Raw genomic sequence first — 72,089 nt, forward strand, 5'->3', positions numbered from 1 at the left:
CCCAGCTACAACAGGACAACGGTAACGAGAGATTTAGAGGGATTTAAATTTGAGGCCTAGTATTTAGGCGCTGGGTGACAGGTATGGGTTTAGTGACAGAATTAGACTTGGAAATACACAGTAGCGGGTGTGTGTGAAGTTATTCTGAATGACCCTATGTGCACCTTCAATATTATATACCCTTTTAGGGATAGATTTCAAATAGCTCTGATATAGCAGAAACCACTAAATTATGAAATTGCTAAATTGGGAATTGTACTTCAACCCAGAACAAAAAATGTGCTTTGACGGACACTAAATATCTTGCCCAGCAACAACAGTACAGCGGTGGGTAACGAGAGATTTAGAGGGAATTAAATTTGAGGCCTAGTATTTAGGCGCTGGGTCACCGGTATGGATTTAGTGACAGAATTAGACTTGGAAATACACAGTAGCGGGTGTGTGTGAAGTTATTCTGAATGACCCTATGTGCACCTTCAATATTATATACCCTTTTTGGGATAGATTTCAAATAGCTCTGATATAGCAGGAACCACTAAATTATGAAATTGCTAAATTGGGAATTGTACTTCAACCCAGAACAAAAAATGTGCTTTGACGGGCACTAAATAACTTTCCCAGCTACAACAGGACAACGGTAACGAGAGATTTAGAGGGATTTAAATTTGAGGCCTAGTATTTAGGCGCTGGGTGACAGGTATGGGTTTAGTGACAGAATTAGACTTGGAAATACACAGTAGCGGGTGTGTGTGAAGTTATTCTGAATGACCCTATGTGCACCTTCAATATTATATACCCTTTTAGGGATAGATTTCAAATAGCTCTGATATAGCAGAAACCACTAAATTATGAAATTGCTAAATTTGGAATTGTACTTCAACCCAGAACAAAAAATGTGCTTTGACGGACACTAAATATCTTGCCCAGCAACAACAGTACACCGGTGGGTAACGAGAGATTTAGAGGGAATTAAATTTGAGGCCTAGTATTTAGGCGCTGGGTCACCGGTATGGATTTAGTGACAGAATTAGACTTGGAAATACACAGTAGCGGGTGTGTGTGAAGTTATTCTGAATGACCCTATGTGCACCTTCAATATTATATACCCTTTTAGGGATAGATTTCAAATAGCTCTGATATAGCAGAAACCACTAAATTATGAAATTGCTAAATTGGGAATTGTACTTCAACCCAGAACAAAAAATGTGCTTTGACGGACACTAAATATCTTGCCCAGCAACAACAGTACAGCGGTGGGTAACGAGAGATTTAGAGGGAATTAAATTTGAGGCCTAGTATTTAGGCGCTGGGTCACCGGTATGGATTTAGTGACAGAATTAGACTTGGAAATGCACAGAAGCGTGTGTGTGAAGTTATTCTGAATGACCCTATGTGCACCTTCAATATTATATACCCTTTTTGGGATAGATTTCAAATAGCTCTGATATAGCAGGAACCACTAAATTATGAAATTGCTAAATTGGGAATTGTACTTCAACCCAGAACAAAAAATGTGCTTTGACGGGCACTAAATAACTTTCCCAGCTACAACAGGACAACGGTAACGAGAGATTTAGAGGGATTTAAATTTGAGGCCTAGTATTTAGGCGCTGGGTGACAGGTATGGGTTTAGTGACAGAATTAGACTTGGAAATACACAGTAGCGGGTGTGTGTGAAGTTATTCTGAATGACCCTATGTGCACCTTCAATATTATATACCCTTTTAGGGATAGATTTCAAATAGCTCTGATATAGCAGAAACCACTAAATTATGAAATTGCTAAATTGGGAATTGTACTTCAACCCAGAACAAAAAATGTGCTTTGACGGACACTAAATATCTTGCCCAGCAACAACAGTACAGCGGTGGGTAACGAGAGATTTAGAGGGAATTAAATTTGAGGCCTAGTATTTAGGCGCTGGGTCACCGGTATGGATTTAGTGACAGAATTAGACTTGGAAATACACAGTAGCGGGTGTGTGTGAAGTTATTCTGAATGACCCTATGTGCACCTTCAATATTATATACCCTTTTTGGGATAGATTTCAAATAGCTCTGATATAGCAGGAACCACTAAATTATGAAATTGCTAAATTGGGAATTGTACTTCAACCCAGAACAAAAAATGTGCTTTGACGGGCACTAAATAACTTTCCCAGCTACAACAGGACAACGGTAACGAGAGATTTAGAGGGATTTAAATTTGAGGCCTAGTATTTAGGCGCTGGGTGACAGGTATGGGTTTAGTGACAGAATTAGACTTGGAAATACACAGTAGCGGGTGTGTGTGAAGTTATTCTGAATGACCCTATGTGCACCTTCAATATTATATACCCTTTTTGGGATAGATTTCAAATAGCTCTGATATAGCAGAAACCACTAAATTATGAAATTGCTAAATTGGGAATTGTACTTCAACCCAGAACAAAAAATGTGCTTTGACGGACACTAAATATCTTGCCCAGCAACAACAGTACAGCGGTGGGTAACGAGAGATTTAGAGGGAATTAAATTTGAGGCCTAGTATTTAGGCGCTGGGTCACCGGTATGGATTTAGTGACAGAATTAGACTTGGAAATACACAGTAGCGGGTGTGTGTGAAGTTACTCTGAATGACCCTATGTGCACCTTCAATATTATATACCCTTTTTGGGATAGATTTCAAAGAGCTCTGATATAGCAGGAACCACTAAATTATGAAATTGCTAAATTGGGAATTGTATTTCAACCCAGAACAAGAAATGTGCTTGAACGGACACTAAATAACTCGCCCAGCTACAGCACTAGGGACAGATTTAGCTGGATATAAATTTGAGGCCTAGTATTTAGGCGCTGGGTGACCGGTATGGATTTAGTGACAGAATTAGACTGGGATATGGCCAAAAAATGAACAGACTATTGCTGGTTAAATGCACTTGGTGTGACAGCTTCACCCTGATGTAGGCTTTAGCCAAAAAACAACCACACCATTGAGGGTTAAATGCACTTGGTGACAGGCGCAGCTTGCCCCTGATTTTGTATATGGCCAAAAAATGAACAGACTATTGCTGGTTAAATGCACTTGGTGTGACAGCTTCACCCTGATGTAGGCTTTAGCCAAAAAACAACCACACCATTGAGGGTTAAATGCACTTGGTGACAGGCGCAGCTTGCCCCTGATTTTGTATATGGCCAAAAAATGAACAGACTATTGCTGGTTAAATGCACTTGGTGTGACAGCTTCACCCTGATGTAGGCTTTAGCCAAAAAACAACCACACCATTGAGGGTTAAATGCACTTGGTGACAGGCGCAGCTTGCCCCTGATTTTGTATATGGCCAAAAAATGAACAGACTATTGCTGGTTAAATGCACTTGGTGTGACAGCTTCACCCTGATGTAGGCTTTAGCCAAAAAACAACCACACCATTGAGGGTTAAATGCACTTGGTCGCAGCTTGTGCTGGCGCACCACAAGACACAAAATGGCCGCCGATCACCCCAGAAAAATGAGACTGACAAACGGTCTGTGCAGCCTAAAAACAGTGAGCAATTGAGGATCAGCAGCTCAATGATCCACAGCTGCAGATCGATCAGTTAATCAAGTCCTTTGGAGGAGTTAATCTGCCTAATCTCGCCCTACTGTCGCAGCCGCAACCTCTCCCTACGCTAATCAGAGCAGAGTGACGGGCGGCGCTATGTGACTCCAGCTTAAATAGAGGCTGGGTCACATGGTGCTCTGGCCAATCACAGCCATGCCAATAGTAGGCATGGCTGTGATGGCCTCTTGGGGCAAGTAGTATGACGCTTGTTGATTGGCTGCTTTGCAGCCTTTCAAAAAGCGCCAAGAAAGCGTCACAAAAGCGCGAAGAAAGCGACGAACACCGAACCCGAACCCGGACTTTTACGAAAATGTCCGGGTTCGGGTCCGTGTCACGGACACCCCAAAATTCGGTACGAACCCGAACTATACAGTTCGAGTTCGCTCATCCCTACTCATAACAATAGAGTCAACCAAGCCACAGGTAAATCTCTATTTTTTGTGGTCTATGAACGACATCCAAGTGTTCCTCTTCCCGTGCGGCCTTCTTCTGGAGTTCCTGCGGCAGATTCCTGTGTGGAGCAGCTGTCTCGGGTCTGGTCTGACACTAAAGTATCGCTTCAGAGAACAGCGGACCAGATGAAAAGGTCTGCGGATAAGAGGCGCAGACCTCCTCCTCAGTTTGCCATTGGAGACAAGGTATGGCTTTCTTCTAAGAATATCCGTCTCAGACTTCCCTCTTACAAACTGGCTCCACGATTCTTGGGACCTTTTTCTGTGATCAAGAAAATTAATCCTGTTGCCTACAAGCTCAAACTACCTGCTACCTTGCGGATTCCCAACTCATTTCATGTTTCATTACTTAAGCCAGCTGTCTTTAACAGGTTTTGCAAAGGCACTTCACAGAACCCTCTTCCTGTCACTATGGATGATGAGTTTGAAGTTAAGGACATTCTAGACAGGAGGATTATCAGAGGTAAGACCTTCTATTTGGTGGACTGGAAGGGCTACGGGCCTGAAGAAAGGTCATGGGAATCTGCTGAGAATATTCATGCCCCTCTGTTGCTGAAGAAATTTCTCTCCAGGTCAGCCGTGTGGAGGAGGGGGCGTAAGAGGGGGGGTACTGTCAGTATGGGATCTGCATCTCCACGGCAGGGTGGCAGATCGCTGTCTACACATTGCAGCACTATGGGTCCCAGTACTGGCTTACCTTGTAGGAGACGCAGGTGCCCGCCAGCATACCGCCGCATCCGTCCTCTTTGCCAGGTGTCATCTGATGAGCTATAGCACGCGCGCGTGCACCTCTCCCTTTCTTATAGGAGTAGGCAGCTGGTTTCTGATTACCATCCCCACCCGGAGGCGGGACTATTTTGTATTTAAGGCAGCTTCACTCATCATGAAGTGCCCAAGCGTGGTTGTTGTACCTCTTGACTCCCGCTGAAGCATTCCACTGTGTCCGTTTATTGGATTTCCTGGATTCTGACCTCCGCTTCATTTGACTACGCATCTGCCTGCTGTCTGTTTATTGGACCACCTGGATTATAGACCTCTGCACTGCCTGACAACGAGACCGCTTATATCTGCACTGCCTGATTACGCATCTGTCCATCTCCTCCTGTAAGTCTGCCTGGATCCAGACCCTGCACTGCCTATGAGACTGCTTATATCTGCATGCTATATTGCTCTGAACTTTGTGTTGCCTGTACCTGTCAAGTGACTTTTGAATACTGTCTGCCAGTAAAGACCATCTGTTCCTTTATTCTGCCTTTGTTGGACTCTGTTCACACTACTGCAGGTAGCTGCATTCAAGGTAACAGGTGCAGACACCAGGGTCCTGTCTCTGAGAGTCAGCAGTCAGCAATATTGGACTAATTCCAGTCCTCTATCAGCTGACACAGAGGATCCACATCCTCTGGTCGTAACACCCAACTTAAAGTATAGATCCAGAATAGCTCCTTGCGCCTCAGTGCCTCAAACCTGTTGTACTGTAGGTGTGTACTGGAATATGGTCACTTGGAATGAACTTAATAAAATCCGGTTCATGCTTATGGGATAAGGTACAGTGTCTGGAAAGTCCCTGTTTTAGATTACCTTGTCTAAGGTTGTAGCAGTGTTGATTGATCCTGTTATGCAGTTCTTCTGTGGTGTGGCCAACATTTTGAAGGTCCCACAGACACTGAATGAGGTATATAACAAAGTCGGATTTTCAATTGAGGTGGTACTAGATTGAGTCCACTTTTTTAATGCAATCCAAAAAACTGGAGGAGAGATGTTTTTTAAAAAGGTTACCGCAAAAGACTGTTTAGTGGAGCATTGGAGTGCAGTAAGGCGGTCAGTCAGGAGGATTGCCTCACAGCATGCACCACGGAGGCCCCTAGCGACAAAAACACCATCTACAACAATTTAATTACTATATTTTCCAGTTTTCATCACCTGGTATGCAACATTCTCAAAAACATTGGAATATCCTTCTGACTGACTCACACCTAGGAAAAATCCTACCCAGGCAACCCAATATCACCTTCAAGAGAGCACCCACCATCAAGAGCATTTTAGCCCCAAGCCGCCTTAGACAGCACAAATCTAATAACAGCGAGAGACCACAGAGTATGGGCAGCTTTTGATATGGGACTGCCAGATGCCTCTGCTGTAGAACTATTCTTCACAATACTCAAGTATTTACCTCCACAACTCATGATTAGTGATTGACGAACATCGGCCGGGACAATTCGCGAACAGCAAGTTTGCGGCGGGCCCCATTCACTTTAATGGCAGGTGGACCAGAAAAACCTTCAGGTCATTATTGCAGCCACCAAATACTTACAAGATGTGCACAAATCATCCCACAACATGGAAAGTAACATACCAGAGAGGGATTAATGGCACAAATTAACACAAAAAATATGTATTTTAATCAGGGGCCATTTTTATGTGTCTTAAAGGGAAACTGTCAAAAATGTATCCTGCTGGAGCCTAGAATAATTTTATTTTAGGCCACTGGAGTACAGGCCCCAAAAATTAGGCATTCACCTGACAGAAAACATCAAGTGATTATGTGGCAGGAGATATATTAGACAGTCATTGGATATCAATTTTACTGCAGGCCAGCACAAATAGATGTCAAATACATATGTTCAAAATTGTTTTAAAAAAAAAAATGGCTAACGAAATCCCCCCTCTTGAAAAAAAAACTAATGATAATAGTTGAAACATGTGGTTGTCACAGGTGTTGAATTCCTATGAGGCCCAAAACATTAGGCATTCACCAGACAGAAAAGGTATTTTACGCCGTTGTATTTGTCTAAGACAGGGACCATTATTGTTCTGGGTGGTGGCAGATATTTGTGGGCTGTCATGAGTAAATTCGAGTAAACGTGGTCGACTCGTCACATGTGTTAAATTCCTCCGAGATCCATGCCTCGTTTATTTAAAAAAATGTGAGGTAGTCCATACTGTCGTGAGTTTGGTGAGTGCACTTATCGGTCACTATTCCCCCTGCGGTGCAAACGTCCTTTCGGATAGGACACTCTACGAGGGGCAAGCAAGAGTTCCATGGCAAATTGTGCCAGCTCTGGCCACAGGTCAAGCCTGCTCACCCAGTAGTCCAGGGGTTCCTCGCTTCTCAGAGCGTCCACATCAGCCGTTAACCCGATGTAGTCGGGCACCTGTCGGTCTAGGCATTCCCTGAGGCTGGATCCCGAGGCGTTCCCTGATCTCATATCCAAAGTGATCAACACATCTTCAAACCGCCCTCTTCTTGCATGCGCTGTAGGATTGGTACTTGCAACTGTTTCTCTGTGGGTGGAAATTCCTCTGACAGCGCCAGCAACAGCAGAATGCAGCATCTCTCGCAGCAAGGCCTAGAAATGCTACATTCTGACAGCGATCTGTAATGCTGGTAACATGTCTGCCATTTTATGTTTGTAATTGGGGTCTAAGTACGTTGCCACTCAGTACTGGCACTTTCCCTTTATGCTTTTTATACGTGGGTCCCTCTTCAAACACTGGAGCATGAAGGCCCCAATTTGCACTAAATTGGAAGCAGTGGAGCGACCTGGCTCCTGCTCATCGCCGAGGAGAATGTTGTCCTCGGTTTCCTCCCCCCATCTACAGACAACACCAGAGATCCCAGAAAAGTTTAAAGCCTGCTCTTCTTGATCCTCCTCCTCCTCCTCCCCAGGCACCATCCTCCTCTGACTCCTCTTCAGACTCCTGTTGACTTGTCTCAGATGGAGTAGCCCCCCTGGGAATTCATTCAGCATTGCGACTTCCTCATCTTCCTACTCCTGCTCCTTGAGGGCTTGATTAATGACATGATGCAATGCACGCTCCAGAAAGAAGGCAAAAGGTACAATGTCACTTATGGCACCCTGACTGCGACTGACCAGTTTGGTGATCTCATCAAATGGCCGCAGAAGTCTGCAGGCGTCGCGCATGAGCAGCCACTGGCGTGGTGAAAAAACCAAGCTACCCAGAACATGTCCTGCCACAGAGTTCATACAGGTAGTTGTTAACGGTACGTTTCTGCTGGAGTAGCCTATCAAGCATATACAAGGTGGAGTTCCAGCACATTAGGCAGTCACAAATCAGACATCTGACAGGCAAGTGGTGTCGCCGCTGAACGTCAGCAAGGCAAGCCATGGCCATGTAAGATCTTCTTAAATAGCCACAGATTTTCCTGGCCTGCCGCAAGACGTCCTGGACCCTGGGATATTTGGCAACTAATCGCTGCACGACTAAGTTCATGACGGGTGCCATGCACAACACGTGTATCATTTTGCCCTGTTTCAGTGCACTCAGCAGATTGGCACCGTTGTCGCACAGCACTTTACCAACTGTCAAATTGAGCAGGGTTAGCCACTGATTGGCCTGTGACCGCAGAGCTGAAAGAAATGCAGGACCGGTGTGGCTCTTGGCTTCCAGGCATAACAGCGGCAGCCCAGCATGGCAACGTCTCACCTGGCACGTTGAATAGGTTCTGGGGAGCTTGGCGGGTACAGCGGAAGAGGTGATAGCAGTATAAAAGGAGGAGTCAGCCGAGGAGGAGACGGAGGATGGAGTAGGAGGAGGAGAAGAAGAGGCAGGCCAGCATTCAATCTGTGGCGGTAACACCAAATCCACAGGGGTGCCTCGGATTATATGCTTGACGGCTGTCAGAAGGTTCACCCAGTGGGCAGTAAAAGTTATGTACCATGCCTGTGTGTCTTTGCTAGACCACGTGTCTGTGGTCAGATGTATCTTGGCACCGACACTGTGTGCCAGAGATGCATTCACTTGCCGCTGAACGTGGCCATATAGCGCTGGGATGCCCTTCTGGGAGAAATATTTCCTTATGGGGACATTCCATTGCGGTGTGCCAATTGCCCACAATTTTCTAAAGGCCTCTGAGTCCACCAATTTATAGTTATAGTAGTTGGCGGGTTAGCAGTTCCTACAAGCCAGTCGTCAGCCGTTGGCCAAGAGGATTATCCGGCATCATAATTTTTTTAAGCTCAAACATTTGGGCCATGGAAGCCTGCCTTGTGCCAGATGAACGCGAAGATGGCACAGTGGAAGGTGAAGTGGAGGACAAATGGGAGGAGAGAGGAGAAGGAGAAGAGGCATGACGTGGAGCACCAGGACTGTAGCTTGGTGGGTTCTGATGGCGTTGCTTCCACTGGGATCGTTGATAGGAGGCCAGGTGCATTCTTAAGGCGGTCGTTCCTAGGTGAGTGTTGGGCTTACCACGACTTATGCGTTGACAGCACAGGCTGCAGATGGCAACACTATTGTCAGCAGCTGACACTCTAAAAAAAAGCCTACACTGTGGAGCCATGTGCCGGCGTCCTGGGAGTGCAAGATGTGACCATGCAAGGTGGATGGCTCGATCCAGATACATTTGCAGTCTGCTTTTTGCGAGTTCTGCCTGCTTCTCCTCCTTCTACTCCCTATCTTCTGCTCCATCCCTCCCTCTGAACTCCTCTCCCCTGCCTCTCTTGTGGGCACCCACGTGACGTCCATCGACACGTCATCATCGTCACCTTCACCACCACTGACATTAGAGATCTCGGGGTATGTAGCAACAGCGGGGATCTCCCTCCTTGGGTTGATCTGGGTACTGTCGTCAGACCGCTGGGTGCTACATCCTCTTCCTCATCCAATGCCAAAAATGGCTGCACATTGGTAAGGTCTGGTAATTGATGGAAAAATAATTCCTCTGACTCGAGTGGAGGGGCTATGGTGGTGGTTGTGGTGTCTTTGGGGGTGCACACAGCAGAGAGTGGGGAGGGTGCAGATACAGCGGAAGACTAAGTGATCCACTCAACCAACTCCTTTTGACGTACTCGCACGCACCTTCTCCAACTTCCCACTTGGCTCCGGCCTGGTGCACCTGCCCGACCCCTATCACACCTGCGGAATGGCCTGCCTCTTCTTTTGCCTGTCATTTTCAAAATAACTGTGTGAGAAGGTCCCTATAGAAGAGCAGTATTTGTGGAAGCAGGTATATAGAACCTCTTAATCCGTTTTTTTGGGGAGACAACTGGTATATCACACCAGTTGCAATTAGTTGTTTCAATGTTGTTTGTCCCTCTGTATAGCTGCGGTATCTCGGCAGAACCACACACAAATGCTGCACAATACAAATGCACTATATAGAAATTATATTCTAGGTAGAGTTGACCGGACACCTGGATGTTCGGTTTCAACAGGTTCGGTTGAACTTCACAAAAAAGTTTGAGTTCGGGACCCGAATTTGACCCGAACTTTACCCCGAACCCCATTGAAGTCAATGGGGACCCGAACTTTGGAGCACTAAAATGGCTCTAAAAAAGTTATGGAAAGGGCTAGAGGGCTGCAAAAGACAGCAACATGTGGTTAAGAGCATGGCAAGTGCTCTGCATACGAATATTGATCTAGGAGGAGGAGGTCCATATGGAGTAGGAGGTTGAAGAGGCGGTGGATTTGGCGGTGTAGGTGGAAGCAACAGTGGAGGAGGAGGATGTAGCCAACACTGGTTTTTATTTATTTATTTATTTATTTTTTGAATTTGGGTAGACCCCAAAACATTGGGAAATATAAAAAAGTGCACTGGAGTACAACAATGGCTGGGTGAGGCTGGTATACATGTTTATTCTGCACAAGGTACGGACAAGTCCTGTGCGATCCCTGCCTGGTTCATTTAAATGAATGTGAGCTTGTCCACATTGGCTGTGGACAGGCGGCTGTGCTTGTCTGTGATAACCCCCTCCTGCCGTGCTAAACACACGTTCAGACAATACACTGGTTGCAAGGCAGGCCAGCGACTCCAAGGCGTAAAGGGCAAGCTCAGGCCATGTGCCCAATTTGGAGACCCAGAAGTTGAAGGGGGCAGACCCATCAGTCAGTAGGTATAGGCATGTGAACACATACTGCTCCACTATGTAGCATGTCCCCGTGACGTCCACGATCCAATTAGATATCGTCTCTATCAACTTTTGATGTTCTTTTATGCGCCTACCATGGTGATCACGGTTAACGGGGAATCACGGTTCCATGCCGGAGAGGGAGCGTAAGAAATGGCTACCATATCCAAGGGAGGTCAACGGCTGAAATGTGATCGGGCGGAAATGTGGGACAAGTTATTGAAGCAGAAGCATCAAAGTAAAGAAGGGGGCGCGCGGCAATTACCCACTCCCGACTCTGGGAGGTAGTGACGACAAATAACAATACAGGACTTTTAAGATGCCCTTTAATTGGAATGAGTAATAAAAAATTAAAGGGAATGTCACTGCAGTATTTTGGATTAGGAAACGTTATACAGGAGAGACCCTGCTGCCGCTTTGGTGACTCTAGATAACTTCTGCTTGATCGCACGTCCACGATCCAATTGGATATCTTCTCTATCAACTTTTTATGTTCTTTTATGCGCCTACCATTGTGATCACGGGAAAAGGGGAATCAGGGTTCGATGCCGGAGAGGGAGCGTAAGAAAGGGATACCACATCCAAGGGAGGTCAATGGTGGAAATGTGGGACAAGTTATTAAAGCGTAAGAATCGAATTAAAGGAAGAGACGCGCGTCAATTAAAGACGAATATTAGAAATTTTAATCGCTGTCACCTATGCAGAGCAGGGGTTTTTCAATGGCAAAAATGGGTTAATGTCACCCACCAATGGAACAGATGATTTGAAAATTTTTTGATCCCTGACAACTATGCAGAGCAGGGGTTTATTCATGGCAAAACTAGGTTCATGTCACCCACCAATTGAACAGACGATTTTACAAAAATGAGGTCGCTGTCATCTATGCAGAGCAGGGTTTTGTATATGGCAAAAAATGTTAAAATATCACCTAAGAATGTAACAGACGATTTTTAGAAATTTGGGTCCATGTCACCTATTCAGAGCAGGGGTATATTCACGGCAAAACTGGGTTCATGTCACCCACTAATTGAACAGACGATTTTACAAAAATTAGGTCCCTTTCACCTATGCAGAGCAGGGTTTTGTATACGGCAAAAATGGTAAAATGTCACCTAAGAATGTAACAGACGATTTTGAGAAATTTAGGTCCCTATCACCTAAGCAGAGCAAGGGTTTATTCACGGCAAAACTGGTAAAATGTCACACAAAAAATGTAACAGACGCTTTTGCACCCTGCTCCCTCTTTTGCTGTGCTGGTGCCTCTGTGCGACCACCACTTATTTCTCCAAACTGCACACGTCACTCGCATAGTCATCAAAAAGCAGAAGAGACTGCTGCATGACTTGGGGCTGGGACTGCTTGGCTGATTTGCAAGGGGGTGAGGTGACTGATGGACATCGCTGCAGCTGCTGACTCTGATCTTTCCACAGGAGACTGGGTGGGAGACGATGTGAAGGAACTTGAGGCGCTGTCAGCAACCCAATCTACTATCGCCTGTACTTGTTCAGACCTCACCATTCGTAGAGCCGCATTAGGCCCGACAAATAACGCTACAGGTTCTGTCGCCTACTCGCACCTGAGGAAGGGGTTTCACTTGTGCGTGTAGCTGGCACAGATCGACCACGTCCTGTCCCTGCAACAGGAGCTCCACCAGCAGCACAACGACCTGGGCCACGTCCCTTATTTGACGCTCTCCTCATATTTCTCAAATTTAGGATCTTGTCCTAAATGAGTGCTTAATTAATAGCAGAATAGAAAGGTTGGATCTCACATGTACAGATGCAGACTAGTCCGCAATTAAAGTTTTTTGCCCAAAATGGGTGTTTAATAACTGAATAGAACCACAGTATGTAAAGGGTGTATCTCGCACGTCCTGATACAGACTACCCGCAATTAAAGTTTGTTGACCAAAATGGCTGTATTTCAAATAACTGAATAGAAGCACAGTATCTAAAGTGTGAATCTCACAATGACATATGCAGCAAAGGCTGCAAAATAAACTTTTTTGCCCAAAACGTGTTTTTGTTTAATAACTGAATATGACAGCAGTATATAAACCTTGAATTTCACACGTGCTGATGCTGCAAGGGCTGTAAAATTGTGTTTTTTGCTCAAAAATTGTGTTTTATTAATAGAAGAATATAACCACAGTATCTAAAGGGTGTATCTCACACGTACAGATGCAGACTAGGCTGCAAATAAATGTTTTTGCCAAAAATGGCAGGTTTTTAAATTATTGAATAGAATCAGAGTATCTAAAGGGTGTATCTCACACGCCCTGATCCAGACTAGGGCGCAATTAAAGTTTTTTGCCAAAAATGGCTGTTTTTCAAATTATTGAATAGAACCACAGTATTTAAAGGGTCTATCTCATATGCCCTGACAAAGACTAGGCCGCATTAATAAAATTGATCCAAAAATGGCTGTTTTTAAAATTATTGAATAGAAACAGAGTATCTAAAGGGTGTATCTCACACGCCTTGATCCACACTAGGCCGCAATTAAAGTTTTTTGCCAAAAATTGCTGGCTTTTAAATTATTGAATAGAACCAGAGTATCTAAAGGGTGTATCTCACACGCCCTGATCCAGACTAGGCTGCAATTAAAGTTTTTGGCCAAAAATGGCTGTTTTTCAAATTATTGAATAGAACCACAGTGTCTAAAGGATGTATCTCATACACCCTGATAAAAACTAGGCCGCAATAAAAATATTTGGCCAAAAATGTCTGTTTTTCAAATTATAGAATAGAACCACAGTATCTAATGGGTGTATCTCACACGTACTGATTCAGACTAGGCCGCAATTAAAGATTTGTGCCCAAAATGGGTGTTTTTCAAATAACTGAATATAACCACAGTATCACAAGGGTGTATCTCACACGCCCTGATCCAGACTAGGCCGCAATTACATTTTTTTGCAAAAAAAAGGCTGTTTTTCAAATTATTGTATAGAACCACAGCATCTAAAGGGTGTATCTCACACGCCCTGATCCAGACTAGGCCGCAATTAAAGTTGTTTTTGTTTAATAACTGAATATGACAGCAGTATATAACCATTGAATTTCACACGTGCTGATGCTGCAAGGGCAGAAAAATTTTGTATTTTGACCAAAAGTGGTGTTTTATTAATAGAAGAATATAACCACATTATCTAAATGGTGTATCTCACACCGACTGATCCAGACTAGGCCTCAATTTAATTTTTTTGCCAAAATGGCTGTTTTACAAATCATTGAATAGAACCACAGTATCCTAAGTGTATATCTCACAATAACATATGCAGCAAAGGCTGCAAAATAGACTTTTTTTTAACCAAAACTGAATATGACAGCAGTATATAACCCTTGAATTTCACATATGCTGATTCAGCAAGGATAAAAACATTGTGTATTTTGTTTATAACCACAGTATCTAAAGGGTGTATCTCACACCGACTAATCCAGACTAGGCCGCAATTAAAGTTGTTTGGCCAAAATGGCTGTTTTTCAAATAACTGAATAGAACCACAGTATCTAAAGGGTGTATCTCACACCGACTGATCCAGACTAGGCCGCAATTAAAGTTTTGTGCACAAAATGCCTGTTTTTCAAATAACTTAATATATAGCCACAGTATTGAAAGTGTGTATCTCACAATGACATATGCAGCAAAGGCTGCAAAATAAACTGTTTTGAACAAAATTGGTGTTTGTTTAATAACTGCAGATCTGTAAAATAGTGGATTTTTTGTAATTAAGTTTTTTGCCCAAAATAGGTGTTTGTTTAATAACTGAATATGATAGCAGTATATAACCCTTTAATTTACACGTGCTTATGCTGCAAGGGCAGAAACATTGTGTATTTTGCCCAAAAAAGGGTGTTTTATTAATAGAAGAATATAACCACAGTATCTAAAGGGTGTATCTCACACTAACTGATCCAGACTAGGTCGCAATTAAATTTTTTTGCCCAAAATGGCTGTTTTTCAAATAACTGAATAGAACCACAGTATCTAAAGGGGAGGATTCTTTACAGTAAGAGCAGTGAGACTATGGAACTCTCTGTCTGAGGAGGTGGTGTTGGTGAGTTCACTAAAAGAGTTCAAGAGGGGCCTGGATGTATTTATGGAGTGTAATAATATTACAGGCTATAGCTGCTAAAGATGGGTTGTTTATCCAGGCAGTTATTCTGATTGTCTGATTGAACTCGGGAAGGAATATTTTTCCCCTTAAGTGTGGAAAATTGGCATCTAACTCACTTTTTTTTTTTTTCCTCTGGATCAACTTGCAGGATAACAGGCCGAACTGGATGGACAAATGTCTTTCTTCGGCCTTATATACTATGTTACTATGTTACTAAAAAGCATTAAAAGTATAAAAAATTCTAATCACCCCTTCTTAATAAAAGAATTAACATAATGGGTATTGCAGCATCCAAAATTATTTGAACTTTTAAAATATAAAATAATTTATCCTGCAAGATGAACTCCATAATGGAAAAAAATCTAAATGGCCAAATTGTTGCATTTTGGCCACCTCACTCTCTGAAAAGAATTGAATAAAAACTAATTAAAAAGTCACATATAACCCAAAATAGTGCCAATAAAAACTAAATCTCACCTCTGAAAAAACAATCTCTCAAACAGCTATGTAAACGGAATTGACAAAACATTATGGGTGTCATTATATTGTGATGCAAAGAAAATAGTTTTTTCAAATGTTTTTATTTTTTTAAAGTAGTAAAACATAATAAAAACTTCTGAATTTTCCACTTTATAAGATGCACTTTTTGTCCCAAAATGTTGATAAGTGTGCAATGAGCAGGAAACCGGTACAGTGGGTCAGCTATGCAGTGGGTCAGTATATACAGTACAGACCAAAAGTTTGGACACACCTTCTCATTCAAAGAGTTTTCTTTATTTTCATGACTATGAAGGCATCAAAACTATGAATGAACACATGTGGAATTATATACATAACAAACAAGTGTGAAAACAACTGAAAATATGTAATATTCTAGGTTCTTCAAAGTAGCCACCTTTTGCTTTGATTACTGCTTTGCACACTCTTGGCATTCTTTTGATGAGCTTCAAGAGGTAGTCACCTGAAATGGTCTTCCAACAGTCTTGAAGGAGTTCCCAGAGATGCTTAGCACTTGTTGGCCCTTTTGCCTTCACTCTGCGGTCCAGCTCACCCCAAACCATCTCGATTGGATTCAGGTCCGGTGACTGTGGAGGCCAGGTCATCTGGCGCAGCACCCCATCACTCTCCTTCATGGTCAAATAGCCCTTACTTTCAAAGTTTTCCCAATTTTTCGGCTGACTGACTGACCTTCATTTCTTAAAGTAATGATGGCCACTCGTTTTTCTTTACTTAGCTGCTTTTTTTCTTGCCATAATACAAATTCTAACAGTCTATTCAGTAGGACTATCAGCTGTGTATCCACCTGACTTCTCCACAACGCAACTTATGGTCCCAACCCCATTTATAAGGCAAGAAATCCCACTTATTAAACCTGACAGGGCACACCTGTGAAGTGAAAACCATTTCAGGGGACTACCTCTTGAAGCACATCAAGAGAATGCCAAGAGTGTGCAAAGCAGTAATCAAAGCAAAAGGTGGCTACTTTGAAGAACCTAGAATATGACATATTTTCAGTTGTTTCACACTTGTTTGTTATGTAGATAATTCCACATGTGTTAATTCATAGTTTTGATGCCTTCAGTGTGAATCTACAATTTTCATAGTCATGAAAATAAAGAAAACTCTTTGAATGAGAAGGTGTGTCCAAACTTTTGGTCTGTACTGTATGTGTAGTAGTTCGTGACGCCAATTGCAGCTTGCGCAGGTACTGTAGCAGGGCCCTTTAAGATGTTATAACTCACGTACAAGGTGAGGAATGCCAGAGGGGGATAATGTCTCTGTATAGCAGATATGGTAGTGTCAACGGTGTCTCCTACCTTGGTACGGCTGGACTCCTGGATCCTGGCTCACTTGCAATAAAATTGAGTGTAGTCAGTATGAGTAATGGTGGAATGATTGAGATCCAGACAGGAGAAATGATCCAACTTGTCTTTACTAAATGGCAACAGATATCCAAACGAGTTATAGCAATAGCCTTTGGGGTCCCAGCAGGTATTGGCAATATGTGGCAGGAATTTATATCTATTCTGCTTTATGTCATATGCCTAAAGAATCTGGCAGGTATTTATCTTCTGCTCTGTCTTCTGCTTGTAGTGGGCCTGACTAGCTGAGGAGGAATTTGGCTTCTCCTGGACTCTGGATATGTACTCACAGCACTGCTCGCAGGGAATGATGTCGTCCTGGAGATCTGAAGTTCTGGAGGTTGTTGCTTGCTTGTCAACCAGCTGAGGCTGATGGCTCAGGCTGGGAAGATGGATCCTCGTCTCAGCCGAGGTGGGATCCAGGGTTGGGATCCCTGGTTCTGGGAGCGCCTACCAACACAGCCTGCCCCTGGCAGGGGTGGCTGGCACACTGACTAAACTTCCTTCTCCTCCTCATGAGACAGCTTCCTTCTCCTGCTCACACAGGGGAGCCTAGACTGGAATGCACTATTCCAGACTAGATATACTAACCTAGCTATGGTCTGCTACATACTGCAGCCACCTTCTGGCAGACAGGGAAATTACAGCAAATACATAATACAAGCCTGGAAAGTACATATGCAGGAAAATGCAACGTTTGACTACACAAGATGACAATAAATATACACTTTACATATTGTAGCAGGGGATAGAGTTTTTAGTGACATACTCTGGGATGTTACAAGTGCATCTTATGAAGCAAACACCAGTGATTGCTTCCCTTATGGAAGCACTCACTAGTATGCAAGATTTGTGGGCATTCACCTCTCCGTGCTTCATCTTCTCTTGGCACCATGCTTCACTGTCCTGACTGCGTACAGCGTCAGAACATAGTATGCACACTATAACCTGACGCTGCATGCAGTCAGGTGACAGTCCAGTGCCCAAAGATCAGAGAGCGTCAGGCCTTGGGGCTCTAAAAGTTGGGAAATTGGCACAGAAGAGGATCTAACTGATGAAGAGGAAGTGTTACGAGGTCCAGTGGAGGCAAAGCCAAGGATGTAAGCCTGTGTGTGTCAGACCCACACATACTGTATACTGGCTAGTTGCTAGGCCTCCACTCATACCGTTACAGGGTGTCATTCACTCAAATACCTTGCAGATAAAAAAATATATATTTTAAATTTTTCTGTGATATAATCGCATTTGCAAGACCGTGTGTGTCAGGCCCACACATACTGTATACTGGCTAGTGGCTAGTGGTTAGGCCTCCACTCATACCATTACAGGGTGTCATTCACTCAAATACCTTGCAGATTAAAAAAAATGCTATTTAAAATTTTTCTGTGATATAATCACATTTGCAAGCCCGTGTGTGTCAGGCCCACACATACTGTATACTGGCTAGTGGCTAGTTGCTAGGCCTCCACTCATACTGTTACAGGGTGTCATTCACTCAAATACCTTGCAGATAAAAAAAAATATATTTCATTTTTTTCTGTGATATAATCACATTTGCAAGCCCGTGTGTGTCAGGCCCACACATACTGTATACTGGCTAGTGGCTAGGCCTCCACTCATACCGTTACAGGGTGTCATTCACTCAAATACCTTGCAGATAAAAAAAATTATATTTACATTTTTTCTGTGATATAATCACATTTGCAAGCCCGTGTGTGTCAGGCCCACACATACTGTATAGTTGCTAGGCCTCCACTCATACCGTTACAGGGTGTCATTCACTCAAATACCTTGCAGATAAAAAAAAAAATCTATTTAACATTTTTCTGTGATATAATCACATTTGCAAGCCTGTGTGTGTCAGACCAACACATACTGTATACTGGCTAGTTGCTAGGCCTCTACCGTTACAGGGTATCATTCACTCAAATACCTTGCAGATAAAAAAAAATGATATTTTAAATTTTTCTGTGATATAATCGCATTTGAAAGCCCGTGTGTGTCAGGCCCACACATACTGTATACTGGCTAGTGGCTAGTGGTTAGGCCTCCACTCATACCATTACAGGTGTCATTCACTCAAATACCTTGCAGATAAAACATTTTTTATTTGATATCTTTCTGTGATATAATCACATTTGCAAGCCCGTGTGTGTCAGGCCCACACATACTGTATAGTTGCTAGGCCTCCACTCATACCGTTACAGGGTGTCATTAACTCAAAAACCTTGCAGATAAAAAAATATATATTTACATTTTGTCTGTGATATAATCACATTTGCAAGCCCGTGTGTGTCAGGCCCACACATACTGTATACTGGCTAGTGGCTAGTTGCTAGGCCTCCACTCATACCGTTACAGGGTGTCATTCACTCAAATACCTTGCAGATAAAAAAATATATATTTCAATTTTTTCTGTGATATAATCACATTTGCAAGCCCGTGTGTGTCAGGCCCACACATACTGTATACTGGCTAGTTGCTAGGCCTCCACTCATACCGTTACAGGGTGTCATTCACTCAAATACCTTGCAGATAAAAAAAATGATATTTTAAATTTTTCTGTGATATAATCGCATTTGCAAGCCCGTGTGTGTCAGGCCCACACATACTGTATACTGGCTAGTGGCTAGTGGTTAGGCCTCCACTCATACCATTACAGGGTGTCATTCACTCAAATACCTTGCAGATAAAAAAAATGATATTTAAAATTTTTCTGTGATATAATAACATTTGCAAGCCCGTGTGTGTCAGGCCCACACAGACTGTATACTGGCTAGTGGCTAGGCCTCCACTCATACCGTTACAGGGTGTCATTCACTCAAATACCTTGCAGATAAAAAAAATGATATTTAAAATTTTTCTGTGATATAATAACATTTGCAAGCCCGTGTGTGTCAGGCCCACACAGACTGTACTGTGCCCACTGCCCACCACTTATATAGGTTGGCACAGTACCTTGCATGCGTACTATAACAGCAGAAAGTGTGAAGAACTAGGGATTGAGATATCGGATCTGCCTTATGCCCAACTCCTGGCTGACCTGTTTTCTGAGGGTCAACGTGCTCCAGGGGATGGTCCCTTCACTAATCTTAGACTGCCATCTACTAAAATGCCTCCCATCAGTGATTGTACCCCTATTGACACATTTGTTTCTGTGGTCTCCAGCAAGTTATGTCAGCTTGATTTCCATACACAGAGTATGGATAATCTAAACAAGCAGGAGAGAGATGCAAGCTGGTGCATACTTCACATAAAAAAAAAAAAAATGACAGGCAGAGGCAGGCCACCCTGCAGGGGCCGTCGTGGTCGTGGTGCTGTGATTTCCACTGGCCCTGTAATAATGCCCAGTGTTCAGAGGCCACATACCCTGAACCCCAAAAATTCGTAGAAAATAGTTGACTGGCTTACACAGGACACCCAATCTTCAACAGCTTCTGCTAAGAACCTTGACGCACCATCCTCCTCCAGCTCAGCTTTGGTCACCTGCTCTCAAGTTACCACTCTCCCGCCCGCCGCCACCACCACCACTACCACCACAGCCGCTTCACTTGATCCCTCAGAGTAGTTATTTACACATCAGTTGTATGAAATTAGTGATGCGCAACCATTATTGCCAGGGGATGTAGATAACAGGTATATGTCTCAGTCAGGCAGCATTACACACATGGACGTACAGTGTGATGATGATGATGATGTTGTATCCGCTGCTGCTTCTTTTGCTGAGGTGTAAGATACAAGTGAAGTGGTTGATGATGACGATGTGTCCGTGGATGCCACGTGGGTGCCTGCTCGAAGAGAAGAAGAAGAAGAGGGGGAAAGTTCAGAAGGGGAGACAGAGAGAAGGAGGAGACGAGTTGGTAGCAGGGGGAGGTCGTCGCAAGGAGCTAGTGGCACAGTCAGACAGCATGTATCAGCACCCGGGGTCAGCCAGACTTAACGCCAATCAATGCATGCTGTTGCCACCACCAGAATGCCGTCATTGCAAAGCTCAGCAGTGTGGCATTTTTTTTGGGTGTCTGCCTCTGACAACGGCGATGCCATTTGCAACCTGTGCCAAAAGAAACTGAGTCGTGGGAAATCCAACACCCACCTAGGTACAACTGCTTTGCGAAGGCACATGATCGCACATTACAAACACCTATGGGATCAACACATGATGACGAGTAGAAGCAGCACACAAGCTTAAAGCCACCATCCTCCTCCTGGTCCAGCATCTTCAGCCACTTCAACCACTGCTGTCCTCCTTGCCCCCTCTCAACCACCCGCCACTCCGCCTCTCACCTTCAGCAGTTCCATCTCATCTGCCCACAGTCAGGTGTCTGTAAAGCAAATGTTTGAGCGTAAGAAGCCAATGTCACAGAGTCACCCCCTTGCCCGGCGTCTGACAGCTGGCTTGACGGAACTCTTAGCCCGCCAGCTTTTACCATACCAGCTGGTGGAGTCTGAGGCCTTCAAAAAATTTGTCGCTTTTGGGACACCACAGTGGAAAATACCCGGATGAAATTTTTTTTATAATAAGGCAATCCCAAACCTCTACTCAGTGATTGAAAAGGAAGTCATGGCATCTCTGGCATACAGTGTTGGGGCAAGGGTCCATCTGACCACTGATACCTGGTCTGCAAAGCACGGTGAGGCCAGGTATATCACCTACACTGCGCATTGGGTTAACCTGCTGATGGCTGCCAAGCATGGAATGCGTGGCTCTGCAGCAGAGTTGGTGACACCGCCACGACTTTCAGGCAAGCCTACTGCCCCCTCCTGTACTCCTCCTACTTCATCCTCTTCCATAACCTCCTCGGCTGAGTCCTCTTCTGCTGCGGCATCTGGCTGCACATAAACTGAATCTCCTCAGCTCCCCAGGGGCTATTCCACATCCAGGATACGACAGTGTCACGCTGTCTTAGGGTTGACGTGCCTGAAAGCAGAGAGCCACACCAGACCAGCACTCCTGTCCACCGTGAACGCACAGGTGGATCAGTGGCTGACAATGGAAGCAATTTGTTGGCGGCATTGAATTTTGGGCACGTTGTCACATGTGCTGTGCATGGCACATGTGTTGAATCTCATCGTACAACGCTTTGTGTCTAAGTACCCAGGCTTACAGGACATCCTCAAGCAGGCCAGGAAGGTGTGTGGACATTTCAGGTGTTCCTACACGGCCATGGTGCACTTTTCAGACATTCAGCGCCGAAACAACATGCCAGTGAGGTGCTTGATTTGCGACAGCCCGACACGTTGGAATTCAACACTCCTAATGTTCGACCGCCTGCTCCAACAAGAAAAATCCGTCAACGAGTATTTGTATGACCGGGGTGCTAGAACAGCCTCTGCGGAGCTGGGAATTTTTTTGCCTCGTTACTGGACGCTCATGCGCAATGCCTGTAGGCTCATGCGTCCTTTTGAGGAGGTGATTTGTTTTCTTCCTGGAGCGTGCCCTGCGAAGAGTGCTGGATCAGGCTGTAGATGAGCGTGAAGAGGAAGAGTTGTGGTCACCATCACCACCAGAAACAGCCTTGTCATCATCGCTTGCCGGACCTGCGGCAACGCTGCAAGAGGAGTATGTGGAAGAGGAGTCAGAGGAGGAATGTGGCTTTGAGGAGGAGGAAGACCAACCACAGCAGGCATCCCAGGGTGCTCGTTGTTGTCACCTATCTTGGACCCGTGGTGTTGTACGTGGCTGGAACAGACCGTCAATGACATCAGTGAGGAGGAGGAACAGGAAATGAGTAGCTCGGCATCCAACCTTGTGCAAATGGGGTCTTTCATGCTGTCATATCTGTTGAGGGACCCTTGTATAAAAAGGATGAAGGAGAACGACCTGTACTGGGTGGCCACGCTACTAGACCCCTGGTATAAGCAGAAAGTTGCAGAAATGTTACCAAATTACCTGAAGTCAGAAAGGATGCAGCAGTTCAAAACCAAACTAAAAAATATGCTTTACACAGCTTATAAGGGGGATGTCACAGCACAACGGGAATCTAACAGGGGAAGAGGGGAAAGTAATCCTCCTCCTACCAGGACCACGGCGGCAAGGACAGGACGCTTTACAGATGTGTTGTTAATGGAGGACATGCAGAGCTTTTTCAGTCCTACACATCGCCACAGCCCTTCGGGATCCAGCCTTAGAGAACGACTCGACCGACAGGTAGCAGACTACCTCGCCTTAACTGCAGATATCGACACTCTGAGGAGCGATGAACCCCTTGACTACTGGGTGTGCAGGCTTGACCTGTGGCCTGAACTATCCCAGTTTGAGATAGAACTTCTGGCCTGCCCCGCTTCAAGTGTCCTGTCAGAAAGGACCTTCAGTGCAGCAGGAGGCATTGTCACTGACAAAAGAAGTCGCCTCGGTCAAAAAAGTGTTCATTACCTCACCTTCATTAAGATGAATGAGGCATGGAAACCGAAGGGATTGACAATGGGGGATACGCTTGACTAACAAAAGGCCTGATGACATGCCTTGGCCTCAAAATGGTCCCCACGCTGCTGTATTTAATGTCTGCATACCGGATGACTTTCGTGAATTCTCCGCCACCAACTAGGGTTCAAGCCGCAATGTTTTAGTCACCTTTCTGCCTGGAAAACATCAATTTTTCCGGCCGCTGCAACAATACCTAATTTTTCAGGCATGTGTACATGCCTAATTTTTCGGGCCTCTGCTGCACTGTGGCTGCAAAAACAAAACAAAAAAAAGGCACATACATGTGTCAATTCCCCTTCGTGATCGGTACCTTGTTGTGGTGAAGGGGCTTGCGTATCACAATGAAGCGATCATCACCTTTATGAGTGTGTTGGCAATGTTGCCACACCCCAGATAAGGCCGTTGCTTAATTATGATCAGACTAAAAGCGATCGTCTGGATAATTTTTCATAGAAAAAACATTATTTTTCTTTTTTTTTAAGTTGTATGGGTTTTTAATACATAAAAAAAAAAAATCATAATAAAGTCTCTTAGTTTATTAGAAATAATGCAGACAATTTAAAAAATCCCCATCAATTCCAATACAAAGCAAGTACAGAGCTCAGAACAAAATTATTTCAGGATGTGATTAATTCGACAATCATTAATCAAATCGACACACGTCCCCGGATAGGGGACGTAACAGGGATTAAACTGATAAGAATTGTACTACAGAAAATACCACTTATATCGGGTGTGACAGTAAATTGCACGGCGCAGACGCAGTGACCGTGGCGTGGATTCAAACAAAGGGGAGGGAGCCAGCGTTTTTTTAACCATCTTCCCGTTCGAAAAATCAATTTAATAAATGGACCCCAGATTGGGGACGTTACGTAACAGGGATTAAACTGATGAGAATGGCACTACAGAAAATACCACTCATATCGGGTGTGACAGAAAATTGCACGGCGCAGACGCAGTGACCGTGGCGTGGATTCAAACAAAGGGGAGGGAGCCAGCGTTTTTTTAATAATCTCCCCATTCGAAAAATCTATTCAATTCACCTTTCGGGGACCCTTGGTGTTGTACATGGCTGGGTGGAGGAAGAAACCTTCAATGACATCAACGGGACATGGCTAGCTTGGTATCCAACCTTGTGTAAATGGGAAGTTTGCTGTTGGGCAAATGGACTGTTTGCGGTTGTTTGCGGTGCATTAAAAGGGGAGTTTGGTCTGTCAATGTCTGTGAAGCGGGAGTAACCCTTACACTACCTGATCGATACAACATCATACCTTGTCACGACCCCTGGTCATGGTCGTGACTCCTTGGGAGCCGCATGCAGTTATCCGCGGTCTGGTGTTGTCGCAACCGCAGCTGGGGGCACTTAGTGGTTTGCCTCAGGTGCGGTTGCCGCGAATAACAGGCATGCGTGCGGTTGCCCTTGGCAACGTGTTTTGGTGTGCACGTCCTTCGTCTGTGTTTGTGTGCACTTCCTGGTCTGTTTGTTGTGCACGAGGTTGTGTTGGTTGTATGCACTTGGACACCTCCCTTCACCTGCGGTTGTCCGCGGCAACGTCTGGTGTTGTGCATGTGGTGGCAGGGTCTCTGCCTGCTGGTTGTTCTGCAGGACACGGTTGCCACGCATGCCGTTGCCAGCGGTGACAGGTGAGTGAGTGTGTGTGCTATTTACCTTTAAGTTGGTGTTTTCCCTTCTGTGGTGTAGGAAGGGTTAACTCCCTTCCCAGTGTGTGTGTTGTCACTGCGTGTGGTTGACTGGTGGGTGTGGCCTTTTGGCCTATATAGCCTGAGTCTCTTGCAGGCTTCAGTAGGTTGCTCTCAGCCATGCTGGCTGGAGCAGCCTCCTGTCTCCTCCATCTGCCTGGTGAGGACCATCCTTCTGGTCATAAAACCTCTGTCGGGAATTTCTATGTTTCACGGTGTTATTTAGGTGTGTGTGGGGTTTTATGTTAGTGCAGCTTGTGGTCCTGGGTTCCTGTGGGATGTTTGGTGTGTGCTGTGTTCGTTGGTGTCTGAACTGCAGCACCTGCACATGGGATCCAGGGTTTGTTGTCTGTGGCAGGTGAGTGATGTGTTGGTCCCATTTGCCTGTCACTGCCATAAGTCTGTTGTTGTATTCCCCTGTGTTGCTTGGCCGTTGAGACTCCTGCTCCCCCGTGCCTAGGAGGAGCAGGTCGTCTCACTCTGTCCCCTAGTACAGGGCCGACTTGAGGGCTCGTAGGGACTTTAAGGTTACGGCGTATGAGTCCTCCTACCACCAAGGTCGGCTCATACAGATAGGAGACAGGGTCAGCGTTAGGGACGCAATAGGAGGTGACCTGCTCCCTAACTCTGTGGTCCCGGCCAAGGGGTAACCCTACCATGTCCTGGCACCGCACGGCTGGGGGTTTCCCCCACCGCCAGCCGTGACATACCTGATCATATTATACACACACTGGATGTTTTAAACCATGTTGTTCAAAATTTTTTAGGATTGTTAGGTGATTTATACCCTTTATGGATTAAAATCCAACTATGTAATTTTCTATGGGAGTTTTGCCATGGATCCCCCTTTGGCATGCCACAGTCCAGGTGTTAGTCCCCTTGAAACAACTTTTCCATCACTACTGTGGCTAGAAAGAGTCCCTGTGGGTTTTAAAATTCACCTGCCTATTGAAGTCAATGGCGGTTCGCCCGGTTCGCCCGTTCACGAACATTTGCAGAAATTCGCGTTCTCCGTTCGCGAACGGAAAATTTTATGTTCGTGACATCTCTATTGTTATAAAGCAATGTCAGACTTGTGTTTTTTTTCCCAGTTTGAATTATTTTCCCGAGATATGGTAAATTATAAGGTGGCATTAAAAAATACAACTTGTCCATCGAGGTAAGGCAGGAGCTGTGCATAGCACATTGCTGCACTCTGCTGGAACCGCTGGATAGAACATCTCAATGCCGGGTATCTTGAACTGATATTCTGTGGCTGAGCTTTCAGAGGAGCAGGGAGATCCATGAGCTGTAGTGAATAGCGTTTCAGGAGGCCTAAACATTAGGGGCCTTATTTGGTGGTAAAATTAGAAATAAATAAATGAAGTATATTAATAAACAAAAAAAATGGGTATTTCTAACACTTAAAAAAAAAAAGTTTAATTTTTTGGTACATTTTAAGCATTGATTTTATTGGACACATTGGGGCAGATTTACTATCGAACATTAGCTAGTTTTAGATGAACAAACTGGTGTACTTGTTTTGCATCACATTTATCAAGTGTGGTAGACACTTTTCTAACCTTTTTACTCCTCATCTGAGCGTGGTTTAAATGTGCCAAAAAATACACCAAAATGTTGGTGCGTTTTTGGAGTAAAACTAAGCCAACTTATGGGTGGCATAAACTTCGACTAAACAGTTTTTAAAAAGTGACAGATTTATCAACCAGTTTCCTGATACTGAAGAAAATGGTTGGCAGCGACTTTCGTGAGTACGAGGAAGAACTCCTGATCACTGTAAGTAATTTTACATTATAGCACTGTTTTGATTACATTTCGCATGCATAGCAGAACAATAGCTTTATCTGCAGATAGAGTGCTCCAATATATTCGCGATTGCGCAAATAGGCACTAATGATGCGCATATATTTTTTCGCAATACATGAAACTTCACATTTTATCGGGTCTAAGTAGATACTACTGTTTTGCGTTTGTTGTGCCATTACAGCACAATGTCTGTAGCATGTATGTATGGACAGCAGAGAAACAGTAATTCCTATCACACTTCCTAACACCCTGCACTGAAACCTATCAGCTACACTATATCACTATCTAACCTACACTGACTATCTCCCACTAACTATGTATCTGTATTCTATATATGAACTAACTATCTAATGTAATTAAATAAGAATCAAGATGAGTCTGCAAAGCACAGAGCACAGTAATGACATCTCTCTCTCTCTCTCTCTCTCTCTCTCTCTCTCTGGCTGCTGGGGAGTTTCCTATATAGTAAAGGGCTAGGTAACTTTCCTATTGGTTGCTAGAGATGATAAAAAAAAAAGAAATAGAATATTCACAATTACAAATATATAGCACTATATTCTAGATTTTCTCGAAGTGCCGATATTCGCAATAAAAATTTGTGATTAGAATATTTGCGATCAACACTACTCATAGCAGAGCTGGGGGGAGGTCGGTGACTCCATTTCTCGCAGGGTCGGAGAGGGGCCTCCTGGTCAGACACATAGCTGACAGACATCTTCCCAGTGAAAGCTTCTTAGTCAAAGCTACGGAAAGCTATGTACACAGTATGTCCTGGTAATACAGAAATTTTGCCTCCCTTTTGGTATAAAAAAATTCCCTCATTTTGCTTTAATAGTGAGGATTTAAAAGCATGGTTATCCAGTAGTCATTGATGTTTGATGCTAACAATACACCTGTTAGCAAGTAAGCAAGGAAGCATGCAGCTCGCCATGCTCACCAGCGTGCCAGAGAACCCAGTTCTTTGTGGCGAGGCCCTTTAGGATCTATTCACACATCTGTTATAACACTCCATTTCCGTTCCAATTTAAATCGGAACGTTTTTTCGGATGCATTAATTTCAATTGCCTCTGCAAAAATGCGGACACCAATCATAGTGCTGTTCGAATCACGGAATCCGTTCCATTTTCCTATTTTCAAGTATGCGGATCCTGAAAAAAAATTAAGCTTGTCCTACTATCTGTCCGTTTTTCGGGTCCGTTGCCCATTCAAGTCAATGGATCCGCATAAATGCGGATGACATGCACAAAACCATCTGAATGTCATCTGATTTTGCGGATCCGTTGACAGGAAAATGGATGGGAAAAAAAACGGAATTACGGAAACACAGAACGGAATCGGAAGCACTTTAGTAAAAAAACAGAAGGTTGTACTGAAAAACGGATCCGCAAAAAAAAGGAACGTTTATCTGGAAAGGTAAAAATACTGACGTGTGAATGGACCCTTACTGCGATGATTGGTCATTATGATCAATGTTAACTTCATCATTATCATCAGCCTTGTCTTCCTGGACCACCGACTCCTCCTCCAGTGGTATCTCCTCATCTATCCCCACTTCCTCCACCATGGGACTTTGTTTGTGTGTGTCCACAACAGCTACAAGGTGCCCAGCAACATGCAGATGCTGTTCTTCTTCCACCATCCCTTGTTGCATCAGCATCAGCATTTGCTTTAAAATAAATATCAGGGGGATAAAGCTGAAAAAGGCTACAGTAGCATTGCTAAAGACCTGGGTGTCAGTCCACAGTTGAACAAATTATCTACAAATGGAGGGAATTTAATGTATAAAATAAATATTTTATTGTTAAAAGAAATTCAGTACTAGCAGCTTACATACACAGGAAAAAAGATAATCGGACCACATATCCAGTGTCATTTGTCAATACATGAGACCCCTAGATGAAAAAATCTTATCATATTCGATTTCCTATGACACCACCTAGATCAATGGGAGAAGGGGGCATCATATGAATCCCAAACGGCATGAATCCCATTACTTATTTGGAAGATTTGTCTCCACCATATCGATATTGGAAGGCAACTCCACCAAATGTAAATAAAGGTGCCCCTCTCTAAACCACATCTCCAGCATTTATCGGGAACATCGGGGTACAGGAAAGCTATCCTGTCAGGAGTTTTATACCACCTAGACAAGATTTTATATCAGTTCTCCTGTACCTGGACGCACCTTGAGAGTTTGTGTGGGATATTGAGAAGTGCATTTAGTTCTTTGTCAGAAAATTGTCTGTCTAAGTCCTTTTCCCAGAGGCCTACGAAGGCGGGTTTGACTCTTGCGGGGGGAAGATTTAGCTTTTTGTAGAGAAGGGAGATCAATTTGGGGGGGTAGGAGGTAGTGGTCAATAGGTTCACAAACCAATTAGGGGAGCATGTGTTGGGTAATGACCTAGCATGTAGGAGAGTAACTCAGCTCTAAGAAATTTAAGAGTGAGAAAGTTGGTGGAAGGGATATTTAAGGTGGAGGCTAGTTCTGGCTCAGAAAGGACACATCCATCCTTGTCGAGGAGGTCTGTTATAAGGGTGGATGATGTTTTAAGTTTTGGAGGGGCTGAAGATCTAATCTCCGCTAGGGAGTATAGATCTTTAATTTGTAGGAGAGAACTGACGTATGAGGCTGTTTAGTTTTCTGAAAAATGAGCGGGGAATTGTGATGGGCAATACCTGGAGGAGATAAGTAAGCCTAGGGATGACCAACGACATCACCATATTTTTCCTGCCAAACCAGGAAAGATAATGTCCTTCTAGTGAGTCCAATTGAGTGGCGATGGAATGTAAAAGGGGAGTATAATTCAGATGGAAGAGGTCAGGAAGATGAGCATTTATTTTAATTCCCAAATATGTTAGATGTTGAACCGTCCAATTGAATGGGGAATTAGATTGGAATATTTTGATGGAAGAAGGGGATAGGCCAATATGTAGGATTTGAGATTTTTGTGAGTTAATTTTAAAGTTGGAAAGGGAACTAAAATTGATTTTGGGCATGGAGGTAAGGGGGTTGGTAGTGAGAATTAGGAGGTCATCAGCAAAGTTAGCTAATTTAAATTCTTTTGATCCAATTTTTAAACCTTGGATGGAGTTCTCCTGTCTAAGGGCTTGCATTAGGGTTTCCATGACCAAGACAAAGATGAGAGGGGAGAGGGGGCAACCTTGGTGGGTTCTGTTTTTAATCAAATAGTTAGAGGCTGTTCGGTTGTTCACTAGAACCGAGGCTGAAGCGTTATTCTACATTCCGAAAATAGCATGTATATATGGGGCAGGGAAGTTGAATTTGAGTACGGTGAGTTTAATGTAGGACCAGTCTATGCGGTCAAAAGCTTTTTCAGCGTCAGTGTCCAGGAGAACCAGAGGCAACTTTTTGTTTGAGGTGTAATAGAGAGCATCTAGGATTTTGGTTGTATTATCTTTTCCTTCCCGTCCTTTAACAAACCTCACCTGGTCAGGATGAATCAGATTTGGGAAAATGGATTGGATTCTAGATGCAAGCATCTTCGCTAGCAGTTTTAAGTCAATATTTAAAAGGGATATGGGGCGGTAATTGGCGCATTGGTAGGGATCTTTACCCTCTTTGGGTATGATTGTAATCACTGCCTTCGTCATATCTGGAGAAAGGGGGCAATTTTGTAAGTCTTGGTTACATACACGTATCAAGTAGGGGAGTAACGTGGCTTGGAATGTAGAGTAGTATATAGTTGAGAGCCCATCAGGGCCGGGGCATTTACCTTTTGGAGAGCTTTTGAGGGCTACGGTGAGTTCCACAATAGTGAAAGGTTTTGAGAGGTCTTCGCATTGGGAAGGGGTTAAAGATGGCAATTTTAGGGTATCTAAAAAAGATTTGGTAAGCGTTTTGCTTCCATGTTGGTTTGGGAGGCTGTGGGGGCAGGTTAGTTGTAAAGGTCGTTATAGAAGAGGCAAAATTTCTCAGCAATGGCCTCAGGTGAATAAAGTTGATGACCTTGAATAGATTTAATTGAGGTTACATATCAGGCATTTTTTTTTTTTTATACGGTTCATCATAAATCTCGAGGCTTTATCGCCATGGGCGTAAAATTTATGCTGGGAGGAAAGGTAATACTTGGCAGTTTTTCTATTTAGTAGGTTTTTTAGCTCAGATCTAACAGCTGAAAGGTCCGATGATTGTTGAGGATCAAGGGATTGTTTATGCAATACTTTTAGGGTGTGAATACGGTCTAATAAGGAGGAGAGCAGTGTCTGCTTGTTTTTTTAAGTATGAGCATTTACTGATAAAGTGACCTCGGATAAATGCTTTATGAGCATCCCATAACACATGTGGGGAAATGTCAGGGGTGTCATTAGTCCTAAAATATTGTTCTAGGAGGCAGGTAAAATTACTTATATGACCATTGTCACTCAATATGGACTCATTAAGTCTCCAAGTGGGGGGCTTACCAGTCCCAGGTTGGGGATGGAAGGTGCAAAAAATCGGAGAGTGATCCGAGATGGTAATGCTTCCAATCTGAGGGTCTGAGGATTGATGCAGGAAGTCTTTGGGTATGAAGATATAGTCAATTTTACTATATGAGTGACCTGGAGCTGAATAAAAAGTATAGTCAACAAACATCTCCATATGTCTATCAGGCCCATTACATGTAATTAGAATTTAAGATTTTTCAAAAGTTTAACAGATATCGGTGACTTTTTAGAGGACGTATCTATGGGAAGGTGTAGAGCGATATTTAGGTCACCCGTTAAAATTAGTATACCTTCCCTGACAGACTCCACCAAAGATAGGACCTCAAGAAGCCACGAAACTTGATCAGAGTTAGGGGAGTAGACATTCACAAGGGTGAACATCTTATGGCCAATAAGCCCCTTCAGGATAATATATCTTCCCTTTGGGTCTGATATATGGGTGGAATACTGGAATGGGACATTTCTTCGAAAGCCAATGCTGACTCCCCTAGAGGCCGCGCCTTCTGAACTGCAATGAAACCACTCTGGGAATCTGGAGTGGGAGAGGTCTGGGAATTTACCCTGTTTATAGTGGGTTTCCTGGAGGAAAACTACTGAGCAGCTCTCCTTCCGTAGAAGAGAGAGGACTTGGGATCTTTTAGAGGGTGATCTAAGTCCATTCTCATTGAAGGATGATAGTTTGAAATATGTCATGAGAAATTATATGGGGAGTGAAGGGAGGTATGAGCGCTGATTTGTGCGTCCCATGTAAAAGAAGGAATATAGGAGTGATAGGCCGCCTCGAGGAGAGTCAGGACCCAATATGCCACACACTTATAGCCATAGATATAGTACATTAATACCCTCTGACTGCAAAATAGCAACGAAAAACAAAAACTGAAAACAAACCAATAACAAAACCAGGGTCGCGTTGAGGCAACCAACAATGAGAATAGTAATAACATTTCTAGTTGGAATATAGGCACAGGAGTGCCTAAAATAGACTTGGGGGAGAGAAAAAACATTATTAATCACCAGATGGCTAAAGATCTGGCGGGTATGAGAGAGAACATGTGAAGATATTTTCATTTATCCATAGGGAGTCTTCTCGGTGTTGCTCTTCTAGGGTTTCTTGGGCTCTTGTGACGCTTGGGGGTGCGTTGGCATTCCCAGTTGCCTGGATGGGATAATTCAGGAATGTTGGACAAGTCCTGGATGGGGTCCCAATTTTCTATCTTGAGGGGCTCTATCTGGAGTTGGTCGTAGATTGAGTCCAAATCAGCATAGTTGGATAAGGAGAATCTGCATCCCTCTGACATAAATGACAGGCCGAATGGAAAAGTCCATCTGTAAGGAATCTTCTGATATCTGAGCCAGTTTGTCACTGGTATCAGGGCTCTTCTTTTATTCAGGGTGGATTGGGCCAGGTCCTGGTAGATTTGGATGTCGTGCCCATCCCAAGACAATTTGCCGGATTGTCAGGCTTTGAAAATAATAGCCTCTTTAACTGGAAAGCTGAGGAATTTGCATATAATTTCCCTTGGTGGGGCAGAGGCAGCAGGTTTAGGCCTTAGAGCTCTGTGGGCTCTCTCTAGGATAACCTCATTGGCCATTTCTGGGCCTAGTAGGGACATGCACATTTGCACCACAATGCTTGGGATATCCCCTGTATCAACTGATTCGGGGACACTGCGGAATCGCAAGTTATTGCACCTACCTCTATTCTCCTGATCTTACAGGGAGTTGTAGAGGTAATTCATCTTGTGCTGGACGGACTGAAATCGCTGGGAGACCTCAGTTTGGTGCAGTATGATGGCTTCCTGCGTGTCTTCCAGCGCTTCAACTCTGCTACCCACTTGCAATATTTCTTGTTTGAAAGCAGATAGGTCATAGCTAAGGGGTTCCAGGGCAGAAGCCAGGGAGGAGGATAATTGTTATTTTAGAAAGGAACGTGAGATAGGGAGGTTATCAGTTTCTTCTTCTCCTCCGGCAGCTTGATCCAGCAGCTCTGGATGTTTTGAGCGCGGAACGCGCGTTGGGGTCGGTGCCATCATAGGTTCCCTGGTTACATGCAGCGCCGCAGCTTTTTTGATAAATTTGTCCATCTCCCCGGTGGTGGGAGCTCCTCTGTCTTGCGTGGCTTAGTCTCCGGATCTAGGAACTCCGATTTTTACCATGATCGCTTTGCCAGCTTATGATAGAGGGCTTCAGTGGTAATAACTATAACGGAGCTGCAGCCTCTCGCGTCCATGCTGTGCTGGCGCTAGCTCCGCCCCCTTAAATACTCCTTTTTGTATCTAGCCAAATTAAGGATTGTGTTTAAAGAAACTGTGGGTTGTTGTTGTTTTTTTTGATACTCCAGATGCGGCCACTGATTGGCTAGAGAGAAAAAATTTAAAAATATATATATATATATGTTTTTAATTGACTGAGGGAGGTTCGGCTGAGGGAGTGGGGGAGGGACGGTCCCAGATAAGAGGTCTGTTACTTTTTGTTACAGATCAAGGGGGATTTGGGGTTTGGGGTGGGGGAGTAATGGGGGAGGGTGGGCCATAGTGCGTCCTTTTTCTTTAGAGGTGGGGAGCGGAATGATGTCAGGGACTCTAGTAGCTGGAAGTTCCACTATTAAATAATGACTATAAGAATATTAACATGGAATGTTTGCGGTCTTAGGGAGAAGAAAAAAAGGCAGGTGGTTCTGGATCTGATATAGAGACACTTGCCAGCTATAGTTAGACTAGTAGAAAATCACTTTACACAGGAGATAATATTATGTGTAGGGGAGAGGTGGGCCACCCAGGTCTACAATTCTACATATGCCAGTTACTCTAGAGGAGTTACTGTTTTAATTCATAAACAGATTAACTGTATATGTTTGGAATCTTCTGTTGATAGACAGGGGAGATATGTCTTTCTCCATGGTAGGTTAGATGGCAAGTTATGTATTTTTTTTTATATCCCTCCTCCTTTCTCTATGCAAATAATGACCTCTTTGATGTTTTTTGTGGATCAGTGGCCTCAATGTATGGTACTTGTCAATGGGGATTTCAATTGTGTTATGAACCCTGAGGCTGATAGGATTTCTAGGGGGGCGAACGGTTATTCCCCGTCCCAGGGGTCCCCCTTGGCTCAGTTTTGTCAAGAGGTGTGCCTCGTGGGTGTCTGGGAATACCTATCCAAAGGAAAAAAAGCCTACTCCTGTGTTAGTAAATCGGGAAATTCTATGTCTAGAATTGATCTGGCCTTGATAAATAAGGGATACTTGAATTGTATTAAACGGATGAAATACGAGACTAGATCCGTATCTGATCATGTTCCCTTTTTTATAGAGCTATGTATGGTCAGGAATAATGTTAGACTGAAATCCCCATTTAGACTGAATCCCCATTGGATGTTAATAATTGACAATCATAACCAGATAAAAAAGCTGATTATTTCCTATTGGGATAAAAAAAAATTTTTGGGACGAGTTTAAAGTAGTTATGAGACAGATTTTTATTAGTACAATTGCTGATCTAACTAGGTGTTATTCAAGGAGGGAGAAAGAATTGGAGGAAGCAGCCGCGGCTGGAATGGCTGGCTTTATTAGGTTAAAAACAGAGGAAGCTAGAGAAACTATGCAGAGGACTAGTCAGGCATTCTCTGATTTCCTTCTGGATAAACCGCAAAAGAGGTTATTTTTTAGAGGACAAAAATATTTTTTCTGAGGCAGGATGTCCAGGGAAGATGCTGACCAGGGTAATAGCTAGTCAGGATCCAAAAAAAGAGATTTGCAGTATCCGTGCCCCAGATGGGACAATTATTGAAGATCAGGAGGGAATAATAGAAATATGTATAGATCACTTCTGTCAATTGTATAAATCAGAGAGTGTTCTCTCAGAGGAAATGATGGACTCATATTTGGATTCTATTTCCCTTCCAGCGCTTACAGATGATCAAAAAGAACGCTTGGAGATGGATTCGTCTCTTCAGGAGATAGAGGAAGCAATGGACTCTTGTTCAGGTAATTCCTCCCCTGGACTGGATGGACTCCCGTATGAGTTTTATCGTAAATATAGGGACGTGATTCTTCCCTATTTGTGGAGAACACTCAATTAAAGATTCAATAAAGGAGGGAGCTCTTCCAGAAACAATGACAGAGGCGGTGATCACAGTGATATTAAAGAAGGGTAAAGACCCCAATGATTTGGGGTCATATAGACCTATCTCTCTCCTTAATACAGATGTTAAACTCCTGGCTAAAATTTTGGCACGGAGGTTATCTAGCGTTATGACATCAATCATACACCCAGACCAAAATGGCTTTATGCCTAACATAGGGACCCATTATAATCTCCATCGGCTTTTTGCCAATCTGCAGTCTTCCGGAGGGTCTTCTCTTTCCATATTGTCTATTGATGCCTCTAAGGCCTTTGATAGGGTTGAGTGGGGGTTCCTTTGGAGAGTGTTTCTGAAGATGGGCTTCGGCCCCAGATTTAGTAATATGATCAAACTTCTGTATAAATCTCCCACTGCAAGATTGAATATAAATGGCAATCTTTCAATAAGTTTTTCTATGACTAGTGCCAGGGATGCCCACTATCTCCTCTTTTATTTGATATCTTTATTGAGCCTCTGGCTGCTAGGGTCAGACAAGACCCCAGGATTTTAGGGTTTGGGGTATTAGGAACGGAAGATCGCATTTCATTATATGCAGATGATATTTTATTTTATATTCAACAGACTCAAGTTAACTTGTTATATATTACTCAAATGTTCAATCAGTTTGGAGAAGTCTAAGGTCTGGATGTAAATTGGGAAAAAAATACTCTTATGCTATTGGATAATATGTCCTTAGATAAATCTGCACTCCCCACGTTAAAAATCTCTGAGTCCCTTCAGTATTTAGGTATTACAATCTCTCCAAGGGTGGAAGTTTTTATCCCGCTGAATCTAATGCCATTGATAAATAAATTGAGGTCTAAAATAACAACGTGGCTTCGCTTATCGCTATCAAAGGCCAATAGAATATCTTTAGTCAAGATGGTTATTCTCCCCCAGCTACTTTATCTCCTTAGGAATTCTTCAGTTTGGATCGGGGATAGGTTCTTTAAATTAATAGAGAGAATTATTAACTATTTACTCTGGGGGAGGAAACGTGTCAGACTTAAACTAGAGCATTGGTATAAACCCTTGGAGAGGGGAGGACTTAATCTCCCATGCTTCAAGGGTTATTTCTTAGCTATTCAGCTTAGCTTTTTTCGGGAATGGAATGAAAGCCCGCTATGTAGGTATTTACTGAATAAATCCCCATATGATTTTTTTCATTGTTTGAGTCAGATCAATTGACCAACTCCAATAAAGAATTTAAATCCGTCAGGAACCTTTTTAGGAAGGCATGGTATTGTATTCGATTTTGGTTTGGATTGAAGGGTTCAATAGGATTCACTCCTTTGTGGTACAATAGGCACTTTCAAACTTTAGTGGAATTAGGTAGAGATTCATATTGGCAAAAAAGTTATATATTATACATCACACAGGTAGTTGGTAATGGGGATATAGTTTCATTTATGGTATTATCACAAAAAGAAAGAATACAGAAATTAACATGGTTTCGTTACTTACAGTTAAGATCGGCCGTTTTAAGTATAAAAAAAAAAGATAGGCTTGAAATACACACTTCTACACAGCTTAATAAGTTGTTAGGGCACTTGGAGCACGGGATGAAGATTTCCCAACTTTACAGAAATATAATTAGAGCACGATTCGTAGATACTCTTTCTCCAGGACAGAGGGCTTGGCAAAATGAATGTGCAATGACTTCTTTGGATGACAGGGAAGAGGTATTTCAGGATTTAAAAGTGGTTTCACATAATTTTAATCACGTCGTGGTGCAGTTTAATATTTTGCATAGCCTCTATGTTACACCTCTTTGGCTTAGGAGATGTGGTATTAGGGGTGATTCCAACTACCGGAGGTGTGATATTCCTGACGCAGATTATTTGCATATTTTCTGGTTTTGTTCAGAGCTGAAACAATATTGGGGGACTATTCATGAATACACAGAGGGAAAGCTGAATCTTGCCAAGGTGGGATGCCAGCAGGATAAAAAAAAACTTCTCTATAAGATAATGTTTTTGGCCAGATTGTTAATAACGCGATATTGGTTTGCCCGAGATGCTTCTAGTATGAATATATGGTTAAATATGATAAACACTAATAAGAGATATGAATATATTTTATACAAGCAAAGAAATAGCGAGACAAAATGGCTTAGAATTTGGGGAGATTGGAGCCCTTAGAGCTTCCTCCGCGCTCTCTAGTCCTCTTCATCTCTCCCCCGTCTTGTTACGGGGCGGAGGCGGTGAGGGAGGACGCACCATGGGAGGGGATTGGGAGGTTATTTTTGTTTGGAATTTTTTTTTTTTACGTTCTATATGTTTCTATTTTATTGTTGTTAAGATTTGAAATACAATAAAGAAAGTAAAAAAAAAAGAGCCAATGTGATTTTGGTGTTATATGGAGGAAATTCAAGGCTCTTTTCAAAGCTTCCTAATAGTGGGTGTCCTATTCAGATCACTCCAAGAGCACTGTGAGCAATCCTTAAGGTTAGAAATAACCCAAGAGTAGAAGCAAAATACCTATGAAAGACTCTGCAAAGTGTCATAACCTTTCTTCATAAACACTGAACAAGAATGGTACTCATGAAAGGACACCATATATGAATCCGGTAATGTCCCAAAAAAAACCATTGTGGCCAGTCTCAAGTTTGCCCAAAACTATCTGAAAGGTTGTAATGTTTATTAGAAAATATTCTGTGGACAGATGAAACAAAAGTGTGACTTCTTTGAACAAATACAAAATTCTGTGTTTGGAGGAACACGCCAAAACTGTGTCCCAGCTGTGAAGCATAGTAGTGAAAACATCATGGTACGAGTCTGCTTTGTTGCCTCCATGGACTCTTTGCCTCCCTGGACACCAAGTTACAATCATTTAGGGAGCAATGAACTGTAAGATGTATTAAAACTTTTTGCAGGAGAATATGAGGACCAATAAATGAATCAAGCTGAGGAGATATTGGGAGATAAAACAATGCAATACCCAAAAGCACACAAATAAATCAACTAAGAATGGGCCTAACATCCCAGAATTATTGATGAACTAAAACACATTTGCAGGGAGATATGGTTCAAAATTCCTCCTCAATTATGTGTATATCTTATTTGCAGCTACAAGTCTCCTTTGGTGGAGCTGAATTTGTCTAAAAGGGATATACAGGTTATTAAATTTAGATTTGCTTACTTTGTCTCCCTGCACTGTGGATGTTTAGTCAATGGGCTCAATAAAAGACATGACTGGTACAACTGCCTGTGTTATTAGATTAGTTACGTTGTCTTGGTCTATACTCATGACAGATAACATTCAGATCACATTTTATTAGTAATCAATGCAGAAATCCAGGTAACTCCTTTTTCTTGCAACTGTATTTAGAGCAGAAAGTGGTTACAAACATAAGGAGGATTTAATATTGTGAACACACCATAATTCTGGTCCAGACTGATCCAGAATTCCACATAGGCCCTGTTCACACAGCTAATTTTGCTAAGGTAATCACCTCCAGACACTGTGCCAAGCAAGGACATTTAATTTCTTTGAGCAGCTGCAGCTTTAAATCACCAGCCACATGATTGGCAGTGCAGCCTCAGTGAGAGGTGGACTCCGCTGGCATTTTGGCATGGAACAAGGCTTTTCCCCACATTTATCAGGTTTTAGATCCTCTGCCATGCCTGGAAATGAGACATGTATCATGTCCTGAGATGCAACATTGTGTGTCACAATCATGCCATAATTTTGGCACACAATTCTAATGCAAAGTAAGCAAACTAACAGGTAGAACACATTTAGATTAGACAGCCTAAACATTCACCAGATTTATTATACAGTACTGTGATAAGTTTGGTGCATTGTATAGTTTGTCCTAAATCTTAGGCAGTATTACTGAATCTGCCCCAGTGTCTCGCTTTCTGTGGGATCCTGCATGTCCATACATTACACAGATAGCTCATTGATAGGAACTCTGTTAGGTCATTGCCAAGTTCTTCTACAGATTACAGCCGGCCGCTATGGGTCACTCTGTGGTGCAATCCAACATTCAGCCTGTTATCATGGAACCCCGTTAACAAAAATGTCCAACCACTTTAATCTCTCTACCTTTGGCTTAACAAATCGAAAACTAGATAGAATGGCAAGAAAAAAACACCTTGAGATATAATTCAACAAGCCTTGCAGACACTTGCCCGGGGTTCACTCACATATTGTTCAAGGATATATGTATGATGGTATTCGTTTCATCCATCTTTCAAAATGATTGGCCTTCCATTTTAAGTACAGAATCTTTCATAGTCGCTTATGATGCTTAGAGATTTAAATTATATTCTTTGCACCCTCAGATAACATTGATAAATCTAAGCAGCAGTGAGCTCATGGTCTTTCCGATCATTTCTTATTTCAGTGAATTTTATGGTTATTCCTGTTCTGTGTATTGAAGTGTAGAGCAAGTAATAACTTATCCAGACACACAGTAATAATACTTTTTTTTTTATTATTGAACGGCTATAAAGCCGTATACTGCAGCTAATGGCAAACTGGACAAATGAACACACAATTTTGTATAATTAGTAAAGTTTAGGGGATGCGCATGAAATGACAATGAGCCTTTCTTCTTCCTTCTAAATTTTAGACATATTAAAATAATTACCCGACTTTCATCCACACCAATTAATTGTTAAAGAAACTGAAACAAAAAAAACAACAACACGTGTTTAATTCACCCGTCCACATTTCAACAGTTGTTTCGAAAAAGAACATCTTTAACCCACATGTTATATCTTAATCTTAAAAAAAACATTTAGGATGCTGTTTGATGAACTTCTGTTCATGTTGCTTTCTCATGTATGATGCATAACTTATGGGGATCAGTGCAAAATATGTCACAGACCCATCAAAACCCACTTTAGTTACACTCCTGTACAGACTGCATATTCTTGCGGTTAAAAGGAAAAGCAAATCGAGTTGAACAAATTGATTGTAAACAAATTGGATTCCAGCCAAATTTGTAAAACATTCACTGATCAGAATCCGAATTTTTGTTGATTTGGATCGGGTGAGAAAGAGAGAGGGAAAAAAAAATCTGAATATGTGCATCTGTAGTAGCAGGAACATCATGTTGTTTGGAGATGGTCTTATAGCCTTTACCTTTCACACATTTGTCTCTAATTTTATTTCTAATCTCCTGGGACAACTCTCTCTTTAGCTTTCTTTGGTCCATGTTCAGTGTGGTACACACCATGATACCTTTCACCCTTTAAATAGGCAGACTGCCTGATTACAAGTTTGAAGACACCTGTCATGCTAATTACAGGACACACCTTAGCTTAACATATCCCTTCCCTATGGTCAAATTATTTTCAAACTTTATTAGGGGTACCATCATTTTTGTCCAGGCCAGTTTCATTAGTTTGTTTTTTATATTTATTCTGTTGAACCACAATTTAAAAGCAATGTAAGATTTTCATTAGATGATTTTCAGTAAATTAGTATTTACTATTACTTTTGTCAGTTTCGCGTTATTTTAGTGTACCAGTAAAGATGCACATATCGCCAACTCTATAACGTTTCATCCAACAATAAGGCAAAGGAATCAGCCTACCTCAATTGTAATATAGGACAGAGAGGTCTCCTGTCCAGTCCTCCAATCTCCTTGTAATTATTCCATAAACTCCACACACTGTGGAGCATTTTCAATTGGGGTAGACCTGAATCGAATCTGTTGACCAATATGAATCTGAACTGAATCACATTTTTAGTGATTTGTTCATCTCTAGAAGCGAAGCATCATGCAAATTTCTACAGTAAGTAGAACGCACTCTGAACACGCCAGATGTATTGGCAGAAGCTGAAGATTCCTGGTCCATCCATGGCACACTGGCAGAGGGAGAGGATGCAGACACAATGGGGCCAAAAGACCACGGAAAAGATCCAAAGTACAAATCCCTGGTGCCAGGTACCAGCATCATTTAATTACTACTGATCCATACTCATTTAGTGACTGTAGAGATTGGAGTGGCACCCTTGTTCTGGTACAGTAGGGGCCAATTGGCTTCTCTGCAATGTAAGAAGACAAGAATATTAAGATGGAGGGTGATTTTCCATAAGGGCCCAGGAACTTCAAGGAACACCTGTGATTTATGCTGAGTACATTGAATTGTATAGAGATGTAAAGTTGTGTGTTACCTGGTGGGTACCCTCTGTACTATAATTGTCATTTGCATTCTAAATTCAATTTTACATTTCACCATGTATACTTTCAGTGTAGCTGGAGAAACCAGCTTGGTAACTGCAAGAAGTGTGTTATTTTTTATTTGTCAGCTTTGGTTGCTTGCTGTCGTGTATACTCTTATGGATCATTAATCCTGCGGATTAGTTCATGGCAATGAAACTGCTGTGTGAGAGCAATGTCAGAGTCGGTTACTGTGCTGGAGGTTGGTCTCCAGTTATTACTGGTAATGCTACATTATACAATATGTTAAATCTTACAGTCTGCCAATGCTTGACTCTCTAGATGTGGATTAATTAACTGTGACTTCGCTGTATAGAGTCAGTAAAAGCTACTTCAGGCCCAAGGATCATTGTCTCAAATGAGGGTTTATGTATGCTTTCAGAAAAGTCTTGCAAATTTTCTAGTGAAAATCTGTGAATTGTAAGCCGTGTACCGGGGTGGGATTCCCAGGATACAGTGAAGTCACGAATGAGGAAAGCAACCCCAACACCAGCTTTTTCAAAAACAGAATTTTACTTAAATGTGGCAATAAACACAGCCACACATGCTGAGAACATACAATAAATGTACATACACCCAGCCCGAAGGCTGAGACCCTTGTGCTGCACAGCACGGCGCCCTCCGATGGATGAAGGAGGAAAATGCAGTAATTTACCTACTGGCGGTCACAACTAAAATGCCACACCTTACCTGTTATTACCCTAAAAACAAGAACCACTGTATGGCTGTGTGGTACGAGCTAGCCTGCAGTGCAGCACAACAGCTTACAGTCTTACAAAGCTCTACAGTATTCCCCCTCCCAATAACTAATCCTGTAGCACGTGCCTGAGTATCCTGAGCAAAAAAACGCCAGCCTGGCTTGAGTTTGTGAGTTTTATCAGCTCTCAAATGTGAAATGTCACTTTAATTTATGGAGTCCTTGAAATGAACAGTAGTAACACTTGTGGCCTGACACAAACAGAAACCCTAACTAACTAACTACAGGCCTGGTCTCAGTCTCATATGCTGTGAATATAAGAGATGTGTAGCACCTGAAATGATGGATACTGGAAGCCTGTGCTAGCATTTCTCCTGTGGTGTTGCTGGAGAAGAGGGTTGCATTGACAATCCAACATAATGGGCAGCACATTGAACACATTTTATAAGTGGTCAGAAACTTGTAAATAACTCATGAAAGAATAAAGTTACGTTAAAACCAAGTACACCATTGTTTTTCTTGTGAAATTACCAATAAGTTTGATGTGTCACATGACCCTCTTCCTATTGAAAAAACAAAAGTTGGATTCAAAATGGCCGACTTCAAAATGGCCATGGTGGTCACCACCCATCTTGAAAAGTTTCCCCCCTCACATATACTAATGTGCCACAAACAGGAAGTTAATATCGCCAACCATTTCCATTTTATTAAGGTGTATCCATATAAATGGCCCACCCGGTAGATAAACTATACATATGTGGTTTGACTATAATCAGTGATTATGAACATAGAGCTGAAGTGACTTGCCAAAAATATCCAGTTTTGTCTCACTTGTCAAAAGGACATTCCTCCTGAACCTTTGTGACTTGTCAATATGCATTTTGGCAAATTCCAATCCCAATTTTTTTATAATTTGCTTTCAACATTGTTTTCCTCCTCGGTCATCTTCCATTTAGTCCAATTTGTTTAAGGCAGCAACATATAGTGCTATCAGACACTGATGTACCTTGACCTTGGAGTTCACCTATAATCTCTTTGGAAGTTGTTCTTGGCTAGTTGGTCACCATTTGTATTATTGCTCTCTTCAATTTATCATCAATTTTACTCTTGCAGCCACATCCAGGGAGGTTGGCTACAGTCTCATAGACCTTCAAATTCTGAATATGTGCATCTGTAGTAGCAGGAACATCATGTTGTTTGGAGATGGTCTTATAGTCTTTACCTTTCACACATTTGTCTCTAATTTTATTTCTAATCTCCTGGGACAACTCTCTCTTTAGCTTTCTTTGGTCCATGTTCAGTGTGGTACACACCATGATACCTTTCACCCTTTAAATAGGCAGACTGCCTGATTACAAGTTTGAAGACACCTGTCATGCTAATTACAGGACACACCTTAGCTTAACATATCCCTTCGCTATGGTCAAATTATTTTCAAACTTTATTAGGGGTACCATCATTTTTGTTCAGGCCAGTTTCATTAGTTAGTTTTTTTATATTTATTCTGTTGAACCACAATTTAAAAGCAATGTAAGATTTTCATTAGATGATTTTCAGTAAATTAGTATTTACTATTACTTTTGTCAGTTTCAAGTTATTTTAGTGTACCAATAAAGATGCACATATCGCCAACTCTATAACGTTTCATCCAACAATAAGGCAAAGGAATCAGAGCCTCACCACTACCTCAATTGTAATATAGGACAGAGAGGTCTCCTGTCCAGTCCTCCAATCTCCTTGTAATTATTCCATAAACTCCACACACTGTCAGTGTAGATGTCTCTCACTGCAATCACTGCTCTTTACAATAGCAGAGAATCATAGCTCATTATAGAGCCGGTGATATGTGTATCTTTATTGGTATAAGTGTGAGCAGGAGCTTTTGGACTTGCTTCTGGTTTCTCCGTGCTCTGCTTCATCTATGCAGTTCGGTGCATAACTATATTTAGAGTTATTTTAGTGACCATTGCGGGTTTTTCTTTCTTTAATGGAGGGGCACCAGCAATTGTCCATGTGTGTTTGTTCACCAGTTAATATGAATTTTTGCCTTGAAACGGAGAACCATTTTTATAGGGCAGGATAGGTAATAACCTATCAGGCTGTTAGTACAAACAAATCTGGGTATATTGGCATGCATATACAAAATCTTATTATACATTGCTTTCGCTGAGAAATGTTGTCAGTTATCATATTTTAGAATACACTTTATCATTTATGTGTGGATAATAATATTTGTACAAACAACAAAGAGATCTATAAATTCTTGCTTTCACCTCTTGCCCCATGTCATCTGTGCTCCGCTTTTGATACAACCGGATACCAGATACAGCCAAAGTCCTGACAGCCCTGATTACACTTGACATGATAACAAAGCATAAAGCTTTAAATTCAGTGCAAAATTATAGACAAAGCAACCTAATTTGTGCACCGCTGCTTCGGATTTGCATAGTATATTTCAACACATTAAAGAGATCAAGAGTTTAATAACAGCACATTCTGTTCTCACAGCATAATAAGGCCTAAGCTTATAAGGAGAGTTAATTTGTGATGATCCAGTAGATTGCCCTTAATTGCCTCTTTCTGTTAGAAGCTACGTTTTTGTTTCAAGTCATAAAGTCACTCAAAAAACTACGGAGCATGCACTGCAGTTAGCAGATATTTAATTTTCACTTTTATTGCTCTTCTTGCTTTACTGCAAACCTTATTGTGTGATGCAGCCTAGGCACTTTCTCTTTGTTACTAAATTCAGAACAGAGTGACCATGAAAAATATCATGGCACCACAAAATCATAGTCAAGGTACGTCCCTTTGTTCTGAGCTCATTGCATTTTTGTACATTTAGACCCAGAACACTATTGTTGCTGCATATATGTACAGACATTTTCGGACTATTGGACACACTCTTTCTTCTCCAAACTTTGCTAAAATCTACTGGGGCATCTAATGGTCCGAATGCTGGCAGCTGCCAATATAGAGAAGAAGGAAACTCTCAGCTCTGTGAGAGTAGAAGGTCCTTGCAGTGCAGTCATGAATAGTCACATGTCACACACAGACTTGTGTAAAGTGTGAATTTCAGTGAGCAAACAGGACGCATACAGTATTTGTACACATAGCACAGTAAATCTGTACAGTGTGTGATGCCTGGACCTTCTACATGCTGTACCATGTCCTTCTCTTCACAGGATGAAGAGCCAGCCAGTCTCATTGCCTCACTATTGCCCCACCCAACGCCCCCTCCAATCTATATTATACCTCCATCACCTCCAATCTATATTATACAGTATATGGGGAGAATAAGGGTATACAATATATATACAGCATATACTGAGTGGAGATGATGGAAGACAGTGAGGGAATACTATATAAATACTGCAGTGGAGGTGATGAGAAGAATGAAGGTATACAGTATATACAGAGTTTAGGTCAGGGGTACTCAACTAACGGACCGGGAACGCTACCTGTCTGGACCCACTGAGAAGAGAGAAACCAATCGGCAGGCTTTACCCAAACTTTACCCATCATTTCTGCCCTGAGTGAGTCTGTGGATGTGCAGAGCAAGTTTCCTCAGCTCCTGCACTGGAGGCCACCTCCACATGTAAGGAGGAGAGGTCTGCACCAAGTCAGGGCTGCAGGGGAGAGGATGGATGTACAGCACTGGGAGGAGGAGAGGTCAGTGTCTGCACCAGGTCAGGACTGCAGGGGAGAGGATGGCTGTCCAGCACTGGGAGGAGGAGAGGTCACTGCCTGCACCAAGTCAGGGCTGCAGGGAAGAGGATGGCTGTCCAACACTGGGAGGAGGAGGAGAGGTCAGTATCTCCACCAGGCCAGGGCTGCAGGGTAGAGGATGGCTGTGCAGCACTGGGAGGAGAAGAGGTCAATGTCTGCACCAGGTCAGGGCTGCAGGGAAGAGGATGGCTGTCCAACACTGGGAGGAGAGGTCAGTGTCTCCACCAGGCCAGGGCTGCAGGGGAGAGGATGGCTGTCCCTCACTGGGAGGAGAAGAGGTCAGTGTCTGCACCAGGTCAGGGCTGCAGGGAAGAGGATGGCTGTCCAACACTGGGAGGAGAGGTCAGTGTCTGCACCAGGTCAGGGCTGCAGGAGAGAGGATGGCTGTCCAACACTGGGAGGAGAGGTCAGTGTCTGCACCAGGTCAGGGCTGCAGGGGAGAGGATGGCTGTCCAACACTGGGAGGAGAGGTCAGTGTCTGCAACATTTCAGGGCTGCAGGGGAGAGGATGGCTGTCCAACACTGGGAAGAGAGGCCAATGTCTGCACCAGGCCAGGGCTGCAGCATAGAGGATTGCTGTCCAACACTGGGAGGATAGGTCAGTGTCTGCACCAGGTAAGGGCTTCAGGGGAGAAGATGGCTGTCCAACACTGGGAGGAGAAGAGGTCAGTGTATCCACCAGGTCAGGGCTGCAGGAGAGAGGATGGCTGTGCAGCACTGGGAGGAGAGGTCGGTGTCTGCACCAGGTCAGGGCTGCAGGGGAGAAGATGGCTGTCCAACACTGGGAGGAGAGGTCAGTGTCTGCACCCGGTAAGGGTTGCAGGGGAGAAGATGGCTGTCCAACACTGGGAGGAGAGGTCAGTGTCTGCACCAGGTAAGGGCTGCAGGGGAGAAGATGGCTATCCAACACTGGGAGGAGAGGTCAGTGTCTGCACCAGGTCAGGGCTGCAGGAGAGAGGATGGCTGTGCAGCACTGGGAGGAGAGGTCGGTGTCTGCACCAGGTCAGGGCTGCAGGGGAGAAGATGGCTGTCCAACACTGTGAGGAGAGGTCAGTGTCTGCACCCGGTAAGGGTTGCAGGGGAGAAGATGGCTGTCCAACACTGGGAGGAGAGGTCAGTGTCTGCACCAGGTAAGGGCTGCAGGGGAGAAGATGGCTATCCAACACTGGGAGGAGAGGTCAGTGTCTGCACCAGGCCAGGGCTGCAGGGGATAGGATGGCTGTCCAACACTGGGAGGAGAGGTCAGTGTCTGCACCAGGTAAGGGCTGCAGGGGAGAAGATGGCTGTCCAACACTGGGAGGAGAGGTCAGTGTCTGCACCAGGTAAGGGCTGCAAGGGATAAGATGGCTGTCCAACACTGGGAGGAGAGGTCAGTGTCTGCACCAGGTAAGGGCTGCAAGGGATAAGATGGCTGTCCAACACTGGGAGGAGAGGTCAGTGTCTGCACCAGGGCTGCAGGGGATAGGATGGCGGTCCAACACTGGGAGGAGGAGGAGAGGTCAGTGTCTGCACCAGGTCAGGGCTGCAGGGGAGAGGATAGCTGTGCAGCACTGGGAGGAGGAGAGGTCAGTGTCTGCACCAGGCCAGGGCTGCAGGGGAGAAGATGGCTGTCCAACACTGGGAGGAGAGGCCAGTGTCTGCACCAGGTAAGGGCTGCAGGGGAGAAGATGGCTGTCCAACACTGGGAGGAGAAGAGGTCAGTGTCTCCACCAGGTCAGGGCTGCAGCAGAGAGGATTGCTGTCCAACACTGGGGGGAGAAGTTAGTGTCTCCACCAGGTCAGGGCTGCGGGAGAGAGGATGGCTGTGCAGCACTGGGAGGAGAGGTCAGTGTCTGCACCAGGTCAGGGCTGCAGGGGAGAAGATGGCTGTCCAACACTGGGATGAGAGGTCAGTGTCTGCACCAGGTAAGGGCTGCAGGGGAGAAGATGGCTGTCCAACACTGGGAGGAGAGGTCAGTGTCTGCACCAGGTAAGGGCTGCAGCGGAGAAGATGGCTGTCCAACACTGGGAGGAGAGGTCAGTGTCTGCGCCAGGTCAGGGCTGCAGGGGAGAAGATGGCTGTGCAGCACTGGGAGGAGGAGGAGAGGTCAGTGTCTGCACCAGGCCAGGGCTGCAGGGGAGAAGATGTCTGTCCAACACTGGGAGGAGAGGTCAGTGTCTGCACCAGGTCAGGGCTGCAGGGGAGAGGATGGCTGTCCAACACTGGGAGGAGAGGTCAGTGTCTGCACCAGGCCAGGTCTGCAGGAGAGAGGATGGCTGTCCAACACTGGGAGGAGGAGAGGCCAGTGTCTGTGCCAGGTCAGGGCTGCAGGGGAGAGGATGGCTGTCCAGCACTGGGAGGAGAGGTCAGTGTCTGTGCCAGGCCAGGGCTGCAGGGGAGAAGATGGCTGTCCAACACTGGGAGGAGGAGAGGTCAGTGTCTGCACCAGGTCAGGGCTGCAGGGGAGAGGATGTCTGCACCAGGTCAGGGCTTCAGGGGAGAGGATGGATGTCCAGCACTGGGAGGAGAGGTCAGTGTTTGCACCAGGTCAGGGCTGCAGGGGAGAAGATGGCTGTCCAACACTGGGATGAGAGGTCAGTGTCTGCACCAGGTAAGAGCTGCAGGGGAGAGGATGGCTGTCCCGCACTGGGAGGAGGAGGAGAGGTCAGTGTCTGCACCAGGCCAGGGCTGCAGGGGAGAGGATGGCTGTCCAGCACTGGGAGTCTTCCCTCCTCTGCAATACATTTGGACATGTGCAAGCAGCAATCATCTCCACTGAGTTATCTGAGGGCAGGGGTGAAGACTGTGGGCGATCTCCCTGTGTGTATGACCTGTATCAGCCTGTTTGAGCTGTGTCATGCACAGATAAATGTGGGGTATTAAAAATGTGAGGTAAATTATTAATTTAGTGGCCCCCAATATGTGTGCAGTAGAAGCACCTGAACCTCCACCTCACAGCAGATCCAGTTGAGTACCCCTAATTCAGGAGATATGAAGAATGAAGGTAAATGCAGTACCCTAGAACAGCATACAGTACTTGCAAACTTTTCTTCTTCTGTAATGTGATGTTATTTAATTCTTTGTAATGTATCCAGTATAGTTAAGTAAGGATCTGTCGGGGTTAATAATCCTGACTCAGACCCTGGAGGAAGTTGGATGCGGGCTTAGATCCACCCCTAGTCCACCAAGGATCCGTGCTTTGTCCGTGTGTCTGTTTAGTGCCATCTGTGTGTAATCCTTATTCCACTGACCCTCTTCTGCTGAAAATGAATTTCAATAGCACCTCCAAGCAAAGATCCGAGTAACATAGACGAAACACAAATGCCATCTATGTTGTGTCCATGTTTTTTCATGGACTCATAGTACTCAATGTACTGTATAGCATCTCAGCCAGCCTATCTATATTTCAGTCTACTGTGCCATGTGCCACTTGAGCAGTGCTAGGGGACTATTGGCCCACCTTTCTCAGGGGCCCATCAGAGTGGATTCACCTGTTTCACTGTATGCCAGTCTGAACCTGGTGTCTGACAACTATAGGGTATGCTTTCGTGGTGTAACCCCGGACATCCGGACTGTGAAATCATGGATGTGTGAATACACACATTAAAATCAAGGGGTGCATGTGCTGTCTATGGAGAACATGGACAGCACACATCCCTGATTCACTGATGTCTGAATAAGGCTTTATATAGGTCTTCAGCTACCTAAATACAGACCGAGATCCCTTCTGGGTTTGCAGTTTGTTACAAATCATCCTAATATCACATCATGTCATCAGTGAGTTTACATAGGACTGCATGTCAGCCTATTGTATTACCTTAATAACGTAGCCCTTTAGAGTTAAATGAGAAATTCTGTTCTTCCACATCTTTAAAAAGCTGGATGGGTGGAGAGGCAGAAAGATATCTGATAGACAATAGAATGATGCATGGAGAGATGAAAAGATAGGCTTCCTGTATTACTGAGATAAGATCCACACGACTTTTCAAGTTTAGGATGAGCTAATGTGGTTAACTTCCCATGAATTTCCATTTTGAGAGAAAAGTCTTTGAATTAAAGAATAGATAAAGGTTTTCATTATTTAAAAGGAGCTAGCGAAGACAGATAATAATCATTTATTTCTTGCTAATCATGTGAATTGCTAATTATTTTTTTGTATGATGACTGTTTCCCAGGAATATGGAATTTTGTATAGGAACTTAAAGTGACACAGCGCCATCTAGAGGAACAATCTGGAAAAACTACTTGAGAAAGCAGAGTAAATTTATTTGATCTGCACTAGGCGACTTTTGGTAGAACTAGTATAGTACATTTCCATCATTCCATACAAGCTTCTACTGTCATTCACAGCAAAGATCATATCACAGGGATTAGATAACTGAGAATTGAGAAAATTTCCAAAACCCACTTTTTAAGGACCAGTTCAGGTCTGAAGTCACTTTCTGAGGCTTACATAATAGAAACCACCCAAAAATGACCCAATTTTAGAATCTACACCCCTCAAGGTATTCAAAACTGATTTTACAAATGTTGTTAACCCTTTAGGTGTTTCACAAAAATTAATGGAAAATGGAGATGACATTTCAGAATTTCATTTTATTGGCAGATTTTCCATTTTAATAATTTTTTTCAGCTAACAAAGCAAAGGTTAACAGCCAAACAAAACTCAATATTTATTATCCTGATTATGTAGTTTAGGGTCTATTCACACGTCCGTGGTGTGTTGCGGACCTAAAAATTACGAATCCGCAACACACCCGGCCGGCACCCGCTATAGAAATGCCTATTCTTGTCCGCAGCTGCGGACAAGAATAGGACGTTATATTTTTTGTGGAGCTGCGGACCGGAAGTTCGGGGCCAAAACCCCGAAGTTCGGGGCCGAGCTCCGCAAATGCAGAAGCGGAGAGCACATAGTGTGCTCTCCGCTTCACGTCCGGGCCCATAGAGAATGAATGGGTCCGCACCCATTCCGCTAAATTTTGCAGAACGGGCGCGGACCCTTTTGCAGACGTGTGAATGGACCCTTACAGAAACACCCCATATGTGGTTGTAAACTGCTGCATGGCCACACAGTGGGGCGCAGGAAAGTAACGCCATATGGTTTTTGGAAGGCAGATTTTGATGGACTGTTTTTTTGACACCATGTCCCATTTAAAGCCCCCCTGATGCACCCCTAGAGTAGAAACACCAAAAAAGTGACCCCGTTTTAGAAACTACACCCCTCAAGTTATTAAAAACCGATTTTACAAACTTTGCTAACCCTTTAGGTAATCCACAAGAATTAATTGAAAATGGATATGAAATTTCAGAATTTCACTTTTTTGGCAGATTTTCAATTTTAATAATTTTTTCCCGCTAACAAAGCAAGGATTAACAGCCAAACTAAACTCAAAATGTATTGCCCTGATTCTGTAGTTTACAGAAACATCCTTTATGTGATCAAAAACTGCTGTACGGTACTATTTTGGGGTGCGTATGACTGTTTGATCGCTTGCTATTACACTTTTTGTGATGTAAAGTGACAAAATAGCTTTTTGATACCAATTTATTCTATTTTTTTTACGGTATTCACCTGAGGGGTTACATCATGTAATATTTTTATAGAGCAGGTTGTTACGGATGCGCGATACCTAATATGTATACTTTTTTTTATTTATTTAGGTTTTATACACTAATATCTTTTTTGAAACAAAAAAAACATGTTTTAGTGTCATCATAGTCTGAGAGCCATAGTTTATTTTTTTACGGTGTTCACCTGAGGAGATAGTTCATGTGGTATTTTTATAGAGCATGTTTTTACGGACACGGCGATACCTAATATGTAAACTTTTTTTTACATTTAACACAACAAAAGCATTTTTGAAACCAAAAAAATCATGTTTTAGTGTCACCATAGTCTGAGAGCCGTATATTTTTTTTTTTGGGGGCTATTCTCTTAGGTAGGGTATATTTTTTGCGGGATGAGAAGACTGTTTGATTGGTACAATTTTAGGGTGCATATGACTTTTTAATTGCTTGCTAGTACACTTTTTGTGATGTAAGGTGACCAAAAATAATGGCTTTTTTTACCTTTTTTTTTTTTTTTTACGATGTTCACCTGAGGGGTTAGGTCATGTGGTATTTTTATAGAGCAGGTTATTACGGATGCGGCGATACCTAAAAAGTAAACTTAAAAAAAAATATTACATTTAACACAATAAAAACATTAAAAAAAATATATACAGTACAGACCAAAAGTTTGGACACACCTTCTCAATCAAAGAGTTTTCTTTATTTTCATGACTATGAAAATTGTAGATTCACACTGAAGGCATCAAAACTATGAATTAAACACATGTGGAATTATATACATAACAAAAAAGTGTGAAACAACTGAAAATATGTCATATTCTAGGTTCTTCAAAGTAGCCACCTTTTGCTTTGATTACTGCTTTGCACACTCTTGGCATTCTCTTGATGAGCTTCAAGAGGTAGTCACCTGAAATGGTCTTCCAACAGTCTTGAAGGAGATGCTTAGCACTTGTTGGCCCTTTTGCCTTCACTCTGCGGTCCAACTCACCCCAAACCATCTTGATTGGGTTAATTTCCGGTGACTGTGGAGGCCAGGTCATCTGGCGCAGCACCCTATCACTCTCCTTCATGGTCAAATAGCCCTTACACAGCCTGGAGGTGTGTTTGGGGTCATTGTCCTGTTGAAAAATAAATGATGGTCCAACTAAACACATACCGGATAGAATAACATGCCGCTGCACGATGCTGTGGTAGCCATACTGGTTCAGTATGCCTTCAATTTTGAATAAATCCCCAACAGTGTCACCAGCAAAGCACCCCCACACCATCACACCTCCTCCTCCATGCTTCACGGTGGGAACCAGGCATGTAGTCCATCCGTTCACCTTTTCTGCATTGCACAAAGACACGATGGTTGGAACCAAAGATCTCAAATTTGGACACATCAGACCAAAGCACAGATTTCCACTGGTCTAATGTTCATTCCTTGTGTTCTTTAGCCCAAACAAGTCTCTTCTGCTTGTTGCCTGTCCTTAGCAGTGGTTTCCTAGCAGATATTCTTTCCTACCATGAAGGCCTGATTCACACACTCTCCTCTTAAAGGGTTTCTACCACCAGAAATACTGTTATGTAGCTGACTGACATTAGCGATGCGCCCATGTCAGCACTACATAACAGTATGTTTCTAATGTTATTCCCTGCAGCCGTTTTTGTTAAAAATGCACTTTTATTATATGCTAATGAGCCTCTAGGTGCTATATGGGCGTAATATCAGCACCTAGAGGCTCCGTCCACTCACACTGTATTCCGCCCAGGTCCAGTGTTGTGCCCGCCCAGCTCCTCTTGATTGATGCCACTGTTCCCTGCATTGTTGGCGAAATCCCGCGCCTGCGGCGTTCACTTCGGTCTTCGACAGTTTCTTTGTAGTGCTTGATGGTTTTTGTGACTGCACTTGTGGACGCTTTTAAAGTTTTACCAATTTTTCGGATTGACTGACCTTCATTTCTTAAAGTAATGATGGCCACTCGTTTTTCTTTACTTAGCTGCTTTTTTCTTGCCATAATACAAATTCTAACAGTCTATTTAGTAGGACTATCAGCTGTGTATCCACCTGACTTCTCCACAACGCAACTGATGGTCCCAACCCCATTTATAAGGCAAGAAATCCCACTTATTAACCCTGACAGGGCACACCTGTGAAGTGAAAACCATTTCAGATGACTACCTCTTGAAGCTCATCAAGAGAATGCCAAGAGTGTGCAAAGCAGTAATCAAAGCAAAAGGTGGCTACTTTGAAGAACCTAGAATATGACATAATTTCAGTTGTTTCACACTTTTTTGTTATGTATATAATTCCACATGTGTTAATTCATAGTTTTGATGCCTTCAGTGTGAATCTACAATTTTCATAGTCATGAAAATAAAGAAAACTCTTTGAATGAGAAGGTGTGTCCAAACTTTTGGTCTGTACTTTATGTTTTAGTGTCTCCATAGTCTGAGAGCCATAGTTTTTTTTTATTTTTTGGGCGATTGTCCTATGTAGGGGCTTATTTTTTGTGGGATGAGGTGACGGTTAGATTGGTACTAATTTTGATGGCATACGCCTTTTGATCGCTTGGTGTTGCACTTTTAGTGATGTAAGGTGACAAAAATTGATTTTTTTTACAGTTTTTATTTTTTATTTGTTATGGTGTCTATTGGACGGGGTGGATCATGTGATATATTTATAAAGCCGGTCATTACGGACGCGGCGATACTTTAATATGTGTGTTTTTTCCTTTTTTTCAATTTTTTATTATAAAATCAGGTGAAAGGGTTTTTTTTTTTTTATTTTTTTTTACTCGAATCTTTTTTATTTATTTATTGAAAACACTTTTTTTTTACTTTATTTCTGTCCCACTCTGGGACTTCAACTTTTGGTGGTCTGATCACTCTGCAATGCATTACAATACATATGTATACACAGAGTAATACACAAACAGTTTGCCTAGGAGACCCAGCCTGAGGCTGGATCTCCTGGGCACCCGTAGAAGGCAGGTCCCAATGCACGGCATAGGGCTGCCTTCTGACACATCGAGTCCCCGCCACAGCAGTGCGGGGACTCTATGCGCTTCCTCACCCGACACAAACCCCTTCTATCTCGAGGTCAGCGCGGACCACTGCATAGAAGGGGTTAATCCGCGGGCATCAGCTTTTACAGCGATGCCGGCAGATACAGCAGGGGCCAGGCTACCAGGGACTGCTGGACCCCTTGAGTGATCGGGCACGCACCGCTCCGGTGCCGGCCCAATCAGCCTGCCGTACATGCACAGCATTTTGCGTTAAGGGGTTAAAGAGCTCATGTTAAGTTCAATATACCATAAAAAATTACAGATAGGCGCCACTCCATGAAGAGATAAGGGTAAACGCTATACCAATAGTGCAATATATTAGACCAATAGTAAAGAGATACAGCCGGTCATGGTAAGGGGCATCGAATGCCTGTAGGGTGAGAAAGTAAAGGGCCAAGTAGGACTAAAAGAAGCAGGTAGGCAACACACAATTATAGTGAATAGTAATTCAAGAATTTGGGAGAGATTCACAAGGAATGGACTGCAGCTGCAGTCAGTGCTTCAAAAGCCACCACACACAGGTACATCCAGGACATGGGCTACAACTGTCACATGCTTTGTGTCAAGCCACTGATGACCCAGAGACAACATCATAAACGTTTGACTGGACTGTTGCTCAGTGATCCAAAGTCCTGTTTTCTGATAAAAATTTATTTTGCATTTCATTTGGAAATAAAGGTTCCAGAGTCTTGAGGAAACGTGTAGAGGCACACAATCCAAGCTGCTTGAGGTCCAGTGTGAAGTTTGCAAAGTCAAGGATGGTTTGGGAGCCATGTCATCTGCTAGTGTTGATCCACTTGTTATATCAAGTCCAAAGTCAGGAAAGCCATCTACAAGGAAATGTTAGAGTATTTCATCCTTCCCTCTGCTGACAAGCTTTATGGAGATGCTGATTTCAATTTCCAACAGGACTTGGCACCTGCCCTCACTGCCAAAAGTACCAATACCTGGTTTAATAACCATGGTATTGGTTCCGGCATCCGGCGCCGGATCCGGCATTCAGGCAAGTCTTCAGTTTTTTTCGCCGGAGATAAAACCGTAGCATGCTACGGTTTTCTCTTTTGCCTGATCAGTCAAAATGACTGAACTGAAGACATCCTGATGCATCCTGAACGGATTACTCTCAATTCAGAATGTATGGGGATATGCCTGATCAGTTCTTTTCCGGTATAGAGCCCCTGTGACGGAACTCTATGGCGGAAAAGAAAAACGCTAATGTGAAAGTAGCCTTAAATAGATCACTCTGTGTGTAATGAATCTATAAATGAGTTTCACATTTTGAATTGAATTACTGAAATTAATTCACTTTTTGTTGCTATTCTAATTTATTGAGATGCACCTGTGTAAAGCAATGGAAAAATGAATCAAGCCAGAAAAGGAGGCAATATGGATAATCACAATACAATAGTAAGTGATTTGCATTAACTTTTTCTACATAATACATACCATTTGCTGAAGTGAGACAACCCCTTTAATAGACCCACTGGATAAAAAGGATACAACTGGATAGGTCATGTTGGCAATGAGTTGGTTAAAGATATATTCAAGTAATAACCAGTTATATCTTATCTAGCTGCTAGACTGATCACAAGAACATGGGTCCCGATCCCCTTGTTTGAATGAAGCAATGGTCGAGCATGCACTCTACAGCTCCATTCATTGTCTATGAAACTGACATAGATAGCCGAGTACAATGCTCAGCTATCTATGTCATCCTATAGACAGTGAATGGAGTAGTAGTGCACATGCTCAACCACTACTCCATTAAAACAGGGAGAAGGGCTAACCCTTTAAACTACTGTCCTGATATTATAACATATGGCTTAAGTTTATTGCATATTTATGTCATTCATTTTTTATTTTCTTAGTTGTCAGTTGTTTTATAAAATTTGTATCATTTGCTTCTCAGCTGTCAGCGGCTGGTGCTGAGAGAGCAGGTTACAGTAAAGGTAATAGGATATAACGAATGCTGTCCTGTTGTGTCTCAGCTGCTCCTTCCCATAAATCATCTGTACAGTGGACTGTTCAAACACATCCAATTTACTGGTGCACACTGATAGGTATCTTCCTATCGGTGTCAAGTCTTCTACAGTCTATCACGTTTCTATGGTAATGTTTCCAATCCAGATTACTTATGAAAGCAAATGAGGAATAGAAATCTGTTCTTTAATAAATGAAACTGAAATCTATAAGGCTATAAAAACGGGCCAATAGTAATGGCTGACTATTACTGTTTCTAAAGTAGATTATCAGAAAAGTATAGCAAGGAAAATAATAACCCATTATTAGAGATGAGTAAAGTTGAGCGAACACCTGGATGTTCGGGTTCCAGAAGTTCGGCCGAACTTCCCGGAAATGTTCGGGTTCGGGATCCGAACCCGACCCGAACTTCGTCCCGAACCCGAACCACAACCCCATTGAAGTCAATGGGGACCCGAACTTTTTGGCACTAAAAAGGCTGTAAAACAGCCCAGGAAAGAGCTAGAGGGCTGCAAAAAGCAGCACCATGTAGGTAAATCCACTGCAAACAAATGTGGATAGGGAAATGAATAAAAATAAAAATAAAATAAATAAATATTAACCAATATCAATTGGAGAGAGGTCCCATAGCAGAGAATCTGGCTTCACGTCACCCACCACTGTAACAGTCCATTGTCATATATTTAGGCCCCGCACCCAGGTAGAGGAGAGAGGTCCCGTAACAGAGAATCTGTCTTCATGTCACCAGAGAATCAGTCTGCATGTCATAGCAGAGAATCAGGCTTCATGTCAGCCACCACTGTAACAGTCCATTGTCATATATTTAGGCCCACGCACCCAGGCAGAGGAGAGAGGTCCCGTAACAGAGAATCTGTCTTCATGTCAGCAGAGAATTAGTCTGCATGTCATAGCAGAGAATCAGGCTTCACGTCACCCAACATTGGAACAGTCCATTGGCATATATTTAGGCCCCGGCACCCAGACAGAGGAGAGGTTCATTCAACTTTGGGTTGCCTCGCAATATAATGGTAAAATAAAAATAGGATTGAATGAGGAAGTGCCCTGGAGTACAATAATATATGGTTAAGGGGAGGTAGTTAATGTCTAATCTGGACAAGGGACGGACAGGTCCTGTGGGATCCATGCCTGGTTCATTTTTATGAACGACAGCTTGTCCACATTGGCTGTAGACAGGCGGCTGCGTTTGTCTGTAATGACGCCCCCTGCCGTGCTGAATACACGTTCAGACAAAACGCTGGCCGCCGGGCAAGCCAGCACCTCCAAGGCATAAAAGGCTAGCTCTGGCCACGTGGACAATTTAGAGACCCAGAAGTTGAATGGGGCCGAACCATCAGTCAGTACGTGGAGGGGTGTGCACAAGTACTGTTCCACCATGTTAGTGAAATGTTGCCTCCTGCTAACACGTTGCGTATCAGGTGGTGGTGCAGTTAGCTGTGGTGTGTTGACAAAACTTTTCCACATCTCTGCCATGCTAACCCTGCCCTCAGAGGAGCTGGCCGTGACACAGCTGCCTTGGCGACCTCTTGCTCCTCCTCTGCCTTGGCCTTGGGCTTCCACTTGTTCCCCTGTGACATTTGGGAATGCTCTCAGTAGCGCGTCTACCAACGTGCGCTTGTACTCGCGCATCTTCCTATCACGCTCCAGTGCAGGAAGTAAGGTGGGCACATTGTCTTTGTAGCGTGGATCCAGCAGGGTGGCAACCCAGTAGTCCGCACACGTTAAAATGTGGGCAACTCTGCTGTCATTGCGCAGGCACTGCAGCATGTAGTCGCTCATGTGTGCCAGGCTGCCCAGGGGTAAGGACAAGCTGCCCTCTGTGGGAGGCGTGTCATCATCGTCCTGCCTTTCCCCCCAGCCACGCACCAGTGATGGGCCCGAGCTGCGTTGGGTGCCACCCCGCTGTGACCATGCTTCATCCTCATCCTCCTCCACCTCCTCCTCATCCTCGTCCTCCTCGTCCTCCAGTAGTGGGCCCTGGCTGGCCACATTTGCACCTGGCCTCTGCTGTTGCAAAAAACCTCCCTCTGAGTCACTTCGAAGAGACTGGCCTGAAAGTGCTAAAAATGACCCCTCTTCCTCCTCCTCCTCCTCCTGGGCCACCTCCTCTTCCATCATCGCCCTAAGTGTTTTCTCAAGGAGACATAGAAGTGGTATTGTAACGCTGATAACGGCGTCATCGCCACTGGCCATGTTGGTGGAGTACTCGAAACAGCGCAACAGGGCACACAGGTCTCGCATGGAGGCCCAGTCATTGGTGGTGAAGTGGTGCTGTTCCGCAGTGCGACTGACCCGTGCGGGCTGCATCTGAAACTCCACTATGGCCTGCTGCTGCTCGCACAGTCTGTCCAGCATGTGCAAGGTGGAGTTCCACCTGGTGGGCACGTCGCATATGAGGCGGTGAGCGGGAAGGCCGAAGTTACGCTGTAGCGCAGACAGGCGAGCAGCGGCAGGATGTGAACGCCGGAAGCGCGAACAGACGGCCCGCACTTTATGCAGCAGCTCTGACATGTCGGGGTAGTTGTGAATGAACTTCTGCACCACCAAATTCAGCACATGCGCCAGGCAAGGGATGTGCGTCAAACTGGCTAGTCCCAGAGCTGCAACGAGATTTCGCCCATTATCGCACACCACCAGGCCGGGCTTGAGGCTCACCGGCAGCAACCACTCGTCGGTCTGTTGTTCTATACCCCGCCACAACTCCTGTGCGGTGTGGGGCCTGTCCCCCAAACATATGAGTTTCAGAATGGCCTGCTGACGTTTACCCCGGGCTGTGCTGAAGTTGGTGGTGAAGATGTGTGGCTGACTGGATGAGCAGGTGGAAGAAGAGGAGGAGGAAGCCGAGAAGGAGGAGGTGGCAACAGGAGGCAAAGAATGTTGGCCTGCGATCCTTGGCGGCGGAAGGACGTGCGCCAAACAGCTCTCCGCCTGGGGCCCAGCTGCCACTACATTTACCCAGTGTGCAGTTAGGGAGATATAGCGTCCCTGGCCGTGCTTACTGGTCCACGTATCTGTGGTTAGGTGGACCTTGCTACAGATGGCGTTGCGCAGTGCACACTTGATTTTATCGGATACTTGGTTGTGCAGGGAAGGCACGGCTCTCTTGGAGAAGTAGTGGCGGCTGGGAACAACATACTGTGGGACAGCAAGCGACATGAGCTGTTTGAAGCTGTCAGTGTCCACCAGCCTAAATGACAGCATTTCATAGGCCAGTAGTTTAGAAATGCTGGCATTCAGGGCCAGGGATCAAGGGTGGCTAGGTGGGAATTTACGCTTTCTCTCAAATGTTTGTGAGATGGAGAGCTGAACGCTGGCGTGTGACATGGTTGAGACGCTTGATGACGGAGGTGGTGGTGGTGTTGGTGGTACATCCCCTGTTTGCTGGGCGGCAGGTGCCAACGTTCCTCCAGAGGCGGAGGAAGAGGCCGAGGCGGCAGCAGCAGAAGAGGCCGAGGCGGCAGCAGCAGAAGAGGTAGCAGGGGGAGCCTGAGTGACTTCCTTGGTTTTAAGGTGTTTACTCCACTGCAGTTCATGCTTTGCATGCAGGTGCCTGGTCATGCAGGTTGTGCTCAGGTTCAGAACGTTAATGCCTCGCTTCAGGCTCTGATGGCACAGCGTGCAAACCACTCGGGTCTTGTCGTCAGCACATTGTTTGAAGAAGTGCCATGCCAGGGAACTCCTTGAAGCTGCCTTTGGGGTGCTCGGTCCCAGATGGCGGCGGTCAGTAGCAGGCGGAGTCTCTTGGCGGCGGGTGTTCTGCTTTTGCCCACTGCTCCCTCTTTTGCTACGCTGTTGGCTCGGTCTCACCACTGCCTCTTCCTCCGAACTGTGAAAGTCAGTGGCACGACCTTCATTCCATGTGGGGTCTAGGACCTCATCGTCCCCTGCATCGTCTTCCACCCAGTCTTGATCCGTGACCTCCTGTTCAGTCTGCACACTGCAGAAAGACGCAGCAGTTGGCACCTGTGTTTCGTCATCATCAGAGACATGCTGAGGTGGTATTCCCATGTCCTCATCATCAGGAAACATAAGTGGTTGTGCGTCAGTGCAGTCTATGTCTTCCACCGCTGGGGAAGGGCTAGGTGGATGCCCTTGGGAAACCCTGCCAGCAGAGTCTTCAAACAGCATAAGAGACTGCTGCATAACTTGAGGCTCAGACAGTTTCCCTGATATGCATGGGGGTGATGTGACAGACTGATGGGGTTGGTTTTCAGGCGCCATCTGTGCGCTTTCTGCAGAAGACTGGGTGGGAGATAATGTGAACGTGCTGGATCCACTGTCGGCCACCCAATTGACTAATGCCTGTACCTGCTCAGGCCTTACCATCCTTAGAACTGCATTGGGCACCACCATATATCGCTGTAAATTCTGGCGGCTACTGGGACCTGAGGTAGTTGGTACACTAGGACGTGTGGATGTGGCAGAACGGCCACGTCCTCTCCCAGCACCAGAGGGTCCACTAACACCACCACGACCATGTCCACGTCCGCGTCCCTTAATAGATGTTTTCCTCATTGTTATCGTTCACCACAACAACAAAAGTATTATTTGGCCCAATGTATTGTATTCAAATTCAGCTGAATATAAATTTGAGGCCTAGTATTTAGGCGCTGGGTGACCGGTATAGATTTACTGACAGAATTAGACTTGGAAATGCACAGTAGCGTGTGTGTGAAGTTATTCTGAATGACCCTATGTGCACCTTGAATATTATATACCCTTTTAGGGATAGATTTCAAATAGCTCTGCTACAGCAGAAACCACTAAATTATGAAATTGCTAAATTGGGAATTGTATTTCAACCCAGAACAAAAAATGTGCTTTGACGGACACTAAATAACTTGCCCAGCCAGAACAGTACAGCAGTAACGACAGATTTAGCGGGATATAAATTTGAGGCCTAGTATTTAGGCGCTGGGTGACCGGTATGGATTTAGTGACAGAATTAGACTTGGAAATGCACAGTAGCGTGTGTGTGAAGTTATTCTGAATGACCCTATGTGCACCTTGAATATTATATACCCTTTTAGGGATAGATTTCAAATAGCTCTGATATAGCAGAAACCACTAAATTAGGAAATTGCTAAATTGGGAATTGTATTTTAACCCAGAACAAAAAATGTGCTTTGACGGACACTAAATAACTTGCCCAGCCAGAACAGTACAGCGGTAACGACAGATTTAGCGGGATATAAATTTGAGGCCTAGTATTTAGGCGCTGGGTGACCGGTATGGATTTACTGACAGAATTAGACTTGGAAATGCACAGTAGCGTGTGTGTGAAGTTATTCTGAATGACCCTATGTGCACCTTGAATATTATATACCCTTTTAGGGATAGATTTCAAATAGCTCTGATACAGCAGAAACCACTAAATTATGAAATTGCTAAATTGGGAATTGTATTTCAACCCAGAACAAAAAATGTGCTTTGACGGACACTAAATAACTTTCCCAGCCACAACAGTACAGCGGTAACGACAGATTTAGCGGGATATAAATTTGAGGCCTAGTATTTAGGCGCTGGGTGACCGGTATGGATTTAATGACAGAATTAGACTGGGATATGGCCAAAAAATAACCACACTATTGTTGGTTAAATGCACTTGGTGTGACAGCTTGACCAACCACACTACTGAGGGTTAAATGCACTTGGTGACAGGCGCAGCTTGCCCCTGATGTAGTATATGGCCAAAAAATGAACAGACTATTGCTGGTTAAATGCACTTGGTGTGACAGCTTGACCAACCACACTACTGAGGGTTAAATGCACTTGGTGACGGGCGCAGCTTGCCCCTGGTGTAGTATATGGCCAAAAAATGAACAGAATATTGCTGGTTAAATGCACTTGGTGTGACAGCTTGACCAACCACACTACTGAGGGTTAAATGCACTTGGTGACATGCGCAGCTTGCCCCTGATGTAGTATATGGCCAAAAAATGAACAGACTATTGCTGGTTAAATGCACTTGGTGTGACAGCTTGACCAACCACACTACTGAGGGTTAAATGCACTTGGTGACGGGCGCAGCTTGCCCCTGATGTAGTATATGGCCAAAAAATAAACAGACTATTGCTGGTTAAATGCACTTGGTGTGACAGCTTCACCCTGATATAGGCTTTAGCCAAAAAACAACCACACCATTGAGGGTTAAATGCACTTGGTGACAGGCGCAGCTTGCCCCGATGTAGTATATGGCCAAAAAATAAACAGACTATTGCTGGTTAAATGCACTTGGTGTGACAGCTTCACCCTGATGTAGGCTTTAGCCAAAAAACAACCACACCATTGAGGGTTAAATGCACTTGGTCGCAGCTTGTGCTGGCGCACCACAAGACACAAAATGGCCGCCGATCACCCCAGAAAAAAGTGATTGACAAACGGTCTGGGCAGCCTAAAAACAGTGAGCAATTGAATTTCAGCAGCTCAATGATGCACAGCTGCAGATCGATCGATTAATCAAGTCCTTTGGAGGAGTTAATCTGCCTAATCTCGCCCTACTGTCGCAGCCGCAACCTCTCCCTACGCTAATCAGAGCAGAGTGACGGGCGGCACTAAGTGACTCCAGCTTAAATAGAGGCTGGGTCACATGGTGCTCTGGCCAATCACAGCCATGCCAATAGTAGGCATGGCTGTGACGTCCTCTTGGGGCAAGTAGTATGACGCTTGTTGATTGGCTGCTTTGCAGCCTTTCAAAAAGCGCCAAGAAAGCATCACAAAAGCGCCAAGAAAGCGACGAACACCGAACCCGAACCCGGACTTTTACGAAAATGTCCGGGTTCGGGTCCGTGTCACGGACACCCCAAAATTCGGTACGAACCCGAACTATACAGTTCGAGTTCGCTCATCCCTAATGGTGACCGACAATTGGAACAACATTGTGTCGGCGCTGCGTCAAGGAGGGCTGAGGCATGTGCCCTGCATGGCACATGTGTTCAATCTGTTTGTCAGGCGGTTCCAGAAGTCTTCCACCCATCTGCAAGACATCCTAAAAATGGCCAGGAAACTTTGCATGCACTTCAACCACTCATACACCGCAAAGCACACCCTCCTTGAGCTGCAGCGGCAGAACGGCATCACCCAACATAGGCTAATATGCAACGTTTCCACCCGTTGGAATTCCACCCTCCATAAGTTGGACCGACTGTACGAACAGAGAAAGGCCATAACCGATTTCTTGATGATCCAAGTGGACAGTAGTACTCTCCTGTGTAACTTTGATGTCAGCCAGTGTTATGCAAGTGGGTGTGAACCCACTGCACCACTGACTGGGTATAGATAAGAGATGAGATAAGATGCCTTTATTGTCACTGTACAATACAATGTACAATACAATGAAATGCTGTTTGGAGCAATCCTAGATGCCATGGACAGGGGAACAAGAACTGACATTTAAACTAAAGCATTACTAGAAAAAAACAAAACATTGCACTAGAAGGCATTGCTATTCACAGTTCACAGTATATATAGCAAGAGCAAAGTAAGAAGTGCTTGTGAGTATATGCACACTGATTCAGACACCACTGCAGACAAGAGGTCATCATGGGGTCATTAATGCAGCAGTCACTTTCAGTCTGTGGTAGTTTCTATCCTAGGAAGGGGCAATAATCTCTGAGCATTTAGGAGACTGATTGCTTTGGGGTAAAAGCTGTTCTTCAGCCTAGTGGTGCGGGCATGTAGGGCTCTAAGACGCCTACCAGAGGATAGGGGAGTGAAAAGGCTGTGGCTGGGGTGAGTTGGATCCCTGCAGATAATTTTTGCCTGTTGCTGCAGCGAGCAGTGAAGATGTCATTCAGTGATGGTAACTGAGTACCAGTAATTCTTCCAGCCATTCTGATGATGCGCTTGAGGGTCTTCTTGTCCTCAGAAGAGCAGCCGTAGTACCACACTGTAATGCAGTATGTGATAACAGATTCTATGGTGCACCTGTAAAAATTGACTAGCAGCTGTTTTGGGAGTTGTGCTTTCTTCAGACTCCTCAGAAAATAAAGCCTCTGAAGGCCTTTTTGGGTAATTTCTGTTGTGTTTTTTATCCATGATAGGTTCTGACTAATATGAACTCCCAAGAATCTGAAACTTTGAACTATCTCCACGTTTCCACCATTAATGCTAATGGGATGGTGTCCATTTTGTTTCTTCTTCCTAAAATCCAGAATTAGCTCCTTTGTTTTCTTGGTATTGAGTATGAGGTTGTTGTTCTCAACCTCTTTCCTATAGGCTGTTTCATCATTGTTGGAGATTAGGCCTATCACGGTTGTGTCATCTGCAAATTTTATAATGGTATTGGCATTGTGAATAGGTTTACAGTCATTTGTGAAGAGGGAGTACAGGAGAGGGCTCAACACACAGCCTTGCGGTACCCCAGTGTTTAGTGTTAAGGATGAAGAAAAGTGCTTGCCCATGCGTATGATTTGTGGTCTTTTTGTAAGAAAATCCAGTATCCAGTTGCACAGGTGTGAGCTGAGACCCAAGTTGTTCAGTTTCGTTGCCAACTTGTTGGGAGGGATGGTGTTAAAGGCCGAGCTGTAATCAATGAACAGCATCCGCACATAGCTGTCTCTCTGTTCCAGGTGTGACAGCGCAGTGTGAAGGGTAAGTGAGACAGCATCCATGGAGGTGCAGATCTTGCTCTTCATGTGCCTGAGGACAAGTTGTTCAAAGCACTTCATAGCAATAGGAGTGAGAGCCACCGGGCGATAATAACTTAAGGCTTCACCCCGGCCTGTTTTGGAATTGGGACAATTGTGGAGGACTTCAGGCAAGTGGGGACAATGGCCTGCTCTAGTGAGCTGTTAAACATACTGGTAAACACTGTTTTCAACTGTTTAGCACAGTTTTTTAGAACTTTTCCAGGAACTTCATCAGGGCCAGCTGCTTTGTGGGGATTAATGTGGCTGAAGGCCCATTCTACCTCTTGTGCTCTATACTCTGGAGGGGCATAACTAAGCAACTACCTGGTCTTCAATAGAGCCTCTGATGGTGAGGATAGGCTTGGGCCATTAGGGTAGTTGCCAGGGGCTACTCCAGAGCAGTCCTGAGTCAGTGGCAGCTGACCAGGGGTTCAGAGGTTCCGGGTCTGGACAGACAGCAATCAATTGAAGTCAGTAAGTGATGTCCAAGGTCAGAGGCAGGTGGTAAACAAACAAAGTCCATAAACAAGATCAGGTCAGAGGCAGGCGGAAAACAGGCAACGTTCAGGAGTTCAATAAGCACAAGGCGGTACATAGCGAAGCAGAGAAGAGAGGAACCTTAACACTGGGAGATAGACAAACTAAAACCATGAAGTTGCTCAAGCATCTTCCTGTGGTAAGATGCACCTTTAAATAGCTGCTGCAATCCAGCCATAAGCTGGAGGGTGTGTATGTGCTGCTTCATAGATGCAAGCTCAAACACCAGTACAGGTCTCCAGCAAAAGAAGGAAACTCTGGCTTGTCAGCACGGTGTGCAGGAGGGAAAGAGGGAGCTCGTCGCGGTCAGGGGCAGCAGTGCCAGCACGGACCGCTGGGCTAACAGCCAGTGGCAGCTCATGCGTGACACCTGTCGATTGCTCGGGCCCTTTGAGGAGGCCACGTTATTTGTCAGGACAGGGCTACGGGATGAATAACGTTATTCCACTGAAACAGATGCTGGTAAATCTGGATGGTTAAGGGACTGGAGACGTGGCGCCTAGATCTCATGGCCACATGAGCCCTGTGGGGGCTGAACTGGAGGAGGAGGAGAACATTGGAGCACAAGCAATGTGTAGCGGAATGAGTGGTTTTGCTACACAGGTGACAGGAGAGGAGGAGCAGGAGCAGCCAGAGGAGCTACAGGGCGATAAGGAAGAGGAGGCAGAGGATCCAGACACATTGTGGCAGTATGCAGTGGAGATGGAGGCAGGGAGTGCCTCCGAGTCACTTGTACAAATGGCCCGATGCATGCTCATTTGCTTGCATAATGACAGCTGAATTGTCACCATTCGGCATAGGGATAACTTCTGGCTCTCCACCTTGTTGGACCCTCACTACTGGTCCAAAATGGGGGCCTTTTTTACAACCGCTGAGAGGGAGGACAAACTGAACTACTATAGAGACATTCTATGTAGTCAGTTGGCCTCTGCCTATCTGCGCCATCGCCCATCCTCACGCTGGTCTGACCGGGGGGACCTCTGTGCTCACGTTCCTCTGCCATGGCTGCTGTTGCAGGGTGGGGGGTAGGAGTAGTTCCAGCTCCATCAGCAGCAACTTAAGTCTAGAGTTGCTGATGAGCAGCTTTCTTCACCCACCTAGTGAAGAAACTACTCACCAGTAGCAGTAGCTAGTCCTGGAGCAGGACCTGAACCAGCAGGTGGTGGCATACTTGGACAGCACCCTGCCACCCCAAGTTGAAGATCCACTAGACTAATGGGCATCCAAACTGGATTTGTGGCCGCAACTGGCCGAGCTTGCCCTGGATAAGCTGTCCTGCCCGGCCATCAGTGTGGCAATAGCGATTATCCTGGGTACAGATTTCCTTTAAAGCTGACTTACAGCAGTGAAGCAAAATGGCTGGGTTATTATGGAAGCCTGATGTAAAACTGTGTGTATGTGGAGACTAAGGGCCCGCAAGCTTTTATTGGCTCATAAGGGTCATGTGACCAGGCTTCTATTGGCTAATGCATTTTTCTCAGGAACTGTACTTGCTAGAGAGCTGAGACCCGGTCTAAAACCTTCCCGGACACCTGATGTACCTGTGTGCCAAATTTCGCGATTGTAAATGCGATGGTGAGAATTTCTTTTGCGTACATACATAGACATACACACACATACAGTGGATAAAAAAAGTCTACAAACCCTGTTAAAATGTCATATTTCTGTGATATAAAAAAATGAGACAAAGATAAATCATTTCAGAAGTTTTTCCACTTTTAATGTGACCTATAAACTGTACCACTCAATTGAAAAACAAACTGAAATCTTTTAGATGGAGGGAAGAAAAAAAATAAGGTTGCACACCCTCTTATAACTGGGGATGTAGCTGTGTTCAGAATTAGGCAATCCCATTCAAAATCATGTTAAATAAGAGTCAGTGTACACCAGCCATCATTTAAAGTGCCTCTGATTAACCCAAAATAAAGTTCAGCTGCTCTAGTTTTTTCTTTCCTGAAATTTTCTTAGTCGCATCCCACAGCAAAAGCCATGGTCCACAGAGAGCTTTCAAAGCTTCTGAGGGATCTCATTGTTAAAAGGTATCAGTCAGGAGAAGGAACAAAATAATTTCCAAGGTATTAGATATACCATGGAACACAGTGAAAACATCTGCAAAAAAAGGGGGTTAGTCAGCACCTCCCAGTGCGCAGGTGCACGCTGCAATGGCAAAAACCTAAAGGAAAAAAGACAATGCAGCAGCACCCTGCAAATCAGATAAAGTACAACAATGCCATAGTCACAAAAATTATAGTGCTAATGCTACGCCTTTTTATAAAGTGAGATGCTTGGCCAATGCATTTTGTGCAAAACCATCTGAGCCCGTCTGCCGTACGTCAAGGCAATCTCTGTTAGACGGGTCCTAACACTAAATACTACCTGTTATGCACCATAAGTGTTGGATCCACATGCATGCTGGATCCACTCTGCCTTTTACCATTTTTGTGTCATAATGGCCTCTATTACAAGGGATGCAGGCAGATGAGGGCTGGCAGCCTTAGTCCTGGGGGGCAAATCCAGTCACGTGGCCCATTTTTAGCCCCGCCTACATATAATAGGCCACTCCCAACAAACACTGTACAGCTGAAATTCTATTGTTGAGGCCTGTCTCTACACATCATAAGGAAAGTGGAGGGCCTGTCCTGGCTGCACTGCCTGCTTCACATTATACAATAAACAGCAGCAGGCTACAGCCAGGAAGCTCCTCCGCTCTCCTCCCTCCCCAGTTCCTTCTCAAGGCCTGTGGTCCCCCCCCACCACCATCTGTCACCCGCCCATGGCCTGCTGCCCCCTTTGGCCGTCCTCATCCAGCTCTGAATCCTCCTTCTGCAAATGGCAGGGGGGGAGCCGGAGCATCTACTCTCCTACATAGCGCCCCATACCTCTTACAGCCAGTGATGTCACCTTTGTTGTAGACGTTCTCTTTCCTCATCTTCTCCATTCAGACCAGACCGCCATGATGATTTTTCAGCCATCTCCCATCTCTGCAGAGATTGACAAACAGATATTAGTTTCCCACATTTCCATCCTCTTCACATCATCTGAACACCCTTTCCTGCCACCCCCAATACTATGCTGCAGAAACAATTCTTGGCACACAAGTGCTCTAAAAATAACTGCGCCCAGATACTAATAATTATGCTAAGCTGATACTATGCCAGGGTGCCCCCCAAAGTAACAGTGCTCCCCAAAATCCCACCAATAGAAATAATTCTCTGCCAGAGCACACTTAGTAGTAATAGTGCCCCTATAGTGCCCATACTAGTAATCATGTTCCTCATAGCCCCCCAGTAGTAGTAAAGCTCCCCATAATACCCCCTAGTAGTAATAATTCTCCCTATAATATGACAGTACATGAAATACCCCCGCTTAGTGCCCGCAGTTGAGCTAATGTCCCCATAATGTATGCCAGTAGAAAATACCCCTATATAGTGCCCGAGTAAATGCGCTCATAGTGCTCCTCTCCCCCTTCCCCATAGTGTCCCCCATAATATGCCAGTAAAAAAATGCCCCTTCTTAGTGCCCTCAGCAAATGTCCCTAAAGTGCTCCTCTCCCCATAATGTGCCAGTAAAAAATGCCCCTTCTTAGTGCCACTATATGCTCCACTCCCCCATAGAGCCCCAAATAATGCCCCATAGTACCGCTCTCCCCTATAGTGCCTCCCATAATGTGCCAGTAAAAAATGCCCCCTTAGTGCCACCAAATGCCATAGTGCCCCCCATAATGTGCCAATAAAAAAGGCCCCTTTAGAGCCCCCACTTCCCCATAGTGCCCCCAAATAATGCCCCTATAGTGACACCAGATGCCCCATGGTGCCTCTCACCCCTATAGTGCCCCCATAATGTGCCAATAATTTAAAAAAAAACTTTAGGGCCCCCACATACCCCCATGGTGCCAGCTCCCTCCCATAGTGCCAGCTCCCTCCCATAGTGCCAGCTCCCCCCATAGTGTTAGCTCCCCCCCCCATAGTGTCAGCCCCCCCACAGTGCCAGCTCCCCCCATAGTTCCAGTCCCCCATAGTGCCAGCTCACCCCATAGTGCCAGCCTCTCCATAGTGCCAGCTACCCCTATAGTGCCAGCTCCCCCCATAGTGCCAGCTCCCCCCATAGTGCCAGCTCCCCCCATAGTGCCAGCCTCCCCCATAGTGCCAGCTCCCCCATAGTGCCAGCTCCCCCCATAGTGCCAGCTCCCCCATAGTGCCAGCCCCCCATAGTGCCAGCCCCCCATAGTGCCAGCTCCCCCATAGTGCCAGCTCCCCCCTAGTGCCAGCCCCCCCATAGTGCCAGCCCCCCATAGTGCCAGCCCTCTTCCCCCTATAGTGCCAGCTCCCCTATAGTGCCAGCCCCCCTTAGTGCCAGCTCCCCTCATAGTGCCAGCTCCCCCCGCAAAGAAAAACAAAACACTAATACTTACCTTCATCAGCAGCGATGCGATGCAGGCCTCTTCCGGCCTGTGTCCCTGCTGTGTGCTGCCTGGCTCAGGCAGTGCGATGATGACGTCATCGCGCCGCCTGAGCCGGCCTCTGATAGGCTGCAGGCATTAGTGCCTGCAGCCTATCAGGAAAAAAAGGGGAGGGAGACGCCTCTCCCTCCCCTGCCCCACAGCACAGCCATCTGTATCGCTGTCCTGAGGACGGCGATACAGATGAATATGGAGATGAGCGCTTCCACAATGGAAGCGCTAATCTCCTACTGCCCGCCGCAATTATATCCAGGGCTGCGCCACCTGTGGCTGCGCTGAAATTAATTAAAATCAGCCTATGGGGCAGACAGGCTAATTAGGAGTGCACGACTCGCTGGAGTGCCACACCTCCATCATTGTAAATCCCCCCCCCCCCTTTTTTTTGTGCAGATTTACAATGCTGGAGATGTGGCACTCCAGCGAGTCGTGCACTACTGATTAGCCTGTCTGCCCCATAGGTTGATTTTAATTAATTTCAGTATAAAGCTGTAGCCTGCTCTTACTACATTCATTGGAAGCTGTCTGGCACAAGTAAAGGTATAGAGTGGGCTCGGGATGCATGTTGGTACCTGCATACCTTGTAATGGAGGCCATTATGGCACCAAAAATGGTAAAAGGCAGAGTGGATCCAGCATGCATGTGGATCCAACACTCCCTGAATTTTATGGCAGCCATTATGGCGCATAAATGGTAGTATTTAGTGTTAGGATCTGTCTAACAGAGATCGCCTTGACGTACGGCAGACGGGCTCAGATGGCTTTGTACAAAATGCATTGGCCAAGCATCTCACTTTATAAAAAGGCGCAATATTAGCACTATAATTTTTGTGACTATGGCAATGTTGTACTTTATCTGATTTGCAGGGTCCTGCTGAATTGTCTTTTTCCCCTTGTCACAACAGCACCTCCAGAGAGATGGACTCCTCCCCCAGGGACAGGAAATCTAGAGCACAAAAGGAAGCACTACCTTTCCCTTCATCAGTGGTTTCCTGTCCCTAGGAAGCCTGGAGTATTCTCATAGCCTAGTGGGCTGTGTGTAGGGTCTGGCCGAGGTACCGTGGAAGTTAGAAGTCCCTGTAGTTCAGGGTAGCTAGGTATGGCTCCCGGTGTGGAGCCTGTTCGTTCACCCCCAGCTGCAGGTCCTTTGACCTGCCGCCCACCTCCTGCTCCCTCCGCATGCTCCTCGCCACCGCCGCAGCCCGCTCGTAGTGCGGGAGGGGCCGCGGCAGTTTAGTTGGAAAGCTTACCGCTTCAGCTTTATCGCAGCTGCGGGTGGTGTGAAGGACGGGTCCGGTGCTCTGGCGTTGTTGAGCTGGGAGCGCCGATGGCTGTGGCCATGTTGGAGGCGGGACCAAGATCACATGGGGCTGGGTAGGAGGATGGAGGCGGCGCTTACTGATGATGTCAGGCGCCGGCTCAGAGGGGCAGATTTAAAAGGAGTTCCTTTGGCTGCAGTTCTGCCTCCATTAAGTGAACTGAACAGCCAGTGTTGGTGATTCAGCTTCCAGGAGGGGGTGTTTGCCCAGAAGATGAGCGTCTCCAGTGAGGATACGGGCTACAGGAGGGCTTGTTCAGAATCTTCTACCAAGGTCCCATTTAAGGTACCGTGGGGCGAGGTGGTGAGTGTATGCGTTGGTTTGTGAATTTTTTTTTTTTTCCTGGTTACTTTTTTTTTAGGATGAGGGTCCCAGGAAATCTAAAAAGGTTAAGAGCAAAGAATGTGCCATGTGCAAAGTCAGTCTTGCGGCTGACTATAATAAACCTAATTGTGTCAGCTGCACTAATAAGGTTATTGCGCAAGAAACGCTGTCACTACTACTGCAGAAGCCTCCCTAAGAGGAGTTTTGCCAGCGCTTACGTCACCTGCACCTCAGCCGGCAGTTG

Source organism: Bufo gargarizans, chromosome 4, assembly GCF_014858855.1.
Source record: "Bufo gargarizans isolate SCDJY-AF-19 chromosome 4, ASM1485885v1, whole genome shotgun sequence".
Taxonomy (NCBI): Eukaryota; Metazoa; Chordata; class Amphibia; order Anura; family Bufonidae; genus Bufo; species Bufo gargarizans.